The following is a 63,404-nucleotide window of genomic DNA, read 5'->3' as shown; positions in this document are numbered from 1 at the left end:
CTCCTCCATGTTCAACAGAAACAGAACCCAACCTCTTCCATGTTCAACAGAAACAGAACCCAACCTCCTCCATGTTCCATAGAAACAGAACCCAACCTCCTCCATGTTCAACAGAAACAGAACCCAACCGCCTCAATGTTTTACAGAACCCAACCTCCTCCATGTTCAACAGAAACAGAACCCAACCTCCTCCATGTTCCATAGAAACAGAACCGAACCTCCTCCATGTTCAACAGAAACAGAACCCAACCGCCTCCATGTTTTACAGAACCCAACCTCCTCCATGTTCAACAGAAACAGAACGCAACCTCCTCCATGTTCAACAGAAACAGAACCCAACCTCTTCCATGTTCAACAGAAACAGAACCCAACCTCTTCCATGTTCAACAGAAACAGAACCCAACCGCCTCCATGTTTTACAGAACCCAACCTCCTCCATGTTCAACAGAAACAGAACCCAACCTCCTCCATGTTCCATAGAAACAGAACCGAACCTCCTCCATGTTCAACAGAAACAGAACCCAACCGCCTCCATGTTTTACAGAACCCAACCTCCTCCATGTTCAACAGAAACAGAACGCAACCTCCTCCATGTTCTACAGAAACAGAACCCAACCTCCTCCATGTTCCATAGAAACAGAACCCATCCTCCTCCATGTTCTACAGAAACAGAACCCAACCTCCTCCATGTTCAACAGAAACAGAACCCAACCTCTTCCATGTTCAACAGAAACAGAACCCAACCTCCTCCATGTTCCATAGAAACAGAACCCAACCTCCTCCATGTTCAACAGAAACAGAACCCAACCGCCTCCATGTTTTACAGAACCCAACCTCCTCCATGTTCAACAGAAACAGAACGCAACCTCCTCCATGTTCTACAGAAACAGAACCCAACCTCCTCCATGTTCCATAGAAACAGAACCCATCCTCCTCCATGTTCTACAGAAACAGAACCCAACCTCCTCCATGTTCAACAGAAACAGAACCCAACCTCCTCCATGTTCCATAGAAACAGAACCCAACCTCCTCCATGTTCAACAGAAACAGAACCCAACCGCCTCCATGTTTTACAGAACCCAACCTCCTCCATGTTCAACAGAAACAGAACGCAACCTCCTCCATGTTCTACAGAAACAGAACCCAACCTCCTCCATGTTCCATAGAAACAGAACCCATCCTCCTCCATGTTCAACAGAAACAGAACCCAACCTCTTCCATGTTCAACAGAAACAGAACCCAACCTCCTCCATGTTCCATAGAAACAGAACCCAACCTCCTCCATGTTCAACAGAAACAGAACCCAACCTCCTCCATGTTCAACAGAAACAGAACCCAACCTGTTATGAGGTGGGTGTATTTTTCCAGGACCCAAATGCAAGCACACAGACTTGAGGTATCAGTTCCAAAAATACTGTCTTTATTGTCAAAAAAAATAAACAAACAAAAACTACAAACCAAAAGGGTGGCACGGAGCGTGTCCACTTTACGTCCAGTCGGGAGGGCAACTCAACCGACAGCTCCAGGGGGACACGGGTAACAGGGCAGCCGGCAGACCAGCGGAAGGGACGGTGTCAACAATCCTCCTAGCTGGGAGGGCAACTCCACCGACTAGTAGTGATGTTACGAGGTGTGCCGACGCTTCGAAGCGTGTGTCGAGTAATGGAGGGGGCGTTTCCTCGAAGCGTGTGTCGAAGCTTGCTTCATTTAGGGGAGGAGCCAAAAATGATGACGTCCGAAGCCTCGCTGCCGGCTGTACCACGTGACTGCTTCGGGAAGTGGTTCAGGTGTTGCCGGGAGGTTTGACGGCAATATAAACCCCTCAGGCTCCGTTCAAAATGTGGGTTGTTGGTGGAGAGTTGAGGTCAGTTGAGAGTTTGGATAGTTTGGAGAGTTTAGAGAGAGAGAGAGAGAGAGAGAGAGAGAGAGAGATAGTTTGGAGATTTAGGAGAGTGAGGAGAGAAGGAGGTGATAAGATGGAGCCAGCTGGGAAGAAGAGGATTTCCCCTGTGGGAACACTTTGATTTAATAACTCCTAATAAGCTAAATCTAACTCTATTTCAGACACATTAGGTTTGCTTATCAAGAACTGTATTTTTCACAGTTTCTTATTTTATTCAAAGGTGAGTTGGGGTACAATAACAACACCTCATCCATGCTGAGGCGTTACCGTGCCTTGCATGAGAATAAGGAGGAAACTGGAGCTTCACCCAGCCAAGGTAAGTCATTACAATATTACAAATGCACCATCACAATTTTTCCCTGTTCACTTTTGTTTATTGTGCAAATAAAGACAGATAACAGACACTGTATTTATTCTCTTTTAACCAGCCACCAGAAAACGAGCTGGATGAAGCCCTCGTCTCCATGATAGTGAAGGACACACAGCCCTTCAGTATTGTGGATGATGTTGGATTCAGGGCATTTGTGTCCAAACTGGATCCTAATTATGTCCTCCCTACAAGGCAGGTATGTATGGGTGCATGCATGAAACAAATGAGTACTTTATTGTGTCTCACAGTTCAGCACTATATATTTTTTCCTTGAGGCTCTGAAGGCCATGGTGGAGGCCAAGTATGAGTCAGCTAAGGAGAAGGCTAAAGTGGAAAAGGTGGCTGCTGTTAGCCTTACTTCTGACATGTGGACATCCATCAATATGGATGCCTACCTGGCTGTAACATGCCATTTTGTGGGTGAGAAAACCACACTCAGTTCAGTGCTGTTAGGAGTGCAGGCATTCCCCCAATCACACACTGCTGAAAATATAGCTCGTGTGAAAGCCTCCCTGATGGAGGAATGGGGAATCGCCAATAAGGTGACATGTATGGTCTCTGATGGTGCTCCCAATATGGTTGCCTGTGACAGAGCTGAAGCTTCGGCACCATATTTGCATTGCACACACACTGAATCTGATAGTGAAGAAGGCACTTGACCAGCAGCCTGTGCTCTCTGGCATCCGGGCCAAAGCACGGAAGCTGGTTGGCTTCTTTAGAAGCAGCACCACTGCTAAGGTATGCGCTTTCCCTTTATTCCAATTTCTAATAACGCTAATAGTTTGTCTGTGTTCCTACTGCAGTGATTTAATGGCCTACTCATCTGTATCTTCAAAGGAGAAGCTTACACAAGCAACTTCATCTGGGGATGGCAAACATGAAGCTCATGCAAGAAGTGGAGACCAGATGGAGCAGCACATATTTCATGCTGCAACGTTTGGTGGAGCAAAGGGAGCCAGTAGAAGCAGCGTTAGCTGGGTTACAACATGACATCCCCTTCCTAACATCAGAAGAGTTCAACATTGTTGGAGGGTGCCTTTCTTTGCTGTCTCCCTTCTATGATGCCACTGTAGAGCTGTCGGCAGAGGAAAATGTGTCTGCCTCCAAAGTTGTCCCCCTCGTGAAGATGCTGGATCACACCCTTCAGGAGGAAATAACAAAGCCGGCACCTGCAGCAGCATTGGAAATGGGAGACCATCTCATCAGGCAACTCCGGGAGAAGCTGTACACTTTGCAGTCGATGAGCATCGTGTCTCTTGCTACACTCCTGGACCCCCGATTTAAAGTAATAGGATTTTTCAGCTAAACAAAAGCCACCGAAGCCATCAAACGACTGACCTCCGAGTGTGCCACCATTATACGGTCAAAACAAAGCAGAGAGGAAATCCCCCAGGCTTCCACCTCTCATGATGTCACAGGAGGTAATCTATTATTTTACATTTTGAGATCAATTATTCCTATGAGAACACTTAGTAACATGATCTGTGGTTTTCTCTTAGGTAGCAAACTGTGGCATCGTTTAGACACCAGCGTCATGGAGGCACGGAAGACTCAAAATGTGACAGCAGATGCCCTGTGGAGGTCCAGCGCTACCTTTCAGAGCCAAATATAAGCAGGCTGGAAAACCCTGTGGAGTACTGGGAGAGGCAAAAGTTACTGTATCCAAATTTATATAGACTTGCTCTTGCGTTTTTGTGCACGCCAGCATCTTCTGTACCCTGTGAAAGGGTGTTTTCAAAGGCCGGAGAGGTTGTGTCAAAAAAAAGGAATCGTTTAAAACCAAAAACTGTTGAGAAACTGTTATTTCTGAATAAAAATGAATAAAATGTCCCCTGTCCTGTACATCATTGTCCAAGTTACATAAGCATATGTGATGTTACGAGGTGTGCCGACGCTTCGAAGCGTGTGTCGAGTAATGGAGGGGGCGTTTCCTCGAAGCGTGTGTCGAGGCTTGCTTCATTTAGGGGAGGAGCCAAAAATGATGACGTCCGAAGCCTCGCTGCCCGGCTGTACCACGTGACTGCTTCGGGAAGTGGTTCAGATTTTGCCGGGAGGTTTGACAGCAATATAAACCCCTCAGGCTCCATTCAAAATGTGGGTTGTTGGTGGAGAGTTGAGGTCAGTTGAGAGTTTGGAGAGAGAGAGAGAGAGAGAGAGAGAGAGAGAGAGAGAGAGATAGTTTGGAGATTTAGGAGAGTGAGGAGAGAAGGATAGGTGATAAGATGGAGCCAGCCAGGAAGAGGAGGATTTCCCCTGTGGGAACACTTTGATTTGATAACTCCTAATAAGGTAAGCTAAATCTAACTTTATTTCAGACACACTAGGGTTGCTTATCAAGAACTGTATTTTTCACAGTTTCTTATTTTATTCAAAGGTGAGGTGTTTATTGTGCTCCAAGGAGTTGGGGTACAATAACAACACCTCATCTATGCTGAGGCGTTACCGTGCCTTGCATGAGAATAAGGAGGAAACTGGAGCTTCACCCAGCCAAGGTAAGTCATTACAATATTACAAATGCACCATCACAATTTTTCCCTGTTCACTTTTGTTTATTGTGCAAATAAAGACAGGTAACAGACACTGTATTTATTCTCTTTTAACCAGCCACCAGAAAACCAGAGCTGGATGAAGCCCTCATCTCCATGATAGTGAAGGACACACAGCCCAATGCAGATCAAACTCCAGTGAATATTATAAACATCTACCATCACCCAGGAAGTGGAGGAAGCACTGTGGCTAGACAGGTGCTGTGGAACAACAGGAAAGATCTAAGGTGTGCCATTGTGAAGCCTTCTTACCCGGCTGCTGTTGTTGCACAACATGCATTTGATCTGAGAGAATATGAAGAAAAAGATCCACTGAGGTGTCTTCCTGTGCTGCTCCTCATTGAAGACTCAGACAAAGAACATCTAGATAATCTCAGGCATGAGCTAGAGGTGGCCATTAACATCAAGCGAATCCCGTATGAAACTGTAAGTTTCATTTTGTTGAGCTGCAGACGTTCCCATGATCCAGAGAGGAGATGCAGGGAGTCTCCCTTACAGAATGTCTCCGTCACTCACAAACTGTCTCCTCAAGAGAAGAAAAAGTTTGCTGGAAAACGAGAGGACCTCGAGGAGCATTATGAGCATGACTTCATCCTGACATTTGTTTTGATGAGTGAAGGATTCAGTGAGGAATACGTTCAAAAGTTTGTGGAACATTCTATTCTGGCCCGAGGATGAAGACACAGACCAGGAGAAAGAAGCCAAATATGAAATCGTGCAATCGGCCGTTGAACACCTGGAAAAAGACTACAGGACCAAGATGAAAGACATTCCCCAGCGAAAAAGAAGGATTTACACCCATTTCTTTCTGGGAAAAGGGAATGGGTTGGATAAATTTGTCCACAAGGAAAAGTTTGAAAAACTCACAAAAGTTTTCTCAGTCTCTGAGAAACGCATGAAGTGGTTTAGTGGAGAGGCATGGAAAATGCTGAAACATGTTTCTGGATGGGCTGAAGATGAAGTGGTTTATCTTGAAGGTCCTCGGAAAAAGAAGTTCAATATCCTGCCTCTCTACGTCCCCTCGGTGCCTCATAGTAATGAAAACATCACCTTCTACTTGGGGTTCACCTTTCGAGGCCCCGTTGTTATGTGGTGGAGTATTTTTCCAGGACCCAAATGCAAGCACACAGACTCGAGGTATAAGTTCCAAAAAATACTGTCTTTATTGTCCAAAAAATAAACAAACAAAAAACTACAAACCAAAACGTGGCACCGAGCGTGTCCACTTTACGTCCAGTCGGGAGGGCAACTCAACCGACAGCTCCAGGGGGACACGGTTAACAGGGCAGCCGGCAGACCAGCGGAAGGGACGGCGTCAACAATCCTCCAAGCCGGGAGGGCAACTCCACCGACTGGTGATTTTGACCGGGATATCCGCAGGAGACACAGAGGCCGGAGGAACGGGAACAGGACTGACAGAGAGCTGACGGGGAGCAGATGGAAGACGGATGGGGAGCAGACGGAAGACGGACGGGTGGCTAACAAAAAATGAACCGACAACCGGAATTGTGCAGGGGCAGGTTACATATAGTCTGGGGAGGTGATCAGGGAGATGCAGCACACCTGCAGGTGGTGATCAGGGATGAGTGGCTGCATCTGCTGGGACTGGTGAGGGGCGTGGCCACGGGAGGTGAGTGGCGTGGCCACAGGCAAAGACAGGGGACACAGGAGGAGAGGTGATCGGGGGCAAAATGGAGGACAAAACTGAACTCCTGACACCCGTAGCCTACAACATCCTTGTGAATAAATAGCCTATCATTGAACAAGTAGCCGAAGTGTGGGCTGAGTATCCACCTTATTACCAAAAGTAAGAAGAGACTATGAATGTCTCTTCAAAAGTCACAAGCTTTGTGAGCTCCTCAGTTTGGAAATATTTGTAAAGATAAAATTAAAGATGTTGAGGCACACGTCATGGTGTGAATATTGCATTGTTTCAGAAGCTGTAAGATGGAGTGATATTTTCATTTTCTATCATTGTTTTTGTATTCTTTTACTTTTTTTTTTTTTTTTTTCTATTTGTATATACAAGTTTACTCAAAAATGCAGCCAAAGTGTCATGAGAATCATTAACCAAAGTATATATGAACATGTTTAACCTGGACCATGACACAATTCACTCTGAATTTATAAATGAATAATAACTATGTAAACATATTTTTCTACTCTACAGCTGAGTGTAAGTGGTAATAGAAACTTTAAATGTTCCGTTCAGGAGCTATGTGTAGAATCTTTTCATTTTCAGATTGATTGTAGCTCTGGCTTAGATGGACTGTCGGTCACACCTGCCATTAAATTGCATTTCAAAACCATATAGTGACCATTTGTGCTTGGATTTTGGCAACTGTCTCACGATTGGTGATTTGGCTAAACAGCAAAATAAAATCTTCCATCTACACGAGAAGCAGTCTGTGGCTAATTGTATGACTTGACTAAAATGTGAGCATTCAAACTCTATCGTCAGTTGTTCACTTGTGATTTGATCGCCAAATAGATTTTGGTTCCACGTGTGAACCCTTCCTAAATGTTTGTGCTTTAAATTCATCTTTGAAGCTTTCAGTTACTCTTTTTTATTTTCCAGGATAATAGGAAGCAATGGAAGTAATTGCAACTGTTTCTGAATAGAATGGCTTGAATTATTTTTATGGTAATTGAGTGTGTTTTGACAATAATGTGTTAGAAGCTACAGAAGAATGTTATGCACAGTTGGAAAAGAATGTACATACTGACGTGCAAAAGAAAAATGTTTTTAAAAAGTGTTCGTATCAATGCTGTATATATTTCACAAACTTTGAAAATTCTTTCCGAAGATAAAAGTGCAAAGGAAGCCAGTTAGACTGCAGTTGTTTTTCTGGCAAGGAATGGCTTTTTTTTTTTAACATAGAAATATTTTACTGTGTTAGTGTTCATAAATATGTGAAAGATGTCAGTGAAAGGAATAAAGCCTCTTTTTTTTTTCCAAGCATCATTTTATAGTGTCACTTCTTGAACAAATCAACCTTTAAAGTTAAACTTGAACTGAAATGATAATACACTGGGTCAATTGGGAGCTGAATAATTAATGTTTGCACATTGAAAAGTACACCAATAATATTTTCCAAAATCAGTTTCACAGTGCGTGCATGTACTGTGAATTGAAATAAAACAAACAAACACATAAAGATGTTACAGCTCTGGATTGTTAACTGGTAGAATTGCAAGTACAGTTTCTCATTATCCAATGCAGTTCTCAGAGATTAAGGGCAATAATTACAAATGCTTCAGTATTTATTTTTCTTTAGATTTGTGAACATCTTTGTTTCATTATCATAGTGTACCTACTAATTTAGATAATTATAAAAAACATTAAATGAATAATAGCTCGGGTCTTAGTCAAGTTAGTTATGAGATAAATACATTTTCTACTCAGAATAGTTAAAAAACAAAAGAATGCCTCCCAAGTTACAGATGTTCCCATAAAATGTGTTGATTTATCAAATACTTTTAATAAAGGCCACATAGCCTATTCATATTTTGCCACATGAAAACATTTTTTTCAAGACGCACGATTTGCTCATTAGACAGATTTCAGGAATGAAATTATTTGGGAGGTAAGTACATTTATAAATTATTTGACCCATATTCAAATCTGAAATTCTGTAAATCTAACTACTTAGGAAACACCACATCCCAAGAGGGTTAAATTAAATAACTTTGATACCATTTTTTATACTTGCCTCGAGAGTTCATATTTTAACGTAATCCGCACAAAAAAAAAAACTCGAAGAGGAAAATAAGCCTTGTTGTAGTTTTGAGCACTTTTGTCCCAGTACGCTCGCCGTAGTGTAAACATGTTCATGTTCCAGCATGGGTTGCTACCATAGACGCTACTCCTTCGGCAGGGGAGATCTCCGAGATAGTAAACAGCTCTACTCTTGTTTGCCACTGAATATTATCACCGCGCGAAGCACAAGGCGTGTGTTGTAGAAACGAGGAGCCCTTTAATTTGGCAGTGCACGATGCGTCTGTGGTCTCACTTCACTGCGGTCCTCTTCGCCTTTTCTGTGTTCGCATGTTGGTACATCAACCACCTGTCCAGCCGTGAAGGCAGACTGGAGAGGTCACGTCACGACCGGCCAAACGGGATCATAACTCACGAAAGGCTTTTTTTTTTTTTTTATCATTTTGTAAAACCACAGAACGGTTCGGGGAGGGATATCTTCCTGGAGGAGACTGACATTTCCAGAGACCGTGAATGCACCACGGCCCCAGAGAGTCGCTTCGACTGCGCCAGGGACAGGCTGCTCAGCCGGAGAGGGTGCGAGGAGAGGGGGTGCTGCTACGCCCCTCTGCCCGTCTCTTCAGGGCCGCCTTGGTGCTTCTACCCGCGTTTGTACCCCGGCTACATCATGGGTCCCCTCACGCCCACCGCGCGGGGCCAGGCTGCCACCCTGACTCGTGCCAACCCCTCCTACCTCCCCAAAGACATCCCCACTCTGAGCCTACAAGTCCTGGAGGAGACTGAAGGCTGCTTGCACCTCACAGTGAGTACCAAAATATGGTTTTCCTCTGCAACGGTTTTTTTTTTTTGATGCAGGACAAGCTGGACGTTGTGTTCCTAGTAGAGTTTCACGAGATGTATAACATATTGTCTTTTGGTGACTTGAGATGTAAAAGTTGTGAAAAAAAAAAACAAGAAGGAGAAATAGGGACTCCGTATTTCTTATGTAATAGACATGCTGATTTCAAATTTTGTTTTTTTAATAATTAAAAACCCCTGAAATATTCACTCGTACAAATGATCAAAATAGAAATGATTAAAAAAAAAAAATTGTTTATAGTAATGTGTAGCGGATGTCTTTGACTGATTCGTGCAGTTTGTGTTGCTCAAGTTGATTTTTGGATTCTTTTGTAGTACAGTATGAAAATGTAACCGCAGCACTGTGAATCTAGCTTATTGGAATTTGTGGTGTGTTGTGAGCCCATGTGAGACATTAGTTTATCTATATGTCTCAGACCAAGCCATTAGACCTTCTGCTATTCAATACACTTTTCTTAAGGATGTGCTGTTACACTTTTTTTTTTCTTCTTCTTCTTTTCCCCTCTCAAGTTAAAAGACCCCTTATCTCAGCGATATGAAGTTCATCTTCCAGCTGGCGTTCCTCAGAGAAAAGCTGATACAGAGGACGTCCTCTATACCACTGAATACCAGTCGGACCCATTTGGCTTCATAGTGCGACGAAAATCCAATGGAAAGGTGATGTGAGTACTTCTGTTTAAATTTGATCTATTGTGAAAGCTTTTTTAAAAAAAATATTTTTTTTTTACAGTAGGCGGCATCATAGTCTGACAATGAGTGACTGTTGCTTTTTTAATGTGTAGATACAGGTTTATTTTTTTACATAGTAATATAGTACATGATGCAATCGGGACACTTCGTTCGTTGGTTGTCATTTAGATTACATCAATTCATTTTACTACATCGGTGTATTTTATTATATCATACATTTTACCGTGTTTATATTTATTGCACTTTGTATATTAAGCATCATGGGCACAGAAAGTTATCATTTCCTGTCTTATGAGTTGTGGGTTTCATCAAATGTGTGATGACATGATGATGGGATGGTTTCTTTGTCGCGATCGTAATGCGGCGCGTGTTTGTTCTGCCGGGTCAGTATGAACACCACCGTTGCTCCTCTGCTGTTTGCTGACCAGTACCTGCAGCTGTCCACCTCGCTGGCCTCTTCCCTGGTGTCTGGCCTCGGGGAGCATTACACCTCCCTCCTGCTGGACGTGAACTGGACCTCTCTGACGCTCTGGAACAGAGACATGGCACCTCATGTGAGTATATTGCAGGGGTTCCACAGTGGTCACCGACCCAAAAGGTAAGGGAACCCCTTCTATTGGACTTGTCATTGATGTCCATTAGGTAATTCATAGCATATCACAATATCTCTTAAAATATTCGGACTATGATATATTTGGTTCTCGCCTGCTGTCCCTGCAGAATAGCATTCATCAAGCTTCTTTCCTGTTCTGTGTAAATGTTAACACTGTCTCTCTCAACAGGCTGATGCTAACCTCTATGGTTCCCATCCATTTTACATAGTTCAAGAAGAGCATGGCTTGGCACATGGAGTTTTCCTTCTCAATAGCAATGCAATTGGTACTGAACTATCTGTTCCTTAATACACACACAGCATCCCACTGCCAGTTTTGTTTTTCACTCACCATCCATAGAACATGAATTTTTATTCCTAACTCTCTTCACGTGTTTCTGCAGAGGTGACGTTGCAGCCAACCCCTGCTCTCACCTGGGTGTCCACCGGTGGAATCCTGGATCTGTACATTTTCTTGGGTCCGGACCCCCAGAGTGTTATACGACAGTACCTTCAGATCATTGGTATGTCTTTTGAGTGTGTGTGGGTGACGTTGGGTAACGCATCTCAAGTTAGTAACAGCAATAGGCATGTATAGATACCAAAAGAGACGAGTAGGTTTTAAGTGGACAACTTGTAAAAACATGTCAGTTCAGTGCGTGTGCATTTGAAGGCACCCCGAGGGAACCTGGAAAAGAGTAAATATATTTGTGTTACAGTGTTGTCATTTATCTCTCCGCAGGCTATCCCATGATGCCTCCGTATTGGTCACTGGGCTTTCATCTGTGTCGCTGGGGTTACACGACCTCCAATACAACCCGAAAGGTTGCACAACGCATGCACAATGCCAGCTTTCCCATGGTAAATGAAGTACACGGGACACAGTCCCTTGGGGTTTTGCATACTTTATTATGTTGTAGATTTCATTTAAAATGGATGGAATCGTCCATCAGTCAGAACATAGATTTAAAAACTCCTCTCGGGACAAAAAACAAACCATGAAGTCCAAGGAGCTGTCTGACCTCCACATATCAAGGTAGAGGTATAAAACCATTTATAAAGCTTTGGCTAATTTTCAGGAGATCATTGGCCTCGGTAATTGTCAAAGGAAAGAAGTTTGGAACCACCAGCAGGTCCTCGTTCAGCGAGGTGAACAAGAATCCAACAGTCCCTCAAACAGAGCTTCACAAGTCCTGCGCACAGATGGAAGAATCCCCATCTCAGCGGCACCCCATTAATCAGACCTTTACGGCAGGGTAGCTAGATACATGACAGACGGCTTGGGGTTTAAAGGATTCGATAGAGTGAGGAAAAGGAACCGCTGGTGTTCTGAGACAAAAACAATCGCTCTGGGCGGAACTCCAGGCACTGCTCATCACCTACCACCCCGCAGGGAAGTATGATAGTGGTGCTCCTGATCTGCAGGAAATACGGAGACCATTAAGGGTCTCAACGAGACGTTTCAGTTTTTGATTTTTAATCAAATTTGCAAAAAATTCTAAACATGTTTTCACTTTTACATTACGAGTTATTGATGGCAAAAAAATTAGATTGTATCTATTTAAACATTGATATACAACACACAAAGCACTTGTGTCTGAAGACTTTCTGAATCGAATGCATATGCAATTATTGTTTATAAATATATCACCTGTGCCATTATCGGTAAGAGGTTCTGTGAATGTGCAAAAAAATGTCAGTATTTATTTATTTATTTTTTATGAAGTTGGATATCTGATTAGACGGATTTACTACTGAGAATGTTTAACTTTCTTCATCACCAGGATGTGCAGTGGAATGACCTGGACTATGCAAATAAGCGAAGGGTGTTCACCTTTGACCCCTGGCGGTTTGGGGATCTCCCAGAGATGGTGGACGAGTTTCATAAGAGAGGCATGAAGTACATCCTTATTCTGGTGTGACATCTTTGAGTTGAAAAGGCTTCATAAAGTGTTGATCTTGATTTAACTATCACTATTTGATTGTTGTTGATTTTTGTTTTTTTGCATTTCATTTTAATAAAAATAAAAAAAAATCTGTCCCTAAAATTGGTTATCGTATTGTATGTAGTTTTGAGAATGAGCACGAGTAAGCTTTTGCAATGTTGTTCCAGTAGATGGCAGCAAAATTGTCTCAACCCTTTGAAATACAGTCTACAGTCTTAAATCATGACTAAAGCACTCTCTCCTGGTTTCTGCTTCAGGACCCGGGGATCAGCAGCACCAGCCCCCCTGGAACTTACCCTCCCTTTGATGATGGGCTGAAACGGGGTGTCTTCATTAAAAATGCTACAGGACACATCCTGATAGGGAAGGTTAGACCTCATTTTCTTTCTGGGGATGTATGCTTTTCTGTGCCCTTGTGAAGTTGTGCACAGTATGCGTGCATGTTCTTTTAACATGGTTGTGGTTGTCATGCACATTGGCATTCGGCGTGTACAGGTTTGGCCTGGCCCAACAGCCTTCCCCGACTTCACCAACCCAGAGACCAGACAGTGGTGGGAGGACTGCATCCGAGAATTTCACTCTAGAGTTCCTGTGGATGGTCTGTGGATTGTGAGTACGTACGCACACATGAAGAACAGGTTATTTAGCAAATGATGCTGCCGTTAAGACAGCAGGACACGATGTATTTTTTGAAACAAGTACATGACTTTGCAGTCGCATGTTTAGTTTGTTTTGCACCTTCAGATCTCAAAAATAATTTCCTTCATGCTCCACCCAGGATATGAATGAACCAGCCAGTTTTGTCCAGGGCTCAGTGGAGGGCTGTCCTGACAGTGATATTGAGAACCCGCCCTACACACCCAGTAGGTGTCCTGTTGCATGTTGCTATCGTTTAAAAGCATACAAACATTACTGGTTTTACATTTAAAGTAAATTTATATTTGGATTTACATATATTGATTATTGTACAAGATTCATAACTGATCTGCCACTCTCAATTTATTGCATTAATTTGTAGTCTGTGTGTCTCTCTGAATGTCAAACGAACAGGGGTGGTTGGAGGCCAGCTGAATTCAGGAACTCTTTGTATGTCAGCTCAGCAGAAGCTGTCCCTTCACTACAACCTGCACAATCTTTACGGACTGACAGAAGCTTATGCAACGCACAGGTCAGATGCAGGTCGCAGAGTTAGTTTGGCAACAGGAGTTATTTCATTGTGAGACGCGGCTCAAATTTACAACAATAAGTAAATAGCGGCAATTAGCTAAAACGGCAATTCCGTGCAGGAGATAAGCTTTATGGGACAGTGAGTCCATCTTTGGACATTAATCAACATATAACTTTTCAGAAGTAGGTCAACAATGTGTAACTGTAGTGTAAGTAGGAGTATTAAGTGGTGCTATAGCTCATTGACTAATTGAAATGAACTCTTGCTTGGTTACCAGTGAATGCTGGTTAGAAATTTAAGATTGTTAAAAAAAAAAAAAGGAAACTAGAATGACTTATCTTCTGTGGAAATTTTGCCAATTAAAATTTTGAATCGAGGATGCTGGAGCCAAATGTGAAGCAACAGAATATGTAGGCATAGTTGTTCTTTGTATACTTTATATTTACCCTGTTTTTTGTTTTTGTTTGTTTTTTTGCCATCCTCAGCGCTCTTACCAATGTACGGAGGAAGAGACCCTTTGTCCTGTCTCGCTCGTCGTACCCTGGCATCGGACGCTTCTCAGGAGTGTGGACCGGAGATGTCAGGAGTGACTGGGAGCAGCTGCGATTCTCCATTCCTGGTGAGAAGATGTTTTTTTTTCCTGAAAGCTCTTAATGCCCCGTTGTCATGTTTAAATGTTTCCACAGATATTTAAACGCGTGTTTGTTCGGTGGTTATTCGGTGTCGGGATATTTGCCTGTTGTGTATTATAGAATGAAAAATTCAATCGAGCCATCAGATCTTTTGATTGAGAGTTGATAGGCTGAGACTGACCTTTTGCACCTGTTCCCTCAGCGGTGCTGCAGTTCAGCCTGTTTGGGGTGTCTCTGGTGGGAGCGGACATCTGTGGCTTTGGGGGCGACACCTCTGAGGAGTTGTGTGTACGCTGGATGCAGCTCGGAGCCTTCTACCCGTTTATGAGGAACCACAACGACAAGCCCAATGCTGTGAGACGCACGCGGTGTTTGTGTGTTTGCCTGTGTCTGTCCTGTATGTTTATATGTGCTCGTGAACTGGTGTTTTTTTCACCAAGGTCATTCAAATGTATGTGTGTGTAAAAACAAAAAAACAAAAAACGTCGTAGTGGTCTGACCCGCATCTGTTTTTTTTTCTTCCCATGGTGTCTAGAGCAGTCCATCTGTTTCATGTATTATGAATAGAGGTAACTCTATCTCTTCTTTTTGTCCGCGTGTATCTGTTTGCCTGTTTGTGTCCCCCAGCCTCAGGAGCCTTACGTATTTGGGCAGAAGGCCCGGGCTGCCATGCGGAGTGCTTTGAACCTTCGTTACTCCCTTCTCCCGTTCCTCTACACACTCTTCCATCATGCGCACACTTCTGCTGACACTGTGGCCAGGCCTCTCTTTGCGGAGTACGTGTCCTCTTCTCCTCCTCTCCTATTCTTCCCTCACTTCTTTTTTTGATCCTCTATCGTACTACATCAAATATTTAAGGGCATCGCAATTCACTTTTCATCTCTTGTCTTTATCCCTGCGCATCCATCTCTCTTAGGTTCCCCGCTGACCCTAACTGTCAGACCATAGACCAACAGTTCCTGTGGGGGAGTTCACTTCTCATCAGCCCGGTTTTAGAAAAAGGAGCGGTAGAGCTGGCTGCATACCTGCCTCCTGGCACTTGGTACGGCCTTCACAATGTGAGTCGCTCGCCCCTATTCAGCCGCCTCTCACAATATCACTGGCCTGAATGAGCCTTAGTTCAAGGGTCATCACAAAGGTTCAGTCAGTTTTTGTTTGTTTAACTTGAAGAGGCCACCGTGTTTAAGGTGTCCTGTGACACGACGTTAGAGCTCACCATATTCCCTTTCACCGTGCTTTGCTCTTTGAAGGGTCAACCTTTCTACAGCGTCGGTCAGTACTTGCTCCTGCCGGCCCCTCTGGACACTATCAACGTTCATGTGAGGGAGGGACACATTATACCCCGACAGGTGGGTGTGTGCTGTGGAGAAATCCTCAGAATGCAGCTTGGTTTGCAGATAATGGCTTTTTTTTTTTCTTTCTTTTTTTTTTTTTTTTTGCATCAGTTTCGGTTCAGTAGGTGACAAAATGTAATGAATACGTTATTATTCAAATATAATAATATATACAAGAAATAATTAAAACAGGTGAAACAAATGCACTTTCTGCATCTAGTTAACTAAATCATGTTTGAGGTTGTGTAAAGTAGCACATGCCAGTGACCGTGTAATATGTAATTAAAATACTGCAGTTTACTCTAGTCATTACAGTCCATCAGTTGGCACTGTGAGGCTTCATTTAAAAGCCAATATACCTCCTTTGGAGAAGATTTAGATGAATGAATCATGTTGCTAAGTGGAGGAAAATCCCTTGTCATGGTTAAAGTGCTTGATCAAATGTTGTATGAGGCATCCCGAGTGAAGGCTTAAAGTTTGAAACCACAAAAAACATTTGTAACATTAAATCCTGTTTTCTTTGATCTCCCCTCTCTTGTGAAGGAGCCTGCTTTGACAACCGCAACCTCGCGCAGAAATCCTTTCTACCTGACGGTGGCTCTGTCAGCAGACGGATGGGCCTGGGGTGACTTGTTCTGGGATGACGGGGACAGCCTCGACACCTTTGAAATGCAAAATTATTGTTACGTTTTCTTCATTGCCGGACAGGTAGGGAAGCGATGAGCGGTATTTGCATTTGGAAAGCAGATGAAACAATGTTTTGCTTTTAAGTGTGCTACTACTTGATTCAAAAGTCTGAATGAGTGACAATGAAACCGTAACATCACCGGTCTATTATTCCTAATGTATTTTGATAAAAAAAATTTTTTAAAAACAACATGAACGCTTCCTTAATGTATCTACCTTTACTTCAGTCTCAGATTGTGAGTGACCCTCTGAAGCTTAATGGGGCCCTGGACGGTCTGCTGCTGGGAGGGCTGCAGGTGTTCGGCGTGCCTTCTCCACCTCACTATGTATTAGCAAACGGGAAGAAAGTCAGGGATTTTACATATCACACTGACACCAAGGTGAGTATTGTGCGACTCAGCATTACTTACTAAAAGTTAGTAAGTAGATAGCTCGATAAAGTCCACTTGTATTTATTTGCTGTGTTTTTTTTTTCTTCCCTTTCTGCTCATCCTGTCGCTACCTCTATGATGTCAAATCAAAAATGTCTGCCCATTTCTTCCCTTAGGTTTTGACAGTGACTAGCTTGGCCTTACCCATGTCAGAGGTGTTTACAGTCCAGTGGGCTCTCTGATGCACTGAATTTCATCACCCGCGGGCCGCGGGGAGCCTTCGCCTCCTGCCCTGCTGCTAAAAAGATCACATGCATTTTTCTGCAGTGACACCAACAGATTTCTTGGCGCCACTGCAACCATACCAGAGCTCATTGTGCACCTTCCACTCCCCTCTGCCTCTTCTTTAAAGGGGCAAGACCTATACGCATCTGGTTTGTAACAGTGGGATTATATCACACCGCGGGAGCCATCATTTTGATGTATGTGTAATTTTTACTGCTAACTGCTACAGTGCAATGTCTCAACACTGGTGATGCCTTTAAAATGTATAGTTATTTCTTTGTTTGTAAATTATATTGACATTAGTTTTTTCCCAAAATATAAATAAAAATTGTACAAAAAGATAGGTTTGTCTGCAGCGCTGCGTTTTACTGCTCACTGGACGGCTTCATTTGTCGAGTACGATGATTAGCTACAGTTTTATGTTTTGGTCTTAAGTGGATGAGGGTAATCATGCCAAACATAAACTATTGAATTAACATGTACCAGCAGTGTATAGTATATATAGATGATTATTGCAAATGTTACGGAAGAGTCCCATTTTTCTTGAAACCTAAATTTAACAGTACAAAATAGGGGAAATGTCTAAATTCTATTTTGGCTGTAGATTGTAAATTGTATGTTGTCGTTTTAGTCAAGAGAGAATTTATGTATTGCCTATACTAGACAGGTTTTAAAAAGCCTGGTGGTGTGTGTGTGAGGAGATGCTCTGACTCCAGCTGTGGTCCTGATGATGGACCAACTGCATTTAAGCTTTTTCCTGTGACCTTTAAAACGTCACGTATGATGAAAAGGGTCATGTTTTTATGATAGGGTGTATCGACTGTGGATAATATTAAATATATTTGTTTGTATTTTTAAGTACCGTCGTGCTCTAATTTGCCCTCGGTGTTTTTGTTTTTGTTTTATTTTTTATATGAAATCTACACTACCGGCTTCCGTGACAGAAAAAGCCTTTGACATTCCGGAAGCAGTGAAATTGAGGGGGGGGGGTGGGATTTATGAAGTCAAGTAAGACGTAAATAACCCCAGTAATTGTAGGAAGTGCGTTTGGATTACAAATTAAAGCGTCATACCTCCTATCAGAGCGGGAGTGGGAGTTTACTTTGAAAGTTCGCACCGGAAGTGTTTTTTTTTTTTTTTTTTTTTGCTGTAGAAAACAGCAGCAGTCAGACGTGTAGCGTGTCATAGTCGGAAAACACGGGGATAAAAAAAACAAATAAAAAAAACAAGACTGCAGGTCGTAACAACTGGACTCAGTCCGGTGGGGGGGGGAAGAAAAAAAAAAAAAAGGAAGGCTAAACGACGCCGGTGGGTCCTGCTCGGGCCCCGCCTGCCCGGTGAGATGGTCGTCCGGTGTGGGCTGTAAGGCTCCTGCGGCGGGACTGAAGGTGAGAGCTCAGCCGCTTAACTGGCCCCGTTTCTCTACACGCTGCTTGCTATTCATTCATTTCTGCCCGCTGAAACAGGTGTGTGTGCCAACGGCCGAGGAGGACACATTTCTGCAGGTGCTGAGTGAATAAGGTTCATGTTGTTGCAGCGATAACTTTAAAGTTGCCGGTAAAGACCCGGTGACATGTTACTAGCCGACGTTTGCGGCCATGGTTCTGGCTGCTTAAACTAAAATTATTATTATTATTATTATTTTTTTTTAAATCCATGCTCGAGGTGGATGGAGTGCCTTCCAGTACGGGCCTGTGTGTTTGTAGCCGTGTCCGTCCTCCCGTCTCCTGCCGTCAGGCGGATGCTGGCTGTCAGACTGACTAATGATAGCTGATGGAGCCCCCCCACCCCCGACATCATGGCACGCCTCTGCAACGCCAGCTTCACTGTTACTGTTTACTGCTGCTGAGGCTTGTCCCGCCACAGACAGGACGGGGAGAGGCCACCTCCCGTCAGCACGGTAATGTTAAGGGCCAGTGGCGGCAGAAGTATTCAGATCCTTCATTTAAGTACCAGTACAACAACAAAATTTAAAAAAATACTCAAACTACAAGTAAAAGTCCTGCATGAACAATCATTAAAAACAACAACAACAACAAAAAAAAACAATATAGGCATCTATTAGCAGGTGTTAGCAGCCAAATTAAAGTAGCCAATCAAAGTAAAAGTACTGGTTTGTTCCCCATGAGAGATATATTATTATATATAACATCATTATATTATTCGTACTTAAGCATCAGTGGTGCATGCCACTTACTTTTTGTAGCTGCTGCAGGTGTAGCTGGTTTGAACTACTTTATATCCTATTGTATACACAGGGACAGCAGATAAATCTGAGGGGTCGTCAGAAGATTACTGGGAGACGTAAAATGAAAACAAAACAACAACAAAAAAGTTCTGATCCACAAATCTGTTTTCAGCTTTTGGACTTTTTCTCCAATCTTTGATTTTTGAAGAGATATTGTATCATTTGAACATTGATTGAAATAAAACCATGTGAGAAGTTTGGAGGGAAAATCACTATTTGTTGGTTGTTGTTGAGAACTCAGCAGGCATCTGAAATGTGACCCCTGACTACACACTGCTTTTTGTAGTCGCTGCCTTTTGTAGCCGGTGGTCTGCTTTCATCTTTAACAATGTGTTCTATTTCAAAAGCTTATTTTATTATTCATTGTGTCAATTTTCCATCTTAAAAGTAACTAAAACTGTCAGATAAGTGTAGTGGAGTAGAAAGTACAATATTTCCCTCTGAAATTTGGTGGGTTGGAAGTATGAAGTAGCATCAAATGAAAATGTAAGTAATTACTTTCTGCTTTATGGGACTGACATACACACATTTGACCTGTATTCTCAGTACACACTGACCGAACCAGCTGTGATACAGTTCAGTGCAAAGGTTTTGTCATAAATATACACGTTAGACGTTTAAGTTCTCGGTGACTCTGATCAGAGACGGGCTGTGGTATTTTTCTGCTGTATTATTAAGGTGCATACAGGTTTATTTAGGAGCTTATATTGTTCAGATAAGTGTGTGTACATTTTAGAGAACACAATGTATCAATGACATGAAGTTCAATATGACATATTTACCAGAGGACAATTTTTTTTAAAAATTTTTTTTATGCTTTAATACATGTCCTTGGATGTAGCAAAGCCTCACCTGTGTAAACACTTTCCCACTGAGCCATGACGTTTCCTCATAGTTTCCTCAGACTGTGGACATGAACCTTGTTTTTCAGGCTTCTTTGCGGTTGGTCTCTTTATCAGCGGCCTCAGGCATGTTCATCTCAGGCAGATGAAAAGGGCTGCTAAGCATTGTCTCTCTATTAAAATGTCAGCGTGACAACTTAATTAATGTAGCCCAGAGGTGAGAAGCTGACACCCTGAAAGTTTGCGGCCTCCTCGTACTCTCAGCTCATCTTCGATGGTGTAGGTTTCACGTTCTTAATAAAAGTTTCTGTTTTTGGCAGGCAATCTGTTAAAACTCTGTGGAAAAAATGTGAGGTATTCCGTAGGTCGCAGTGGGACAAGACTGAGTCCACAATTGGCGTTTCAGTCCTAAGGATGCGAGTCGATTGATAAAACACTCAAAGGTCAGAGAGGAGAGGCGATGTGTGAGCGTACTGAGGTGTTGACAGCATAAAAGACGAAGCGAGAAGAAGGAGGAGTGAAAGGCGCTGTCTGACCTGGGTCACCCTGTAATCGCACACAGACCAAAATAACCACTGCATAGTAGCACAGCAGGGAATATATTGCTGTTCTTACAAAACTACTGAAAACAGCTGTGTGGCATGTGTAAGATCCAAGCCTGCCATTATGTTCAGCTCGCATTTTTTTTTTTTCTGTGTCTGGCAGAGATGCAGAGTCGGAGTATGTAGACACAGCTTTTGTAAATTATTCCCTATTTACAAGTGGACTGGTCTGGTGCTATTTGAAGCAGAGGCATTTAGCATGTACAGTAAATATCCGAGGGGCAGGCTTCTTGTATTCGGTGGTAGTCTAATGTTGTGGTTCCCAGGATTGGGGAACTGTGAGCAAAGTAACTTGCCAAGCAAATACGGCACTGTGTCCTCCTGTCTTAGGTCATTGGAGGTTTTCAGACTAACTTCAACAACAAAAATGAAAACATATCAAGTTAGAGCCCGGTGTCTACATTTTTGATTGATTATTGTAAAGATGGAACAATTAGTTAATTGTCTTGTTCGCTGACAGATAATCTAACAGCAGTAACTATTTTTTTTTTTATAGACTTTTGATTTAGAGTGATCATTTCAGCCAGGCATACGTGCTGGTTTCAGCTCCTTAATTGTGACTACTTGCTGATTTAGTTTAATGTATGTCTCGTTTTAAAGGCCCCATATTTTACACTTTTCAGTTGTTTTATTTGCAGTGTTTATACATAAGGAGATACATTTGTGTGGTTTTAAATACCAAAAAGTATCTCGGCATGGTTTTTCATCTGCTGTCTTAAGATTCTCTTTGGTCTTTTAACTTATTAGCTTGAGTGAGTGAGTGAGTGAGTGAGTGAGTGAGTGAGTGAGTGAGTGAGTGAGTGAGTGAGTGAGTTTTGTGACATCACAAACTTAAAACAGTCTAAACGCCACAGTTGGTGAATACAGGCTGTGTAAATTTCTCAGTGGATTGAGCATTTTGACACTTAAAACAGTATTAATTTAGCACCTACACATGCAATATCATCAAAAAAGAAAAAAAAAACTGAATTGATACAATATAGGACCTTTAAATTCACTGTTTTGGGATTTTAGACAAAACAACACATTGTGATTTTTTCGTATAAAAAAAAAGAAAAAAAGATGGTTAAAATAACCTGCACTTGCAGCCCAAGAGTACTGTCATTGGCAAGAAAGAAAACACGTCCACATTTGAAAACATAAGCCGACTGATGGCCCGCTGTACTCTCTGAGGTCTTGCCTGGATTTGGTGCCAGCAGACTTCCTGTCTGAGGCCTGGCATTAGGAAGTGGGGTGCCTGCTTAATCAAGCAGAGGTAAACAGGCCCTCTGAGGAAAAAGGAGGGAACATTCCTCAGATAGAGTGCAGTGAACACGAGTGTTCAGTTCAGCAGACAAGTACTGACGGCTGTGCACACAAACCGGATTCAAAGATAGGACACACATGTCAAAGCTACTGTGTTTGAGGTGATCGAACAAGGGCTGAAGGAAAAAACACAGCTTTAATTGCGTTTCGTTTTCTGTAGCTAGATCCCCCGCAAGCCTTTTCAGAGAGGAAAACCTTCAACAACACAGTGTGCCGCAGCATCAAAAGAGCTCCTTTACTTGCAGCTTTCTCTCTGAAGCCGACAAGTTAAGCGCTGGTGGTGCGACACGCTGATCCCAGTTCCACTGCTGATGCTGATGACATCTGTTGGCTGCTGATAACTGCCTGGAATTTCACACAGATGGAGTGAAGTGTGTTTGCACCTCCTTTCTGTGTGTGCACATCCTGTATACGCTTGTGCTGTTTGCAAAAGGTGGGAAACGCTTAGTTAAACACTGGTATGGTAGACACAGAAGCTGCCAATGTGCTAGTATAGGTGCACGTGCTGCAGCGAAGGAAATGTGGCATCCAAGAAATGCTGAACAAGGAGAGAGGTGATTCTGGGGGTTGAGCGCTGCGGTAAGGACACTGCAGTAAATACCAGCACACGTGTGACAGTGGAGGTGAAGTGTGAGTGAGGATCTGTGTGTCTGTATGTTGTGTCCTAAAGACATTGACCCAACTGTCATTTTTTTTTTTTTTTTTTTCTCTTCCATCTCTCCTGCTTCTTCTTGCTCTCGTGTATCATCTCTCATCTGGTGCCTAAAACTCCCTTTTTTTTTTTTTTTTTTTTGCTCTCCAATGTCCACGTTCAGAGGATGGGCCCAGCGTCCCGGTGCCTGAGGAGATGTCTCTGGGTCGGCTCCTACGGCGCGCATCCTCCAAGGCCTCCGACCTCCTGACCTTTAACCCCGGGGCGGGAGGCTCGTCGTTGCGCTCGGGCCTGGATGGCGAGATCATCTTCTCCAAAAATAATGTCTGCGTGCACCCTGCGGAGCCCCTGCCCGGCGTGGCCGAGCACCACCCAGGTTAGCTCGGAATGACGGTTTCTCGGTGGACGATTCAAGCCAACAGGAACAGCTTTTCTAGGAACTATTGGCGGTATTTGTAAAAGTTTCTTTTGCAGCGACAACGGCGCAATCCGCCAGCTTTGACCGTTTTTAAAAAGAACAAAACAAAAAGTTGAAGATGAGTATGAAATCAAATTGAATTAAAACAAACATAATGTAGCAGGAGACAGAATAGTCCCAACTTTAATTTAATAAAAAGCACTTAAATAAAAAGCCTCTTACTTATTATGATATAGCGAGTTCCCTTTTTATTTTGAAAAAAAAAAAAAGGTAAATTACAAGTCAAAATACAAAACCAACTTTCTAAAAGCGAAGATTGAAAAGGAGTCTGAAACGCGTGGCATATTTACAGCTGTCGGCCAGATGTTCCGCTGTCAGCATAATCCTGGCTTTTCATGTGCTCTTCCTTCTGCCACATTATAACTTAAAACGTGCAGTATTCCTCCTTTTTAATCGTTAAATTGTTCTACATGCAGCATAGAGGCATGTGAGGGCTGTATGATTCTGCTGTAGCGGTTTAAAACATTTAAAGATAAGTAACATCAGGCATTTTTCCTGATGTGAAAATTAACAAGTATTTCCGTATAACTCACTTCTAACCGTCTGCGATTCTCCTTGTTGTCTGTGTGTTTCAAGGTCATTACTCACCTCCCGGGTTTCCCTCTCTTTCATCATCATCATCTATTTTTGTGCTTATCTCTTCTCAGATTACATGTTTGTCTCATGCCGGTTTCATACATTAAGTTTTGGAATTTCCTTTCACCTTACCTAATTATTTCCAACGTAATTACTCCCAACACAACCACGGTGTCGTTGCCCCCTGCAGGCTACCTGTGTGTGCACATGGAGAAGGACGAGAGCCTGGGCACCACTCTGATTCTGACCTGGGTGCCCAACTCCCGCATCCAGAGGCAGGATGAAGAGGCGCTGCGGTACATCACTCCCGAGAGCTCCCCCGTGCGCAGGAACGCCCGCCGCAGAGGCCGACGGTACGAGAGGGCATTCCTTAAAATGTGTCCGAGACATTTCCGTACGCGCTGAAACAGTCCAAAGCTTAAATTTCATTAGAAAGTTATCTTGCAGACCATTTGGATGTATTGGAGACGTCTGCTTCAGGCTTGTTTATGTGGTGCTGCTATTTGGATCATGACCAAATAAAGACTTTAAAGAATTTTTAGTCATAAAATAGTGTCTATATATAGTGTAAGAAAAGATGGATTTAATGTCCCGAGCGGTCCCCATTTTTTTTTTTTTTTTAAGCATCCTATTTTTGTACACGCGTTAAAAAAAACACGCTTAATTTCAGTTTCATGCATGATATTGATGGTGCTCTAATCCAACCGTCTCCTCCAGGCCGCACACGCGTCCCCCGGCAGCCCAGGAGGAAGATGAGGATGAGGAGAGGAACACTACCAGCAGCACCTCCGCGGAGAGCCACGGCCCGGCGGTGGAGGCCGGAGCAGACCCCTCCTCACACCAGCAACCGCTGCCCTCAGCCGGGGAGGAGGGCGATGAGGGCTCCTGCGAGCTGTCGGATGAGGTGAGCCGGGACAGCACCATGGGGTCGGACTCGGACACCTTCTCCTCCCCCTTCTGCTTGTCCCCCGTTAGCGAGGCCCTGTGCGAAAGCAGCGGCTCCGTCTTCCTGGACAACGAGAGCAGGTCAGTGAGAGAGCTGTGATGGGCTCTATTGCCGATCTATGTTGTTATTCATACACACCAGAGTTTTCATTTTATGTTTCATCATTCAGCAATGGGAAAATAAGTAAAAAAAAAAAAAATACATTATGACCTCACTCATAACCACTACAAGGAAAAATTTGGGACGTCTCGGGCTCCTGGTGAGCTGAATAGATAAGGTGCATACTAAACGGTACAACTGTTGCAGCTGCCCCTCTTTTTCCACTCTCTCTTTTTCATGTCTGTTTCTACACGGTCAGCTTTTTAATAGAGAAGACGAAAAGTCAAAATAATGTTGTTTTTTTTTGTTTTTTTTTACCACATCTCATCGGTTTGCAGAATTTATGAGGTATGTCCAGTTAGAAACTTTTACTGTCACCTATGATTGCATTATTTCTGGTGGAGCTCTAAAGACATGCCATCTGCTGGTTCAGTCCTGCACTTCTTCATCGTCTTGCTTTGTGCATTAGGTGTATTTTCTGTCCCCGTTTGGCGTTTCATTGTGCTCGCGACTGAATTTCCTACTGTTATTTCAGTCAAGGAGCACCTCCGTGCTTGTTCTGTCAAATACAAAAGCTTTTTTTTTTTTTTTGCCCTGAGTAGTTCTGTAACAGTCATTGTCAGAGCCTTTGTTATAGCTGACACATGCTGCTGATTGCTGTTCGGCTTAATACGGCTTAGCTGTGTGTGTGTTTTTGTTACTGTGATCGTGAACATAAAAGTTATTAGCTAAATGAACGGATAAGAGAAACACAGCAGGAAAAATTATGCCAGCTTCAAAGTAATTAAATCACATTTGTATGTCAGAGTTATACTCGAATAGCTGCAGCAAGAAGTTCTTTTAATGTAAGCCACCTCTGTCTCAGAAATTCTGAGCATACATAGATTTTTAATTTTTTTTAATTATTATTTATATATTTATTTTGCATTTATTATATTTTAATTTGTGGGATGACCAATAATAAGTAACATTAATTAAGGCACAACAAATATTGCATTTTTGAGGCCAATTGTGATTGCGATAATAGGACATAAGAGAATCCCTGATATCAATCTATTGGCCGAAATGTGGTTATCAAATACATATATACGTAAATACGACAAAGATATGTAATGGAGTCAGTATATTTTACAGTTAAAGGATAAACGTTATTGTCCAATATGACATTAGTGCACGGAAACAGTGAACTTGTGTAGTAATTATAACCGTCTACAGATTAAAAAAAAAAAAATACAAATAGAACTATTTCTAAATTACCCTCAGCATCTTTTTTATGTTATGTTCTGTTAAAAAAAAAAGAAGCTTTTTTTTTTTTTTATATCAGACAACAAGTACACAGACAACAGATGAATTTGTCCAACAGATGAATCGATGGCACTCTAATATTGCTGCACAGTTGCTTTTTTTGGCCTGAAATTAATTTCAATATATTTAGTAAATATGCTGAACAATGGGCTAGTTGTGAAGCAAGTGTCTGTAAAAACCCGCCCTACCTACAGAGATGTACATCGTGAGTGGTCTGAAGTGAAGACTACGCTGATGACTTGAGCGAGCTGGTTTACAAATCAAATGAGGAAAATTTTTATTTGTGGCAATTTTTTGCCAAACAGAAGAAAGGCTTTGGAAATAAATGTAAATTCTCAGGGTGTATTCTTAAATGATTGTGTGTGTTTGTTTGAGAGCAGGAGGCTGTGTGCATCTTATTATTAGAGTGCCCACAGTTGTACCACAGATTTGCTTTTAAATTAAATATAGATATATCAATACAAGAATACCACATAATATATTTAATATACTAGTATTACATATTTAAATGTAGTTCGCCATAATGTCCCTTAAGTTAGTAATGCATTAAAATCTGCTGAGCCACATTTCTCTCTGAGGCGAGGATGTTTTGACTGTTTCCTCTCCTTCAGGCAGAAAAATGTCACGTTATATCCGAGAATCTTTAAATGCTTATTGTAACCCAGATGACCATTTGTTAGAAAAATTAGTACAAGTGTTTTTTTCAGTTGCCCTCAGCTACCAGAAGGTGGAGCCAAAAAGAAAAGAATTGATGGCATGTGGGATGGTTTACAGTCAGAGGCCACATGGTGGCTTACTCCACTGCAACTGAAGATCTCCAGAGAGTGAAAGCAGGTAGATTGGCTTCAGCAAGGGGCATGAAATGTTATCAGACTTCAAAGTGCGTTCACTTCTTTAAAGCAGCTCTCAATCTAAATGTTTTTATAATGGCACAGATGGCCCAAAATAAGTCCCCAAATCCTACAAACCCCAAACCACGATGCTGTTCTTTAATCAGGGGGGCCATCTGGACAGTGACTGTGTCGCTGCTCGGACCTCACAGCCATTTGACTTTATGATTCTCCTCGTTGGTTGTTTCCTTTGGCCTGACGTGTTGCCCAGAATGTGTGAGCCTGTGTCAGTGTGAGAGTGAGAGAGTGAATCAGTGTGTTTGTTTTAAGCGTTTTTAACCACTTTTCAGACCCCGGTTTGCTGTAAGTGCAGTCAGTATGTGATTTGGCAGCGCTCACTGCTTCACAGCTTCTAACCTTTTACTCCGTCCTTCCCTTCCTCCACTGCTGTGTGCTTCACTCGCTGTTTGTGTCTCTCTCTCTCCAGCTCTCTGGCACACATATCCATCCTTTTCCTTTCTTCTGCTGGACTCTCCTCTATCCCATATCTGTCAGTTCCTCCTGCTCTTTTTTATTTTTTTTAATTTTTTTTGCATCCTTTCCTCTCACGCATTCTCTCTGTTTTTCCTCAATATTGTATCTTTCGGTGTTGCCCACCTCTCAAATATCTTGCACACCCCCCCACCCCCCACTTTCCCCTTCCCTTCCTAAAGTCTGTGTGAAGCCCTTTGATTCCCAGTGCTCCCAGGGTTGTTGTGCTGGGCTGAATGTCAGCTCTCCGGATTAGAGGACTGAAGAGAGCGGAGCAGCAGCCAAAACCCTGGAACCCACTCAATCTCTCTTTCTCTCTCTCTTGCTTTAATTGACACTGTTAAGGGGCCAGGAACTGGAAACATGTCACTTGGAATCATTCAAAGAGAAAGAACCACGTATGGGAGAGTGAGAGTGGATGAAAAGGGGGCAGAAAGAGGAGAGCGGTGGGAGAGACCAAAAAGAGAAATCCGCAGCAATCTCTGTCAAGCTTCTTAACAAGTTTCTTTAAAGTTGAACAGTAGTTTATGGAACTGTCAATTCCATAAACTATTTATGGTCCTCTGGCTCTGCTTGTAGATTTTTAACATGTGATTATATCCCAGAACTGTGTTTTCCATTGTATTTTCACTTTTGACGCCTTAAAACGAAGCAATTTCTGCCTGCAGCCACCTACCACTGGTTCTGTATATTTGGTCTGCTAGGTGTGATTGCATTTTTTCCTTGATATATTGAAGTATTAGGAGTCTCGAGAAAGTGTATCGGACCGCTTTCCTGTTCTGATGCAGGTCCGATTAAAAAGTATCCTGGAAGTTTTCGTCATTTTACTGTTTGATAAAACATAATCAAAGTAGATTTGATGTGGCTTGTTTGAAAAAAATAAAAATATATATATATATATAAAGTCTACTGGGAAGAAAGTATTGGAAAAGAATACCTTTGTCTTGAATGTGTGCCGTTTTGGGAATTCTAAGTAATTCAAAGATAGTACCGGGTATTTTTCTGCCTCCTCTTTAACTCCAAGCTATACTGACCACTCTCCAGTGTGTCTGCAGTGCCCACACCACCTCCCCTTGTTCCCAACCCTCCCTCAACTCCCTGCTCCCTCCAGGGATTAGCTGAAGGACCTGGGAGTCCCCGGAGGCCTGCAGCCTTTGGTCCTTGTTCTCAGGGTGACCTGGCAGCACTCTTCCCTGAGGGCAGAGTCTCACGTATGTGGAGAGAAGTGTTATGAAGGGCCTCAGGGCAGTTTGATCTCACCGTGGCCTGGTGGGACATGCCAGTTACAGCAGCCCGACTCCATCAAAACAGCTTGTTTACATAATGTACTCTGTTTACAGTCTATGGAGTGGCTGCTGCCTACATTTGCTGCCCCTAAGTAAATGAATAGAATGAGGCTGTTGACACTGACAGATGTTGTTAATCGCTCATTGAGTTTAAGCTTGAATGCAGCACAGTCCGTGCTGTGTGCCTTCTCTCTGTCGTCCAGTGGTTTTGCATTTTTATGTCTGTGCAGAGAAATATGCAAAATCGTTTTTGCATATGTGCTTCAAGCATTCAGAAAGGAGTGAAGGGAATGTCTGCTGTAAATGGGCTTGTAGGCCTTGTAAACACCCCGAGCTTTGACAGTCACTGGAGTTATGAAAAAGCAAGCACGGTAGTCTATTAAATAAGCCCCTCTATATTTCAGATTGCTTAACTCCCTCTCTGTGCCTCTCTCCCTCCAGTCTCCTCTTCTTCCACGGTCTGGTTTGTGGAATGATACATGAGACAGAGAGCAGTAAATCACCAGATAGCATAAGGAAACTGTGCAGCTTGGATTGATCAGCCTTGTTATGTTCCCATCTGCTAACAGGGAAATGATTAGCCAGACACAATTGATTCAGGGTGTAAAAGATTAGACCTGGCCGGCCTCCCTCATCGTCAGGGTACCAACGTGACCCTTGTGTTTGTCTGTAAAATTCTTGTAAATAGAAAACGGTTTTCTGAAGGAAAACACAATTATAATCTTAAAACAGGATACTTTTAAATTCAAACATTCATTTAAACCAGAAAGAGAAACCAGATTCTGATATAACAAATGTCATTTTCAAATTGAATGACCTCCACTTTTTTTTTTTTTTTAAATGGATAATAAGTGTATTTCATCACCTATAGAAAGCAAATAACTCCATTTAGACGTCTACTTCTCAAATGTCAGCGGGTTTAATGCATCTCTGTTTCTCAGCGTTAGCATGTCGAGAGACGTGTTTGAGAGTGCATTATGGTCATTAGCTATGGTCCATTCACTGTGTGTGTGTGTGTGTGTGTGTGTGTGTGTGTGTGTGTGTGTGTGTGAGTGAGAGAAACCGACATTTGAACATGTCAGCCAATGAGTGATTCTTACAACTGAGGAACTGGTGTGTGTCTGCTGTGGTGCACGGCTTTTATTTGTGTTGGCCACAAGTTAAGTTAAACCATAGTCTGGTCTGTTTTCTTGTTGTCAAGTGTGTGTTTCTCTGTACATATACGGTACGTATAGTGTGTTTGTTCTTGTGTGTCTCCTCCTGCAGCAGAGGAACCCTCAGCTCAGGTTTCAGTGCCGGGAACAACATGCCCGCCATGGGGAAATGACAGGGGAAATTGGACGGAAGACAGTGTGATTTGTGTGTGTACAGATTTCCTTGTGAATGTGTGTGTGTGTGTGTGTGTGTGTGTGTGTGTGTGTGTGTGTGTGTGTGTGTGTGTGTGTGTGTGTGTGTGTGCGTGTGTGTGCGTGCGTGTGTGCGTGCGTGTGCGTCCGTCCTCAGAAGCCTCCATGCATTCTTCCTATTCTCTGCCTCTTGGTGGAACCATATTGAAACACAAAACAACGGGGTAGAATTTGAGCTGAGGTTTTGTCTGCACAGTTATCGCTGAGCTAAACACCATTGGCCATGGAAATTATATTTCTGCGAAGAAGGGAAAAACAGAATTTGAAGTCTCACAAATTTGATGTCATGGAAAACATTGATATGCTGGTTTTAGCATTGAAAAAAAAAAATAATTACAAAGCTCTAATACAAAGAAACTCTCACCCTCTTTTTTAATTTTTTTTTTTTTTTTTTTTTTTTTTTACCAGAGAGCTGTGTGAGGAGCCCATGAACCACTCAGTCAGCTCTGCCTCAAGTCTGGACAGCCACGCCCCCTCAGAGAGCAGCGGCCAGTTGCAGGGCATGCGTTGGGAGGAGCAGCAGAAGGTGCTGGCTCTGGAGCAGCTGTGTGGAGTGTTCAGGGTGGATCTGGGTCACATGAGGTCACTGAGACTCTTCTTCAGGTCAGCGGAGAGGCCAAAAGGTCACAGGGAGGTCATGAGGGGGGGGTCACTCTTTGCCGTGCTACTGTGCAATGTTTCACGCCGCGTCCCAGGCTGTTTGTTGACCCTGTGAAGGTTGTGTCTTTTGCTACAGTTGTAATTTCCACATGATTCTTCATTGTGTTGTTGCAGTGATGAGGCGTGCACTAGTGGCCAGCTGGTGATAGCAAGTAGAGAGAGCCAATATAAGATCCTCCACTTCCATCACGCTGGCCTGGACAAGCTGGCTGAGGTCTTCCAGCAGTGGAAGTGCTGCAGAGAAACTCAGCTTAAAGACCAGGTCAGGTTACAACCCGATGTCCAGTTTGGCATCTAGTTTTATTGAGAAAGGAAGGAATGTTTCAGCCTTTCTTTCCCAGTTTTTTATTTTTTTTATTTAAATCTTGATTCTCTGCCAACATTTTTTTTTTTCTCATCTGCTTTTTTTTCTGTCCGGCCTTTTGGTTTCTCCTCTTTTTTTTCTTTTTTTCCCATCTGCCTCTCGTACCGTCAGGTGTCAGATGAGAAGTCTTGCATGCAGTTCTCCATCCAGAGACCCACCCTGCCATCAGCTGAGACCCACCCAGAAGAGAGGCTTTATCGGCGGCTGGATGTCACCACCTGGCTACGTCACCTCAACCAAAGCGGGCAGGTGGAGGAGGAGTACAAGCTACGCAAGGTGTGTGTTTTTTTTTTTTTTTTTGTGTATGTGAACGTATGCATGTTTTTTTTTACAATCCTGGGGGATCAGTTAGAAAAAAATAAAGTCGGGCAGCACATCTGGCTCACCCACTTCCATCCACGCAGTTAACATTTCAACATTTCCTCCTGAATCATAACCGAAGTCATTCTGAAAGTCAACCCGGCAGGCTAATGTTCCCCAGTGAGTCATTTCAGTTCTCCGGACTTGACTCAATTTGAGTTTTACCATCTTGAAATGACTTGGTGGCAGTTAGAGTGTGACCAAAACATTTCCTCACTAAACACACAAATGCAGAAACAAGAAGAGCATTGTTTCTGCTGCGTTCGTTCGTGGTTCTTTTAGGAAACGTCGGTATTTCAGCACACTCGTGAAGTAATACACCTACTGTAGTTTAGTGGTTTGAATGCAGGCCGTGTTGTCGACCCCACCGGCGTGCGTGTGTTGTTTGCATACAGTACGGTATGCTCTCGCAGTTATCAGTTTTCGCTGGGTGCCCCCAACAACCCCCTCCCCCCCTTTTTTTTTTTTTTTTGCCCTCTGAAGAGCTCAGCTGCGCTCACCGTACTTGTGCACCTCCCTCCTCTTCACACAGGCCATCTTCTTCGGCGGTATCGACCCTTCCATCCGTGGCGAGGTGTGGCCCTTCCTGCTGCACTACTACAGCTACGACTCCACCTCCCAGGAGAGGGAGGCCTGGAGGCTGCAGAAGCGCACCCACTATCATGACATCCAGCAGCGGAGGTGGGCTGCGGCAAGAAAGAAACAGATGTTTGTTTGTTTGTTTGTGAAAGGTGGAGATTTCCTGGCTGCTGATTACATCTGTTCCACAAACTCTCTTTTTTTTTTTTAAAGATTTATTTGATGTTATGAATTCAGTGAAAACGGGCGATTGAGACACGGCGGGTGGACTTGCCTCTGCGAAACGGCAGATAAACCGTCACGTGGCTGCGGCGTCGGCCGTCAAATGCTCAGTCAGTCAAACATTAAACCATGTGCGAGTCTATTGTGGCTTCTCATCGCAGGCGCTGAGCAATCAATAGGCACAATCAGGGAAGTGTTAAGGGGAGGTGCCGGGTGTGAAGTAAAAGGTCTCGGGAGAGAAAACATGTCGACGCTTATCAGATCATGCGCTCCAGTCATGAAGAGGGGAAAAAAAAAAAAAACGCAGCTTCGGTATGCACGGACAACCGCATGCGCACACGTCACACATGAGCAGATGGCCGAGTCTTTATTTGTCTCCACCCTACCATCGAAAGGTTACAAGTGCACATAGTTTCGCGCGTTCAGCCGCTCTTTCTATAATGACGACGATAATTGGACAGGTTTCATCTGTATGGCCTATTAACATTTTGAGTACATCAGAAGGTCTTATCGAAGTCAGGTAATTAGAGACCTCGTTCCCACTCTGATGTGGATTCCTTTAAAGACCCTCCCGACTGTAGAGCAGCCCCCTGGGCCACGAGTTGATCATTAGGAGCAAGGGTACATGTCTGTGGTATTGTTCCTTGTCTCCTAACCTTGTGTCCTCCCCTCAACTGTGACAACCAAGCAGCTGCGAAGACTAAATTACCGCCGATATGTGAGGAGATAAACTAAACAGAACGAGCGAAGGTGGAAAAGAATATTTGAATTGTTATTGTGTTGTCGGTTGGTTTTCATGTTTTCTTTCACAATAAGTAGAACGGAAAGCAAAAAAAACAAAACCTCTACATAGACACACAGAAATCATTAAAAAAAAAAAAAAAAAAAACACAACTTTGTAACATTCATCGCAACCTTTGGAAATGGTGGGTTGCTTCAATTTCTAGCCAATAAATGAAAAGATCTCCATATTCGCTGGAATATTTTTCGGTTTTATGTCGAGTTTGGGCAACTCTTACATTTTTTTTTGTAGTTGCTATTTTGAACGTCCTCACTGGCTGGCTTGATGATAAAGTTTCATTATTTGTTAACCAGTTGCTCAATTTTAAAGTTGCTCTATTTTTGGTGGAAATTTGAGGAGAAGAAGAGGAAGTTCACTTCTGTTTGTAATGTTCCCTTTTATTATTATGACATCCTCACATTTCAAGTTCAAGGTGTCATCTTCAAATCTCTTGTTTGTGTAACAGTAAAAAACTCAAAGATTCTCAGTGAAGCCGCAACCAAAGAATGACTGGTGTTTCTTCTTGAAAAATGCCCTGATTGTTTTAGTTTCAGAGATTTTTTTTAGACGATTCTTCTTCTCATTTCCTTCTTTTGTCCAAATATAATAGTTTGTTTTTACTCTCGTGGGAGATATAGTCAATGAAATAGTGATACCGCTCTGGGTTTCAGTAACTCAGGTGCATTTATGACGAACATTTACATGCCTTTCAGAAGATTTTTTTTTTTCTGTGTTTGGGGGCTCAATAACTGGAGTTTATTATATGATGAAACTCAAATGCATCATGAATGGGATCGTTTGAATCTCAAGCAGCCTTTAAAGAGGGATCAGATCGTTGTGAATGATCTGATGTTTGTCATAAAATGTTATCGTATTTTTTTTATTGTGTTTCTGTTTGTGTGTTTGGAGCTGCTTTGATGTACCTTACGGTTACATTATTAAGACCACATTTAGAGAAAGGCATTGCAGGCTGGCACGAGCTCTAAATCATGTGGAAGTACTGTAGGCTCGCGCTTTACACTTGGCCGTATTTAATTGTAACTCGTATTCCAGTGTAAACACAGCCATAACTTTGCTCAGCCAAACAAACGCCTGAAATATAAAGTGATGAAAACATGTCCTAAACTCCTGAGTCGCACCCTCTAGAGAAAGACGAGTACAGAAAGGTGGCCGGGGAGGGTCCGACGCCACAAACACACGGCACCAAAACTAAACAGTTGCGTGGCGTTGCATCAGGTGTGCGCTCATTATTCCTGGTGGGGCCACATGGAAAACAAACAGTGTTAATTAAATCCCCTCTGCTTGTTAGGACTTGAGTACATTAGTGCCACCACTCAGTACGTTGCTAATGTAGTCCCTAACATCTAGAGGGATGGGTGGGGGTTTTATGATTTGTGGTATTATCCTCAATGGAGCGTTTGATGGTAACATTCCCCACCCCACACCCCCAAACCAGCAGTCCACTGCTCACCCCACCCCCACATTTTTTTTTTAGTTCATTTGCAGCTAACTATTAGTGTCTTACACCAGAGTAACATTTGAGCTAAAGATTATTTGATAACACTTTTTTTTATTTTTTATTATCCTCCTTGCCAGCCCTTTCCCTGAGAGACTGCAGTCTCTTTAAACTCACTTTCCCTTCTGTTTTTTTCTTTCCATCATAACTGAGATCAATCTTTTTATCTTGTTGGAGAAAACAGCTGCAGGATTCAGTGTCCTTTTTCATTTATCTCATATTTCTATTCCTGCCTGACATTTGGGTCATCCCTCAGATTGTCCATGAGCCCCGAGGAGCACAGTGAGTTCTGGAGAAAGGTCCAGTTCACGGTGGACAAAGACGTGGTGAGAACGGACCGCAGCAACCACTTCTTCAGAGGAGAAAATAACCCCAATGTGGAGATCATGAGGTCAGACCACCTCTACTCATTTCCTCCCTGCTCCCTTTTTGTGTCGACTCCCAGTCTCTGTCTGTCTCTTTCATTTACACTCTTTTCCATCTCCCAATCCATCCTTATCAACCCTCAGCCCAACGCACAGGCGTACCTATTCATTTCATATTCTGAACCCTGGGGGAGCCGCAAATGAGTTTCATGCTTTATTGACTCTGACTAAGCCGTCTGAGCACTTTTGATGCATACTCAGAGCTAATGGCTTTCTAAACGAGGAGCAAGAGGATTTAAATAGCATATTAGTTTAGTGACTCTCATCGAGGCTCCTGGTATTTGTCTTAGTATTATGTCTTGTATTGTGTGTGTGAGGCGGGGTGATAGCAGCACTGTACGTCCAGATATACAGCACTTATCACATGCTTCCACGGCTATCTCGCATCTATTACAGGTTTGTCTGGGTCCTTCAGTCGAAGCACGTTAGTAGAACTGAAGATGCTGACCTCGTGCTGCATCAAATTTCCCTTTGTTAATGTTGCACTAAAACACTTTAGTTTTCCCTTTGTTTATACAATACTTATTAATGTATGAGTTCTGCCAGGGCAGTTTTCTTCAAAGTAGTTTCCCTATTAACAAAAAAAAAAAAAAAAGGGAAGAAGAAAATTCATTAAGTAGCTCCCTGGTTACCAGAGGAGTTGGCATAGCAACGGCTAAAGCAGGGATTGTCATGTTTTTCTGGGCATTACAAGCAATGCTGAAACACATGTTGGCTCATTCAGAGTGTTTGGTGGGACTCTACTCTTCAGTGGTTTGGCTGGACTGTGCAGAGGCCATGTTAGAGACTGTCAAAAGGAATTGAGATGTTTATGATTCTTTGTTGCCCACTTGTATTTGAAGTGCTGTTGTGTTTTCTGCTGAGTTTTTACAACAGCACTAAGATGTCCGTGCTTGTTCTTGCCCCAGGCGGATTCTGCTCAACTATGCAGTGTTTAATCCCGACATGGGCTACTGCCAGGGCATGTCTGACCTAGTGGCCCCACTGCTCACGGAGATCCAGGATGAAAGCGACACTTTCTGGTGCTTTGTCGGCCTCATGGAGAACACCATCTTCATCAGCTCCCCGCGGGATGAAGACATGGAGAGGCAGCTGGTAGGATGTCTCTCTATGTGTGTCTTTGAATTTGGTAAATGTTTGAAATGACGCCTCTCCGGAGTCACTTCATGCCCCGCGCCTTTCTAACTTTAAAACTACGGAAGTGCGTCTAAAACTGTTTTGTAAAGAACCCAACAATCTGACTTTTATTTCCACGTCATGCTGTGATTGGCCAGTTGTGTCGAGGTGAGAAAGTAATCGGGTTTAAATCTTTTACGCTCTACCTGTTATTTTAAAGAACTATTCCAGGTTTTTGGATTTTGCCTCTTAGGGGAAAATGTGAACTATTATCCCTATTTTTGTGAGCCTACACAGAGAGGGTTGTTATTGGTAACCGCAGGTCACAGAGGATTACAGAAGATATACGGCACCCACCCGCAAAATTTCAACAATGCAGACCTGGTTTGGGCTTTATCTTTTTCCCACCTCGTACTGACACAAGTTTCCAGAGCATGGGAAGATAAATTCCTCCTCAAAATCCTCACTTTTGTTTTCCAGCTCGTTATTGTCCTCAACGTTTATCAATGCTCAATCTTTCCCGCCGTCGGCTGGGTGAAACTGATTTCCGTTCCCTTTCTTCAACATTTTCTCTCCACTGTGGCTTTCCACAGCTTCCCAGCGCACGTGTATGTTACATCTCTCATCCGCACAAGTATGTACTTAACAAATACGTGCAAATAGGTCCAAACAACCCCCCCCCCCCACCCTCCCCCGTGAAGCCCAAAGAATAACTCCTGAAATGTGATTAGAAAAACACCTCGAGCTGTGTGTGTGTGTGTGTGTGCGTGTGTGTGTGTAAGACATCTCTGACCTGCCTCCAGATGTACCTGCGAGAGCTCCTGCGTCTCATGCTGCCGCGCTTCCACCAGCACCTGACCAGGCTCGGGGAGGACGGCCTCCAGCTGCTCTTCTGCCATCGCTGGATCCTGCTGTGCTTTAAACGAGAGTTCCCGGACACCGAGGCCCTGCGCATGTGGGAGGCCTGCTGGGCACACTACCAGGTTGTTGTCGGGCAAAGTCCCGAACGGTTTCTCTGCGCGCGCACGCACACACACACACACGCACACGCACACACACACACGAGCGCGAAAGAAGGCCTTTGCATGTACTGGATGAGGGCCCAAAGGTTTGGTGGTAATCAGTTTCAGGACAATTCAAAAGTTTTGCTGATTTTTCAGGAGGCGTGCAGAAACGAATTCACAGAGAAAGACGACGTTATTCCTTAAAGGCCGATCGCAGCGGAGTTCTTCAATCCTGCAAAATGCCTGTGAAATATGTTCCGTGTCAAGCGGTTTAATGGTTTAATTCAATAGTAATTTGATTTAAAGTTCCCTATTTTTCACATTTGCTTGTTATATAATTTATTTTTTTTTTTTTAAAAAGCAGGTGAACTTTATATAAATTGAGTAATTAGATAAGGCTCATAACGCAAGTCAATTTGGCCTGCAACCTTAAATAAATGTGCAGAGTGCATGTTTTGTTTTTTTTCACCCCGTTTGTCTTTTATCAGGTTCCATTGAACTTGTAACTGTGTCGTTCACTGCAATGACACAGAGCTTAACACCCGCTTATCGCTGAGGCAGAGTCGAATATCAGTCTCCTTGCTTCATGCCATCTGTTCAGACTCCCCGCTAGATGTTCTGATCTTCAGCCACAGGTGGTGATAGAGGAGATAGGAGAGTGAAACTTTGGTTTAGACAGTTGAGAGTCTCACACCAGGTGGGGTAAAAGCTTGTATTCTTGATTGATATCTGATTTCTCCCGTGAAGGGAACTGACACCAAGTCTGTTCGTAGTCAATTGTTAATGAAATTTACAGAGGTAAACAATACGCAGATCTTTAATCAATACGTGGACATTTAAAAGACAACGAGATGAACTATTAAACATTTAGCCTTTTAGGGGGGCCTGCAGATCAATATCTAAATGTGTATATAGTCAAATTAGCACAAAAGCACAATATAAAGTCTTAATCATCTGGTTTTTCTCTTGACTTTTAAGTTTCTTTAAAAAAAAAAATGAAGCCCTTTATTAATTTCTATATCCAAGCTTAAATTTCACCTCATCTTATCTGTTCTTTTAAAAAAAAAATTATTCTGCGGTAACCGTCACATTGTTCCCTGCAGCAAGAGCACGACTTAATACAGACAACTGAGCTCACGTTGTTTCTGAAATTTGAATTGACAACGATGTCTGATCGTTGACCACGGAAGTAAATAAATATGCAGATTTGCTTTCGTATTTGTCTTGCACCGCGTTCGCTGATCTCGCTCTCTCCCGCTGCAGACGGACTACTTCCACCTGTTCCTGTGCGTGGCCATCATTGTTCTCTACGGGGAGGATGTGACGGAACAGCAGCTCGCCACCGACCAAATGTTGCTCCACTTCAGCAATCTCTCCATGCACATGAATGGAGAACTGGTGCTACGCAAGGTATCGCCGCCGCCGCCCCCCCCCCCCCCCACCCGTGCCCTTGTGCCGCGTTTTGCGCCGTTTTATTTGCGCGTTACCCTGCAGCTCCGCAAACCCGAAGGGATGTGTGATCGTGCTCGTAAGAATTCCACACGCGCTGCCGCGGTACTACACATCACTCCATACCCCCCCCCCCCCACACACACACACACACACACACACCCACCACCCAGTGTTGTTTGCATCCTGCCCTCAATGCTGCAGAAGAGAAAGTGATGCGCGGTATGTTGCCCACAGAGGCCGTGAGTGCCATGCAGTGGATTTATCATCTGCATCCCCGCTATTGTGTCTGCGCCCGCTTCCTCATGTTTATGGATGCTGCGTTAGCGCCGCTGCAACCGCCGGCGGCGAGTTCGTGTTAGCACGCAGCCGGTGTGACTGCGCTTGCTGTCGCCCGAGATTTTGCATCTGATGTCCCAAGAGCGGGAAACTCCGGCTTTTTTTTTTTTTTTTTTACCTTCAGGTATCCCCGTGCAACGTTGACCTCGACAGTCTCCAGATTGTCTTTTAGCCACAAAGCCAGGCGATTGATTTTTTTTTAATTTTAAATGCTTTGACATCGACACTATCTGACCTGCATTTAGTTTGTTTTGTGTCTCACCCAAAACTGCATTTTCTTCATTTTGGTTCACCTTGCTGCTGTCGTCCTGCTCTTCCAGGCCCGCAGCCTTCTCTACCAGTTCCGCCTCCTGCCCCGGATTCCGTGCAGCCTTCACGACCTTTGTAAACTGTGTGGCCCGGGGATGTGGGACAGCCGCTACATCCCCACTGTGGAGTGTTCAGGTGAACACGCAGACTCGCAGAGCTGCCCCTATGGAGGCACGTCCACGCCCCGGCCCTCCTCGCCCTCCCCGCTGAACCCACCGTCACCAAACCCCACCCCCACGCCTCCACCAGAGGGCAAGAGAGGCTCCAAAACCCGGGACATTTTCACCTTCCGGAAACAGTCCTGAGGTGAAGCGTTTGCTCGTCTTGGCTCATCTCGGTGCAGCAAGTGTTTGGATCCGTCTGTCGGATTCCTGAACTGTTTGCTGCCCTCCGACCACCGTATCTCCGCTCCCCCCCCCTGCTTCTAGTTTCGCGATCTCAATAAGGATTCTTGTCACTTGATCCTTTCACGTGGTGCAATGTGGAACACTGCCTTACCAGAATGTTGCTTTCGACGTTCAGTATCACGTGAATCTGCGACGAGGAATGGTTTGCAGTCGGACAGACCAGAGGTCGAGAAGCTGATTTTTCCTCCCGACAGCAGAATGGACAATCACCAGGCACCGAGTTGGTCTGGATCTACTTCAGGTTCTAGTCTGCTGCTGGCTTGGCATTCTTCCACGGGCTTTGTGGGCAGGGGGTCACATCGGGGTCCGAGGCAACTGGGGCGAATTCTTGTAGACTCTGACCCAGGGTCAAAAGAAACTGGAGATTTATTCACAGCACTTGAACTCCTAAAAAAAAACAAAAAAACAAACAAAACAAAAAAAAAATGCTCCTATGTTCTCACAATGGAATATTTGTGTGAACATCAAATTATCTGTGCGTATCTCAAGTCCGAGCAGGACATTTTTATCATGAAATCCAACCTACAGATGATGAATAAGAATGAATTACCGCTGCTTTTAAGTTTTGTTTGATTTCATTTTTCAACCGGTGAATGTTTGCGTTTATATCAGCAGTTACAAATATTTAGCAATATTATAACCTTGCATGAGCAGCTCTTTACATATAGAGGGCACAACATATTTGTTGTTGGAAAATACTCCAGCCCAAAACAGAGGTAAGACTGTGTTTACATGACAAACACTCGCATCACAATAGGGCTCGTCATATTTCATTTCCTCATCGGATGGTGGGAAGGAACAATCTCAGTTTCTCTGTTAAAATGCTTGTTTCCTGGCGAGCAGGAGAAAGATAACCATTTGTTTCCCTGTCATGAAGTCAAGACGCCCACTTTCATGTTACCTGTTGAGCAATAGGAGTTTTACCATTGATACATGAGCGTCATAAAATATAGAAATGAATTTCCTGTCTGAGCAATTGGACGGATATGACAGCAGTGTTGCCAAAGAGAGCATGGATTGTTGTTTTATCCTGACAGAAGAATTGATGGCTTTCTGTTCTACTTGAAATTTCATCTTCTGGGTTGAATCATGTTTAGACAAGGTTGTGAAAAATTGTCAGCACAGTTCTATTTAATTTTTGGTTTTTTTCCCTTCCTTTCAGCATTTTTCCACTTTCACCTTAAAACGAATGACAACACACCCAGAACTAAGAAATCGGTCCACATGAATGTAGCCATAACTGTTCTTTTTGCTTCCGCTCACTGGACGACAACGACAGTTTGAAACGCTTTGTTAAATGTGTGAGTGGCTGTGAGCGTGCGTGTAAACTGGAGTGACCTATAAACATCTGGTAGAACTTAGAAGGCCCCTTGACCAGCCTGTGTAATTAGATCACAGGGTTCATATAGAAAGTCTGGAACATTTCAACCTGTGTGTTTTCAAGGTTAGGAAGGCGCTTAAATATAAATATACTCCCTGAAAAATGCACAAACTGGTGTTTCATCTGTAATTTAAACCAAAAATTTTTTGAATGATTACCTATTCATATTTGAAAGAAACCGATCCATTCGTCAAATTAAGTTTGTTGTCTCCCGGTGTCTCACGTAAGACGTGGAGCGAAGCGCACCAGATAGATCGACCAATAGGTGGTGCTGAAACGGGGGCGTTTTACCGCCCGGTGTGACGTCACGAGAGCGCTCACCTGTCCCGTGATCTGACCTCAGGGGGCTCGCGCCTTGTTTGCTCGCTTTCACACTGCGTATCACCGTCAGCAACTAGAGGACAGTTAAGAGTTTGTTAGTGAGTTAATAGCAGCATGCCGGGCAATTGTTATAATTTAAAAAAAAAAAAAAAAAAAAATACACGGCTGGTCAAAGAAAAATGTAAAAAGTGCATTTGGAGGGGAGCCACAGTCACCTGTCGTTCAAGACGTAAGAGTCAAGTACAAATGTGGCGCGGTCCTACTTGCAGACGCTCTCGGTGTCCGGTGCGCGGCGTTTTTAAGCCAGGTGATAAATACACTGTAACTCATGCCACGTGCCGGTTAGCTAACCTAACGGAAACCTCACCGACGGAGAAAAGCAAAAAATGCGTTGAGTTGTAGATGTCAAATTTACAGGGGAGGGGAGGGGAGGGGGCAGTCTGAAGCGCGCTCTGTCCGGTCAGTCCACGCCGACTCCGAGCTTCGAAGTCAGCAGCAGCAGCAGCAGCAGCTCCAGGCCAGCGGCCGGCTAGGCTGCCTTAACCGGGCCGGCCAACCGACTGCAGGAGTTGACTGAACCAAAATAGCGTTCGTGTCGGTTCTGTGGCAAGAAATCGACAACGGGTTTATCGATTCGTTGATTTGTATGTCCACACCCTGCACCACAGTGAGTCAGGGAGAATGTGCCTGAAGTGAAACAGGCCAGCTCACAGACTGGGAGCCCGGGTCAATCCTCCGTTCATGCCTTTGGATTTGTCGCTAGATGTTGACGACAAGGGCTTCGAGAGTTTGGTCGATTTTGGTTTAAGTAGCCTACCTTTTTTTTTTTTTTTTTTTTTTTAAATTCCTGAAATTGTGGTGGTTGAATTTGTTTTGTTGTTTTGTTTTTATTTTTGAAAAAGCTAGACGAACCCTAATATGAGCGGTCTTTGGGTAGAGAAAGAAGAAACACAATCTGGTTGTTTTCTGTGTTGTTGGGACGCGAAGACAGGTCTCCACTTGGGAACCCCCCCCCCCCTCTCTCTCTCTCCTCCCCGTCCCCTCCCCCTCCCCAGAGCTTTTCAGTGACACTCCCGGGGGTTTGACAACATCTTTAAATTGCTGCGAAGAAGTAACATTAATACTTTCAATCAGCCTTACTCTCTCGCTCCCCTTTTTGCCTGGCTGTTTCTCTTGTGGTCTCTCGCTTTCCCACTCAGTGTGAGCTGTCTCTGCAAATGACATTCATAACGGCTCTTCCCCCATTAGTTATCATGTGCAGCTGTTTGCTGGAAATGCACGCAGAGTTGTGAAGACGGAGAGGCTGCGTTCAGCTCAGTCACAAATACACGATGGAAAAATAATCTCTGCGTGTGTGTGTGTGTGTGTGTGTGTGTGCGTGTGCGTGCGCGTGCGTGTGTGTGTGATCTCATGAATTGTATTAACATTGAAATCGCATTGTTTACACAGACACTGCAAGTCACGAGCTTGATTAATGAGTACTCCTATTGAAAGGGGCTGTATTGAGTTGTGGTCACGAATGTACAATGTTGCTGTAAAGCTCTACGATACGTTGATGTATTACTGTACACGTCACAGAAAAAAAAAAAAGAGCGTATTCTTATTATTGCTATTTAAAAAATAAAAAAAATAACAGTCATAAATTAGAGTCGTACTTTTATGAAACGCCAGCCGTACACTTTATAAATGTCCTTCTGACATGGATCACAATCAAGTAAAACCCAACTGGGATTTAAGCGGTGTTACACACATACTGCTCAATTAATAAGAAAATGTTCAGAATTTTTAGTTTTTTGTTCTTTACTGAATGAAGTCCGACATAAGGATAAGTATAGAGAGTAGACCATAACCAAAATCGAATTGTTAACAGATTATTATAATCAAACTCGCTTTATGCTGGAAAGAAAAATACATTGTGGTATATTGTTTTTCATATCAGAAGTATATCAATGCATTATTTTGTAAATGAAAAAAAAGATGCTGGTACAAATTAATCTATACTATCAAAGCCTTTTTGATACCAATAATACATTAAGAATAATGGGGATAATACTTTCTGGATCAATGCAGATTTGTTTTTCTGTCACAGTGTTCCTCCAGTCTTGTCTGTCACTGACTGGAAGGACCGAACTTCCATTCTTCCATAACTTTAACGCTGCAGATTTCTGCAGAATGTCTCCTTTTTAATCTGGACATCAGAGTCTTCAAAACACGATGATACAATGCGGGGCCACGTTTTCCGAGTTCGTCCAGATTTTGCGATTGATCTATTGCAAAAGAGTTGTATCTTAAAGCAGGACCGGCCACTGTGGCCACAAATATAAACAAGGGTGCATGTTCAATTCTAAAACATAGTAGAGAGAAGAGTCATCAAGTCCCTCAACAATATTCATGATACAAAGCCATCTATCTGAAAACCATACCGTCTCACCATGCAGCAGCGAAACCGGAGAGTGCATTGAATTCAGAAAGGGTGCTTTTTATTGATTTAAAATTCCCCTTTTATTTCGCAAGAAGAGGAATGTGTTCCTTTTTCCTTTCAAAAGTTACATAAATAAGTAATAAGTATGATATAAATCAGTGCGACGTGGATCCGTAAGATGTTACTCAGTGGAGCGGAGCTGCAGGATATACGTTGAGATTGAATTCATAGAGACTTTTTAAAATTGACATTTTAAATCTGCATCTTTACAGCATTAAAAGCATTTAAGTGTTGATTTACATCCAGGGTGCTGAAGGCCACGACGACGTTAAACATGCTTAACGATGCATTCTCTTGTATTCTATTGCAGTTTTAATTTCCCCGTGACAGCGACGAACTCCCCGGAATTGTTTACTTGTTTTTCAGTAGCCTTTACATTAACTGAGGTCACCTGAAGCATGAAAAGACAATAACACGATTGTGTTGGAACAAAGCAAACTAACTCTCCTGCAGCAGTTGCTTAGGAACCCGCTGTCGTTCATTTCATATTTATTTTTTTTCTAATCGTTCTCCTGTGTTTGCCAAAAACACGTTTGCTTTGGCATCCCCCGTCCCACAAGACAGGGATACAAATAAACACCCGCGTGTCATGATTTATGTTAAAAAAAATGTCACATTTTTATTTGTGGATTTAATGTAAATCCACCGCACCTGGTCCTAAGCAGCTACTTTCACATAAAGTGTTGTTTTCACTCGCAGGGGGTTTCCATTCCAGTTTAGTGACAAACGGTATAAGGCGTGCCGTGAGAAAAAGCAGCGGGTGCAGACGGCGCGTTTCCCAGAGTTTAAACCCAAACGAGCCGAGTCTTTATCAGCCTCTGCTGTTTGTTGCGGCTGCGTGGCAGCGTGCGTGGTGGCTCGGGCATTTTGACAGCGATCAACCGACTGTCTCAGGCAGCTGTGTGGCGACAGCATCAGACACCGTCATCAGGTGGCTGCTTCCTTGAAAATGAAAGGAAACGGGGCCGATGGGCGTCTTCGGGGACCGGCTCTGGCGGCGCAGGTGTTCTGGTTTAGTCATTCAGGAAAAACAAAATGCGAGGCGGGTTTTTTTTTTTTTTTTTTTCTTTCTCTGGAATCCCAAACTTGTTCTGAATGCGTTTTTTGGAACACATGATTGTATGAACAAAACAAAACAGTCAGGAGAGGGGTTTTTTTTTTTTCATCCCCGGTGATGTCAGAAACTCCCTTTCCTCTTCTCGTTTTAACCCTTCGCTATATTTACCCTGTTGATTAATGCAAGGCATCACTGGGATGAGTTTAATGGCTTTCAAAAGGAAAATGAGTCAGACATTTCCCTTACTGTAATCCTGAGATCGCCCTGGGACCTAATCCATTGTAAGCAATCCTCCACTGTACGTGTGATTATTCAGCTATCCAGAGACCCCCGTTGCCTCTGATGTGGGGGGCCGTGCCTGCCTGCAATTACAAGCCATTAGCCCCTGATTGATAACTCCTCTCAGGCCTAATGCATTTCTATAAGAGGCAACAAGATAAAGGGAAAATGACAATAAATACATAAATGAGTAAAACGCCACTTCTCATTACTCAAATCTCGGGGCCTCTTCTGCATCGTCGCAGTTTGGTTTTTTTGAATCCACATAAAACGCAAAGTTACTTTAAACGTGGATGGTGTGCGCAACGTACAGATCCACTGACCGCTTTTAAAACTTCAGTACATCACCCTGTCGCTCTGAGCGCTGCAGCGCTCGCCGGGGGCGTTTTGCGTATTTCTAGATCACGTTAGATTGGAGAAGTTAGAGTGCGTCATTGTGATTAGCATCTCTGCCGCGTTACAATCTCGTGTCGTATCGCGCGCACTCTTATCAGCGACCCGGGCGACGCACGTGAGCCCCGTGGAGGCTCTTTGTGTCCGAGGAGTACTCGAACGCTTCCTTCTCTGCTCTATCACTCTTTGCGCGACACCGTGTACGCGCACGTTATGGCTTTCAAATAACCACGTCCTTTTCTCGGCTTCCGCCGCCCCCCCCCCCCCCCCCCTCAAACCCAACCAAATGCTGCCATTGTTGAAATTAGAGCCCCTTTTCTCCCCTCCTCGTCCCCCATTCTCCAGTTTCCCCCTGCCTCTGACTGAGTGACAGTGTGGGGCCCGGCTACCTTCCTGTCGTGAGGTCTGCATTGAACGCTGGGTTATTACCCCCTAATTATCAATTACAGGGCCCGGCTTCCACACCTGGAGCAGGCCAGGCTGGGAATGAGTTTAGCCCATTAGGATGGACCTCCGGCTGGGCTGTTAATGGAGGGGGCTGGGCTCTACCCTCTGGAGGTGTTAATGGGCCTTCCGTGGGTACGGTCAGCAGGCTGATCCTCCAGTGTCTGATAACAGTGCGACGGGGTAGATTCATTCTGCACGGCTGTTGGGATTTTGGCGTTACCACAGGGATGGATAGACTTTATTAGCTGTTACTGTACATGAGGTTTTCCACATGTGTCCCTTATATAAATCCCGACGAGAGTTTTCCCAGAAAACATTCAGACGTAACGAGATGAACGAACGAAGCCGAGTGAAAGTCCAATGATGATTTAGTATTATTTACAGATCCAGATGGTGGTCTACATTACGCAATAAAGGGAAAATCCACCAATTTGACTTTTCACAATCACGTTAGTCAGAGTAAATTAGTTCAACGGCATCACTTTGGACAACATCTCTTTCAATGGGAAGCCTTCTGTTACAAACTGGACACGTGTAGTCTGAATGGCTTCAGTGTTTACATGCAGAAAGAGTCTTAACAACGGATACTGTCGAGTATAGGCGATGTGGGAGCCACCGTGTTTGGAGCTTGACCCATATTAGAGCATGAAACTAAATTCAGTAGTTTATTTGATTTTTGTTTTGTTTTTGTCAACCTCACTCGTCCAACTATATCGAGAACTGAAGACGGGCAAATAAAGTTTACAGATGGGAGATGAGGGGGAGAGGGCCCCGTCACCTATTGAATTTATTCCGCAGCATGTATGAGAACCGTGTCCCTCCACGGGCATGATTCGCAACGGCATTAAAAAAAAAAAAAAAAAAAAGAATCTGCTTTCTTTGCTCTGTTAAAGTGATCATCCGGCTCGGCTTTAATTTGTGTCCTCAGACCCCAGCAATACTTAGTGCCTTCCATTCAGAAAAGGCCCAGTATTGAATGAAAACCGCTATATATACAAATTCTCCTGCTCGTGGAGCATGTCACGCGCTTGTAGCTGCTGACATCTTTCTACAAGAAACACTGATCAAGCATGGCAGGAGACACGCATTGCTTTCATGTTGCCGTACCCATCTCTCTCTCTCACTCTCTCTCTTTATTTGAGCGTGTAGAGGCCCAAAAATAGATTTCTTGTCACTCTTGAATGCAGAAAGATTGACTCGTCCTCTTATCATTACAATAGACGCTCGTCTCGGTCTCTCTCGTCTGCGCTCTATTCAACCGTTAGTGTCATTTAGGTGAAGGAGTCAGCTTATGGCAGCCGTGCGCTATATCATACAGAAGATTGAAATGAAAATGAGGCGTTTCTCAAAATAGCTGCGGGCGAATTGCGGGAAAGCCAGTCGTCGGTGGATTGAGGGTGACAGGGGTGAAGATATACGTTACGACTCTCCTGTGTATTTTAGAGCTGGCGGGTTGTTTTGAGTCTCCGCCGTGCTGAATGCCTCCGAGATGTGTCACAGGTGCCGGTGATGGATTGTAGAGCGTGTCGTGTGCTGCGTTGACTTTGCGATTGGTTTACACTGTCTGAGTGTGACACGGGCAGGGAGAGTGCAGGTGTGTGTGCGTGTGTGTGTGCGTGTGTGTGTGTGCGTGAGCGCGCGCGCACCTGCTCGCGAATGCAAACACGCATCTGTATTATTGTGTGGATGTTTTCAGATCCCCTCCCCGTGGGTTTGCATATATTGGTGGAGGCAGAATCGGGGAGGAAATGAAGACGCGGTTTTCATTTCTTTTCTTATTACAAAAGATCAATGAATTATAGAAGATTGAAAGTATGCCACGCGCATCATCTGCCGACCTCGTGAAAGACGTGCCGTTGTTTTCAATGTACACGCACGTGCGGGAGATGTCCGTTTTTTTTTTTGTCAAAAAGCACGTGACCCACACCGTCGCACTGTTTATTTAGACTCGGAGCCACAGACACGATATTGATGCTGTCAAAACGCACCACAGCATCAAATGCTTGATTAATGATTAATGTCCGCAGCTGAAAATAGTCCCTACCCAACGCTCTGGTTTGTTTCTCTTTGGACATCTGCATCATTTTTAAAATGTTATTTGCCATTTTGTGTGTGAAAATACTGAAAATAATTGAGAGACTTTAAAACTTCGGTTTGGCTTTTTTGTCCTGATATTATCTAGCATTTGGTCGGGGTTGTCTTCCTATCATGTATTTTTACCTGCTCCCTGCTGATTGGTCCATACTGATCATGTGACTACTGACATATAAACAGATCTAAAAAAAAAAAAACATGGCCCAACCGCAACTGTACTATACTTGCCCTAATGACCGTCTTATTGGCTTTTTTTTTTTTTACTGGGATTAAATAGCCATGTTGTTAAAGGCTTTTTAAATGATCGCCCTCTTGAGTGCTTCAGATCTCTCAAAATGCTCAATTTACTCTTGTTTGAGCCTTTTTTTTAAGATATTAAACTGTATATTTATGAGCCATTTTCTAGGAGTCTTAACTTGGCACAACTGGACTCTGAACTGAGTCACAGACAGGATCGGAAATCTAGAGGGAAGTAAGAGATTGGGGAAAACATTGCTGGGTGTTATCTTATTTGGGGATTTTGGTGACAATTAGAAACATTCAGAAATCGCCAGCCTTTGTTCTTTTAAATGTAAAAATTTTTTTTTTTTTTTTTTTTAAATGGCTACATTAAGAGAAACCTGAACTAGTTAAAAGAAAATGACGCTTAATGTACTGTAAGCTTGATAGTGTCCATTATTGCAGCAAAAAATAGAAATCGCTGCCCTTTTAGCAGAATGAATCACTTCACCCCGCATTCAACCACTAATGATGAAAGTCAAAAGTTTGGAGCTATAAGTAATCTTGACAACCATTAGCGATGTGGCCATGATGTGTCCACACACACACACACACACACACACACACACACACACACACACACACACACACACACACACACACACACACACACACACACACACACACACACACACACACACACACACACACACACACACACAGTCGGTCCATTAAGCCTCCCTGCTGTCCCTGTTGTGTTTCACCGGGGCCGTGGGATATGTGCAGTGACGCAAGCTCCCGTCTCTCGTGGGCAACCATGCAGGTAAATACACTGTTGATTTGTGTGCCGAGGTAAGACGTCACATGCACAGATGAAACAGCCTTGTCGACCGCTGATTGGTTAGCCACCGTAGACATACTCGTTGTCCTGACCCTCGGCCTCGGGATGCGCTCCGGATCGATCTTTAATCAGGTGACCGAAATACAAATCTTCTTATTGACCTGCAGCAAAGTTCTGGCAAGACCGGTATCATTTATTTGAATTTAATTGCATCCATTCATGAGCTTGGCAGCACATCATTGATTCAAATAAAGAAAATGATGAAAATCGTCTTTCCCCTTAGTTACCGATCATTTCAAGGAAACTGAAGGCCTCCTGTTATTCAATATGGACCTCCGCTCCTTGCTCGTGTGGGTGAATGTGTTCATTCCCAGCAAGCCGGTGGCTCTGACACACCTTGGGTCAGACGGTCGTGATCATCAAATGTTGAAGGAGTCTCAATGTCACGTGAATAATTCGTCACTCCTTATTATAGTTACGAGACACTTTGTGGATTCTCAGCAGACAGCTTCTCAGCTTTAACTGTGAACAGCTCAGCTTTGTGTTTTTATGCATGATTTATTTATTTATTTATTTATTTTTTGTATGAAAGCACCGTGTCGGTGGTTTATTTGACTCGGAGCTGAAATATGTCGGCGTTTGATGTGCGCGTAAATAAGATGCGTGTCATCACCACGGCTATGTTGTGCATTCGTTAAGGTCCTTTTGATCTATCAGCTTTTACACTCTTCCCTTTTTTTGGTTGTTTTTTTTAGGTGCGCATGGGTTGCTGTGGTAACAAGGAGGCTTAGGCAGGCCAAGGTGGGAACACACACACACACACACACACACACACACACACACACACACACACACACACACACACACACACACACACACACACACACACACACACACACACACGTCAGGGTTCTCATTAAGACAATAGCTGCCATTTCCGACAATGCTTCAATTAGAGTGTATCTTGCGCTAACAAAATGCTTCGTTGGGGGTTCAGTTCCTCCCAGTCTTGAATCCAAATCTTTGTCACTTCAAATGAAAAGCACTTGTAACATCATAAGGCCTATCCACCATTATCCCTCTTTACCATTATTCATCTCCAATAAGCGCGGCAGCTCCCCTCAGGGTGACAGGGCGAGGTTTGAAGCAACGCAATCCTAATCAGACACTGTTTGCCTGTGTTTTTTTTTTTTTCTTTTCTTTTTTCGGATAGACTGTTATGCGAACTCGCGATGTGAAAGGCATCGGCGCCTCAGGCACAGCTGACTGTGACGGGGCCCCCACAAGGGACCCCATGGCCGCTCCACGGGGAGGAGTTCCTAATCCAGGATTATTCTCCCAGACCCGCAGCCAGCTGGATTAGGGGATAGTCGGTGGAAAAGGGCACCGTCAGCACTCTTTCCTTAGCAGCTCAGCGGATTAGAACCGCGCCGACGCTGAGCTGCCTGAGAGGTGCAGAGACCGAGAGGAACTGTGAGCCTCGCTGGTCCCCTCTCGGCTACTCGGCAGCACCATACATGGAGATGGAAAAAAAAAAAAAAAAAAAAAAAAAAAGCGGATGGTTGAGTGCGCACTCGCACAAGAGTTGATTTTTCCAGACTTGACTCGGGATGATCAAAGGTGTCAGGAGATCATTTGCCTTTACGGACAGATTGTGCTCAACTAAATTGAGGAAAAAGGTACTTTTTGCGTTTAAAAACTGCTCTCACACTAGAGTAGTTCTTTCCACAGTGAGCTCTTATCTCGCGGGCCTGTGCGCGGGCCGCACAGCCTCCAGTTGCCATCTCCCGTTCCTCATTAGAGAGATTATCTACATTTGGATAGTATGCAGTGTGTTTTCTGTGTGAGCGCGAATGGAGTACGAGAGCAGCAGCTGGTTTCATTTGCGTATCTTGTGTTTCGCTGTGGTCTTCATGTGTGAAAACCGAGCGCGCCATCGCAGCAGCAGAGCAGATACCCCTGCTAGTTTCTGCAGCCAGTAATCAGCTGCTATTGATTGCGAAGTAGTCAATGAGAGTAAAGTCTCAATGTGCCCTCAAAGCTGCCGCCGACGGGTCGATCGGGGGCCTGCTGCCGAGCCTTTGTGCGAGCGGCGTTGTGGAATGTGCGTTGCTGTGCGCGGACTTTGTTTTCGTCGATAAGAAAGAAAGAAAAAAAAAATCATGTTCAGAATTTCTGATCGGTGTTGATAATTTGTCTACGTGATTCACGGTGGTTTTATTGTTATTAATAAATACCAAAGCTATTTCTTTACCGTTTGCCGTGCAAACAAGTGCATGCGTTCGTTCGTGAAGCCTGAGCTGCACGCAACCACATTACCTCCCCATCAAAACCACATCCCATCGACTTAGTGCAGATAAAGGGGCCATATTGAAATTGCCAGGTGCCTAATTTGGTCTTTGTCGCACATAATTGAAAGCACTCATCCCTCCCCCCACTGAAGGGGGAGAACCAGAGAGGGGATGTGGGGTGGGGAGGGGGGGAGGGGGGGAGAGATAATTGCCTTATAAGGCAGTAGGCTGTTATGAATGTGACGTCTCATTCCCAGCAGCGTGCTGGCAGATGATACGGTAAAGCCCACATCTCAAATCCATCTGAAGAAAGCTGGCTCTCACAGGCTTTGGTTTTGATAGCTCCAGCTGTCTCGTTCGGGACTGCATGTGTGTGCACGTGTGCACATATACATGTATGACTGTGTGCGCTCGGGGAGGGGGGGGGGTGGATGAGTGTGTGGTTTCAAAAGGGACGCTGTGTGTGAGCGAGTGCATGCGTACCATGTTATTGACTCCTGAATTACTTCTTTGCAGGGGGATTTTGTTGGAATTTCGTGTGTGTGTGTGTGTGTGTGTGTGTGTGTGTGTGTGTGTGTGTGTGTGTGTGTGTGTGTGTGTGTGTGTGTGTGTGTGTGTGTGTGTGTGTGTGGGGTATGCTGAGTCAGGTGGCATGATTCACAGCGTTAAGTAGCGGAGGGCAGGTGGATTGGACACGTAGACATTCCATGTGTATCATCATTTTCCTCTTTTTATTTTTCATATTGCCACCTCCTCTGTTCACTCATTTTCCTTTTTTCGCCCCCCTCTACGTCCCTCCAATTCCGTCTTCCTGTGTCCCCCCACCCCACCCCCCACCCCCCAACCGCCATGTCTTCCCGGCCCTCCCCTTCTTGTTGTATCCTTCTCCTCGCCGCTCTGCTCTCCTCTCCGATCCCCTCTCTCCCCCTCTCCATCAGTATCCCTCTCCATCTCCCTGCATCTCTGCGTACCCTTCCCCCAACCAGACAGCCAGGCTTGGCATGTGTGTGTGTGTGTGTGTGTGTGTGTGTGTGTGTGTGTGTGTGTGTGTGTGTGTGTGTGTGTGTGTGTGTGTGTGTGTGTGTGTGTGTGTGTGTGTGTGTGTGTACACTCCCAGCTGGGGGCAGCAGTAGGGAGGGATGTTCTTTGGGGAAATGGAGGACGGTATGCAGTCTGCTGCTCTTGGAAAACTGTCAGTGTATCATCTCTTCCTCTCCTTCTCTCTGTCCTTTGTTTGCTCTGAATTTCTTCTTTATTTTAAACAAGCCTCTATTTTTCTGTATCTAAATTCTCTTATCTACTATAAAAAATATATATATTTCAGTCCACCTGTCACCCTCCCTTCTCTCTCTATCCTCCTTCCCTTCTCGCTCCATCTCTCTCCACACTGATGTGCCATGATTTTTTTTTTTTTTTTTTTTTCACTCTTGCTGGTGTCCTCTCAGCATGCGTCGCCGTCCCCCGCCGAGAGGGTTTTCTCCTGTCACTACACACTCCTCGCAGGGTATCCTCTCACTACCACCAGTGCCTTTAAAGCCCATCCCTCCATTTATCTCGACTCTCTTCTTGTTTTTTTTTTTCTCTCTTTTTTTTTTTTTTAGAAGTGCCGCAAGCTCCTTTCACTTATCTTCCCCTTCCTCTCAGCGGTCGCTGGGAGACAGCTTTTCTGTGCAAATATTTGCTTTTCATGAATATGCCATCATTAAGCACCCCTGCATAGGTGTGGGCACAGCACTGACGAAATGTTAATTGCGACTCTGTGAGGCCCTCTCGTGCATTCCTCCCCTTGCAGGAATCTGGCAGGAGCTCAGAAGGGGAACAGAAGTCTGGGTCAGGGCAGGCTCAGGCACAGAGAGGAGGGAGTAGGGAAGGGAAATGAGTGGTGTGAATAAGAGAAATTAGAGAATGGACAAGAGCATGAAAAAAAAAAAAAAAAAAAGGAGGTAAATAACTTGTAAATCATGATCAGGGCCGGCTTCCATTCCAATCCTCCGGGCATCAGGTTCTGAGATAAACCACAAAGGGGTTTCAGACTGGAGGAAGAGCCGCTTCGTACGTCACTTCCTGACCACCTGCAGGCACATTAGAAACGGGACTTCTTTAATACAACTCTGAACACGTCGCTTTACAAATTATCACCGAATTTTAAAGCCACTGCACACCGACCGTTCATTTTTATCCCACAGCTTCAGATTTTTCTTCCTCCGTGTTGCTCTTACCTGCTTTTAATTACCGCGTAGCTCTATCCTCCTCTTTCCCGTCCGAGATTTGCATGTAATGAAACATGTGTTATTTATGAAATGCATTATCGCCATTATTCCTAAAGCCAGAAAAAATGAGGAGTGCGCATGCCCCAGGGGGTTCAGTTGTCAATTCTAGTACAACTGGATGAGGACCAAGAGGCCGGCATGAAAAGAGGGATTAGAGTGCGTTTCAACATGGAGCTGGTATCTGTTGCGAGATCGCCTTAATATGGTGAACAGCAACGGCTTTGTTTTAGGCGAGGAATGTAGCCGGTCCGGCTAAATTAGAGGCGGTGGCCATTTCCGTTGGCATCGGTGCTCGGGCTAGGTTGGCAGAGCTAGCCGATGGGGAGTAAAGCGGCTCCGGTCGCAGTGAAAGAAAGCGGAGGGATTTAGTCGCGTGAGGAGGAACCTCTCTGCAAAATCAGCACATTTTTTTTTTTTTTTTTTTTTTAGGTGTGAATGAAAATCTGCAGGGACCTCGCCGTCTCCGGTTCGATTTTGCTCCTTCACAAGTTTTCAAGTCAGGTGCTGATTGGACACGCATCAATGCATCCAATCATAGCGCTGATTACTTTCACATTTATATTTACACACTGCAGCCTTGTGTGAGAAAAAAAAAAAAAAAAACGTGGGTCATCTGGCGAAAAAGTTGAACCTGATGAAACGCCGCTGCGCTGCAGAACAACAAACACTAGTTGCCGGCCGATCAAAACCACATCAAGCGCACATTTCAGCTGGATTGTTTTGTAGCCTGGCAACTATTTGTAGAGCTGAACATGTTATCATCACAACACCAGTGAAAACTTTCCAGTGTCACGACGGTTTTTGCGCGAGACGATTAGAAAGCCCCCTGCGTGGTTTTAACACCGGTCTGTTTATTGTCTCAAGACTGCTAGTGTTGCATCCAAAAACGCTGTGGTGACAATACTGTTGGCTGCAAAGCGAGAACGTTTAACCCAACCTCTTCTCCTGTGTGGTCCCTCTGCAGTGGGGGCGAGTTAGTTAGTACTCGATCTCTCCGAAAATGCTTTACATTTACTTGTTTCTTAATGCACCTGCAGCCTTGAGCCACTTGTTTCAGGTTGATGAATAGAGAGCTGACAGTTGTGGCAATTACTCTCTCCTCGATCTACTGCGACCTGGCCTGACCTCATTCGTAGACATAAATGCCAAATGAATGAATGCAATGTAGGTTCAGGTTCAGTCCCATCTCCAGGCTTTAAATAAATACATTTTAGAAAGGAGGACAGCTGAAGGATCTGCATTGCATATGGACTCGAGCGCAGACAGACTTCCGCATGTATAAAAACACATCAAACCTATAGAAAGGGAGGACAGCTTGGGCTTTGCATGCTGGGCAGGCCAGTATATAACCTGTGTGCAATTTTATGAATGTTGTTTCTATTTTCAGTCACTGTTCCCATCTTTTCAGTCTCTTGCTTTTCTACTCGGTCCGAGACGGAGAATTTGTGTGAAATTGCTGCTGCAGACGGACAGGAAATTGTCACATGGCCAACATATTGGATGACTGTGGTTAGTCACAGCAGGCCAACGTGACTGCTGCCACTGCTAAAAGAGTCTGGTTTGATATGATGTTGTCCATCACAGCAGCTGCATGCTGTGTCTGTTTTATAGACCTTACATACAAGTTGACGAAGCTCCCGAATCTGACAAGCGAGGCCAATGCGGAAGTGCATTAAACTGCAATACTGCTGAAGGCCACTAGGGGTTGTCTCAAAAAAAACAAAAAAAACAAAAAAAGGGCTCCGGCCTCACGGACTCTCATTCAACTTCTCTCGTGAAATACAAAGTCGGTACATTTTTCTACAAGTCGGAATAATAAGGGCAGATGGCAGAGCAGGTTGCCCACTAATCGGAAGGTTGGTGGTTCGATACCCGGCTCCTCCTGTCCACATGCCCGAGTGTCCTTGGGCAAGACACTGAACCCCGAGCTGCTCCCGATGGTGTGTGAATGTACTCCTGATGGCGGGCAGCTCGCATGTCAGCTCAGTCTCATTAGTGTGTGAATGTGTGTGTGAATGGAAAACTGTATAAAAAAAATTTAAAAACCCGCTTTGAGACCGATAAGGTGATAAAGCTCTGTACAAGTACAGACCATTTACCTACAGTTGAAAACAGAAGTTTACATACACTGTGCAAAAAGACACATAACACTTTTTTTCTCACTGTCTGAAGTTAAATCAGACTAAACCTCTCCTCTTTCAGGTCCGTTAGGATTACCAAAATTATTTAACTTTTGCTAAATGTCACAATAATGAGAAAGAGAATTTCTTAGAGAATTTTATATTACTTTCTTTGAGGTCAAAAGTTTACATACATCAAAAGTACTATGTCTTTAAACAACGTGGGCAAGCCCAGATGATGATGTCATGGCTTTTGAAGCTCCTGATAGGTTAACTGACAACATGTGAGTTAATTGAAGGCACACCTGGGGATGTATTTTAAGGTCACACCTCAAACACTCTGCTTCCTTGTTTGAAATCATGGGAAAGTCAAAAGAAATCAGCCAAGAAATCAGGGAGCAAATCGTGGAGCTCCACAAGTCTGGCTCATCCTTGGGTGCAATTTCCAGATGCTTGAAGGTGCCACGTTCATCTGTGCAAACAATTATACGCAAGTATAAACATGGGAATGTCCAGCCATCACACCGCTCAGGAAGGAGACGGGCTCTGTGTCCCAGAGATGAATGTGTTTTGGTCCGACATGTGCAAATCAACCCCAGAACAAAAGCTAAAGACCTTGTGAAGATGATGGCTGAAGCTGGTAAGAAAGTGTCATTATCCACAGTAAAACGAGTCCTGCACCGACATGGGCTGAAAGGCTACTCAGCAAGAAGGAAGCCATTACTCCTAAAGAAACATAAAAAAGCCAGATTACAGTTTGCAAAAAGACACCAAGACAAAGACCTTAACTTCTGGAGACATGTCCTGTGGTCTGATGAAACTAAAGTGGAGCTGTTTGGCCATAATGACCACCATTACATTTGGAGGAAAAAGGGGGAAGCTTGTAGACCTGAAAACACCATCCCAACTGTGAAGCATGCAGGTGGCAGCATCATGTCGTGGGGCTGTTTTGCTGCAGCAGGAACTGGAGCTCTTCATAAAATAGACGGCATCATGAAGAAAGAACATTACCTGGAAATATTAAAGCAACATCTCAGGACATCAGCCAGGAAGCTAAAACTTGGGCGCAAATGGGTCTTCCAAATGGACAATGACCCGAAGCATACTGCCAAAATAGTTAAAAAGTGGCTTGAGGACAACAAAGTCAATGTCTTGGAGTGGCCATCACAAAGCCCTGACCTGAATCCCATCGAAAATGTGTGGGCAGATCTGAAAAGGCGTGTGCGAGCGAGGCGGCCAACAAACCTGACTCAGTTACACCAGTTCTGTCGGGAGGAATGGGCCAGAATTCCAGCAGAGTACTGTAAGAAGCTTGTGGAAGGATACCCAAAATGTTTGACCCAAGTCATGCAGTTCAAAGGCAATGCTACTAAACACTAAGGAACTGTATGTAAACTTTTGACCTTGAAGAAAGTAATGAAAAATTCTCTAAAATATTCTCTTTCTCATTATTGTGACATTTAGCAAAAGTTAAATAATTTTGGTAATCCTAACGGACCTGAAACAGGAAGAGGTTTAGTCTGATTTAACTTCAGACAGTGAGAAAAAAAAGTGTTATGTGTCTTTTTGCACAGTGTATGTAAACTTCTGGTTTCAACTGTAAATGGTGTAATTCGATAAAAGTCCATCCTTCTTATTTTGATTTTGATTCCGCAGTAGAAGATGCTCCTCCACGTATATGCATCTAACATACAGATGTTTGGGGGTTATTGTTTTTTTTTTTTGCAAGAGCTCCCCTTTTTATTCTTTTCTTTGCCACTTTGTCGACGACAGTGACGGAGACTTTCAAAGATTGACTAACGTGAACTATCACATTTAAAAGTGTCATGTGCCTCCACTGCAGGTGTGTGTGTGTGTGTGTGTGTGTGTGCGTGCGCGTGCGTGTGTGTGTGTGTGTGTGTGTGTGTGTGTGTGTGTGGGCGGGCGGGCGGGCGGATGCTTTCTCTTTGGCCAGATGCCTCATTATCCTCTGCTTTATCCCTTTGGTGTTACCTCCTCTGCTCTGTTGCTTTTCCACAGGTGAATTTTCCCGCACCCTTCCCTTTGTCTCTGCTCCATCACCTCCCCCTCCCCCTCCCCCTCCTCTCCCTTGGCTGCTGCTTTTCCCAGAGAAGTCAACCTGTTATCGGCAGGGTCTATGAATAGAACAGGGTTGGAGCTGCGACCCACTCACCTCCCTAACATCGCTCATGTCTTATGTGTTGCTCCCGCACGCCAGACCCGGCTCCGTTTCTGCTGTTTCCACAGCGGTGGGCCGGCAAACGATGCATGCGAGAGATTTGCATACCTTGTAACGTATTTAATAATGCACTCACTGTGCTCATTCAGGGAAATATTGTACAGTGCTCAAATGTCTGCGAACACGTCCCTCAGTTAATTAACAGCAGACAGTTTATCTGTCTGAACGCGGGCGTCTCGTGTGAAGCGTGTGCTGCTCTTGAACTGAAATTTGTCTTTTTTTTTTTCTTAAGTGTGAAACTGCCACAAAATAATTAGATTTATCAGCATTCTGCACACATTTTCTCCCACCTTTCCTGCACCAGACACCAGCACATACCATATATTCACGTAAAGATTGTTTGTCAGCAGTCACGTGTACCCAAGATGCAGCGCAGAGATAAGCTCGCCCTGCCCGTTGCGGCCATCATTCTTCCTACGTTGCTCCTGGAAATTCGGGTATGACATGATGCTTGTTTTCCAAACACAGAAACCTGTTTACAATGCAGCGAGCGGTAGCATCATCCTCCTAGTGTTTCTCCTCTATGCCACAGCTCCAATAATACACCAGGGACAAGGAGCTTAGCAGTGACAGCCCCAAATCCCTCTTTCCACAGCACTGATTTCTGGATTAAGGAGGGGAGATTTCCACACCTCTGAATTGTATTGTGTTACGGGGCTCACACATCTTTTCATGCATCTTTTCTTCTGCGGTGTGCATCGAAATGGGAGCATTTCCTTATTTACAGAGATTTAGAGTGATTCTGGATGGGGCACGTGAGGCTATAACATGGATGAGGTTTGAGGCAGGGAGGAGGTGGAGAATGAGAGTGAGTGTAGTGGTAAACATCCATTATGGAGGGATTTTGGAACCTCATAATAAACAGGACACCTAAACAGAATGCTTATTCATATCTTAGTTCCTGAAAAGCATGTTCACTCAAGGCAGGCTGGATTTTTATGGCTCTAAATTCAAGCTGTGTATCAAATCTGGACCGCTCTCCCGTTACTTTCACAGATTTGGATGCCACTAAAAGCTTTGAACTATTTTCATTCCCGTGTGATAAAAACCTCCCCTCTTCATACTTCTTCTTCCTCCTCCTCCACGTCTTGGCTACTCCTTTTTTTTTTTTTCCTCCCCTCCCTCACTCCTGTCCTCCAGGACCCTCCTTACGTCCTTCGTCATTTTTCCCCTCATTCCATTACTGAACACTGTTTTGACTTTCCAGGTTCCGCATTCCTCTGCTCAGCATACCAACCTGCCTGTCGGGCCGCCGGAAGAATTCCTGGCCTGTGATTATCCACTCGTATTTCATTTACGCACACGCACACGCACACACACACACACACACACACACACACACACACACACACACACACACACACACACACACACACACACACACACACACACACACACACAGGGAGAGGCAATAAATTAATGGAATGGGCTGTACTCTTTTATTACTGCTGCAAAAAGGTTTATTGTTTCTTGTTGCAGGGAGTTAAACAGATTTACTGATAGATTCCAAATCGCCCAAATGGCATTGATTTACTTTTGAGTGATCAATCTGAGGAGATTTGTGTGTTTTTAACAGCTGCTGTACAGCAAGCGAAGCATGTTGGAGCATTTGTGTGTGTTGCTCTAATTTTTCTAAATTGTGAGCCAAATTAAATGCAGCTTTATTGCCGCATGTTTATTTTACATTTAACGAGAAATTAACTTCTAAAGAGCGATTAATTAAGAGCAGGAAACGATGAAAAACTGAATCAATCAAATGGAAATTTCCCTCATGATGCATCTGTAGATATATGTGCATTCATAATTATGGCAAAACGCGCATTTTGTCAGAAAAACAGTAATTCCCTTTTTTTTTCTGAATGAATAAACAAATTAAAGCAGTTTATGTATCTAGAGCAGACACATTAATGCGTGTACACTCGGATGCATGTGCACACTCACAGCCAACACACACACACACACACACACACACACACACACACACCCTACCAGTTGGCAGTGGGTGTTAATTGTATTGGGCCTCAGGGCAAAAATAACATTGCACCAAAGACAGAAAGATGGAGTGTGTCCTCCTGTTTCAGCAGCCTACGCCTTTCTGTCGAGACAAAACAACACGTTCGTGTTGGAATCATGAAATAAACTGTAGCTTCTTTATCAACACACAAAGGATTATTCATTATCTAGCTACTGTATGCATTATAGAAATGGTACCAACACTCGTCTTTTGTTCAGATTGTCTGGCCCTTCTTATTTACAGCGCATATCCCCCACTGAATCCCACTAGACAGTGTTTTCATGACTATATGACTGTTAATTGCTAATTAGGCTGGTGTAGCAACAGACCCCTGTGTGAGGTGATAGCACTGTGTCAGTGTACACAGAATAATTACAATGAAAGGTGTTCCAGTAACGTGTCAGCATCTGCTCCCTTTGTGGCTGCGCGAAACAAAAAGGTTTGTGAGAAGAGCTCTCACGAATGTGACAGGTTGTACTTTATGGCACGGCATATTTGTGCAAATTTGCAATCAGGCAAACGTTTCAGGGGTCATTTAGCTGCCGTACAGCTGATGTGGAGGACTAGAACTGAGAGAATATTTCATTCTTTTTACCTTTCCGTGCATAAAATGACAAAAAATAAGATGGTGAGATATGTGCTTTTTCTTCTTTTTTTTTTTTTTAATGAAAGCTGCATCTTCCTATTTACTTTTAGAGACTATTTAACAAATGGCCGCACATTTTACTTAAGTTTTCAATGTTTTTTTGGTTTTTTTGGTGAAAAAAATCTGATGTAAATTTTGCGGGAGGAATCCCTGAACGAAAGCAACGTTTGGGAAAAACCCATGACCACATTTGTATACACACATCCTCAGCATTTTGAGTTCAGAATGGAAAGCAATGAAAAGTGTGTCTCGTACAATACATACCGTTTCTCATTTCTGTGTGCGTGCGAATGCGTGTACGCGTGTACTTGTATGTAATATATGTATTAGTAAGTCCTACATTTTTTAAAGTTGAAAATACAACGTTCCCGAATGGAATGACAAAGATCCTCTAATAACATAATTGCAATGTAACAATACTATAGCTCTCACATAACACGCACACAAACACGCACACACGCAACCCCCCACGCTTTTTTTTACTGTAAAGCGTGTGTGTGTGTGTGTGTGTGTGCGTGCGTGCGTGTGTGTGTGCGTGTCTTTGAGGTTTGGGGCTGCAGCGTGCTGAAAAGCATGTCTGTGGGTAGAGCTATTCTGAAAACACATGTTGGTCTAATGGGTTTAATATGGTTGTAAATTAAAGTCAACGGAGTGCCGTAGCATCAGTACCACTCGCATGGAAATGAGCACCACTTGAGTGCCTTTTAACGGTGTATTCAAAGCTTTATCAACAGTGTGTTCGTGTGTACGTGCGTGTCTTTGTGCGTGCAGGATCTTTGTTTCCCTGTATCTTTCAGTGGACTAAATTGGGTGTGTTTGAGGTCAGTGATGTGTTTGGTTGTTGTTGTTTTTTGGTTGTTTTTTTTTAAGATGACCTGCACTTGTGATTTCTTTGGTTTCTCGTTGTTTTTATTCACCGGATCAGATTGCGTGGAGTTTTTTTTTTTTTTGTTCATCTATGATTAGTGTAATGCCTCATTTGAATGGATTGTTGAATTATTCAGACAGCTGATCAAATAAAAATAGCTTGTAAAGGTTCAGTAGTGATGCAGTGGGGCCACAGTGGTGATAGTGTGTGTGTGTGTGTGTGTGTGTGTGTGTGTGTGTGTGTGTGTGTGTGTGTGTGTGTGTGTGTGTGTGTGTGTGTGTGTGTGTGTGAGAGAGAGAGAGAGAGAGAGAGAGAATATGTAGGTGTTTATTTAAACTGTTGATTGTGTGAGGGGTGCTAGCATGCAGGCAGATTTTAACCTGCGCCTCTGCCTCATTAGGCCTGCCTCCGTTGCCATGGCTGTCTATTAGAGCAGCGGAGATTAAAGACTAATTTACATGTGAAAGAGGAGAGTGTTGAGGGAGAGTGTGAGGGAGTACAAACTGCACTCTCCTTACTTGCGGTGTATTCTGGAGAAGAGGGTCAGGTCGGGCACAGGCAAATGTTTGCAGAGGCTTTGGCCATCATTCTAGCCGTTTACGTACATCTATGTGTATTTTCCACTTTTGGCCTCCGGCGTTTTGCATTGAGCATTGCGTTGACTTGTGCACTCGCTATGGTTTTCTATATTACCAATTTCTAACCATCACTGTACTTAACAACATTTTTTTTCACTAAAATTTCTTCACTACAGCAGGGGGGCTCTCAGGGGGGAGATGCTGCAGCAGGCTGCCACTAGCGCGGCGCCAGGTAACCTGACGTGCATGTTTTTGGATGATGGGAGGAAGCCGGAGAACCCGGAGAGAACCCACGCAAGCACAGGGAGAACATGCAAACTCCGCACAGAAAGGCCCAGGACCGGATTCGAACCCCGGAACCTTTTTTGCTGTGAGCTGACAGTGCTAACCACTGCACCACCGTGCTGCCCTTATTCATGACTCAGCGTCTTTGTGGCTTGTGGTTTGAGACGGACACCATTTAAATTTGTTGCATGTGAACTATGATGCTTTTTCTGCCCGTGTTTTCTGTCTTATCTCAAACGTCAACTGAAGACCAAATGCTCCAAAAAATATCTTTAAAAAAAAAACAAAAAAAACATTTCAAGCCATTTATAGTAATCGTACGCATGGGATTATATGATGACATAGACCTCTAATCTAATCTCTCTAAATCCCCTGGTTTTGTATATAAGGTTATTCGGCTTCCTGACATTAATACACACTCAGGGGTCACTTTATTAGGTACACATGCACAGTCTAATTAATCCAATCCAACTGTTCTGCCATAAAGTCTATTTTTATGATGCCTTTCATTGTTTATGGTATCATAGAGAATGTTAATGAGATCATACTGTATATTTGACTGGTGTTGCTGCACTGTGCTGTGTAATACAGAGAGGTATTTGTAATTTTCCCTCCTCATCTATTTAAATTGAAAAGACAAAACATTAGAAAAACCTCTTGACGTGCAACACCACTTTTCATTATGACCTCAGTGTAATTAACATTTCCGATAATGTCGCCAAAACACAAAAGTTATGAGCTTCATATGGATCCATTTTATTTTAAGAGAGCTGTTGGTTTGCATTAGGTTGTGTAGGTGAACCTGTTCTCTCTCTCTCTCTCTCTCTCTCTCTCTCTCTCTC

The 63,404-nt window shown here is 43.8% G+C and overlaps 2 protein-coding genes across 3 annotated transcripts; both read left to right on the top strand.

The window, feature by feature from the left end:
- The first annotated feature begins 6,544 nt into the window (after positions 1 to 6,544).
- Positions 6,545 to 17,449, top strand: gaa (alpha glucosidase). The gene is made up of 19 exons (XM_069713475.1): positions 6,545 to 9,339; positions 9,906 to 10,057; positions 10,474 to 10,639; positions 10,868 to 10,964; positions 11,082 to 11,201; positions 11,420 to 11,538; positions 12,462 to 12,593; positions 12,881 to 12,991; positions 13,119 to 13,232; positions 13,402 to 13,486; positions 13,674 to 13,791; positions 14,277 to 14,410; positions 14,626 to 14,777; positions 15,051 to 15,199; positions 15,340 to 15,481; positions 15,674 to 15,772; positions 16,301 to 16,465; positions 16,672 to 16,824; positions 16,992 to 17,449. The coding sequence occupies exons 1-19, from the start codon at positions 8,815 to 8,817 to the stop codon at positions 17,055 to 17,057; spliced, it is 2,799 nt and encodes a 932-aa protein (XP_069569576.1). The 5' UTR covers positions 6,545 to 8,814; the 3' UTR covers positions 17,058 to 17,449.
- An 808-nt stretch (positions 17,450 to 18,257) lies between these two features.
- On the top strand, positions 18,258 to 41,399 carry tbc1d16 (TBC1 domain family, member 16). Of its 2 annotated transcripts, none has more exons than XM_069713455.1 (13): positions 18,258 to 18,488; positions 22,913 to 23,125; positions 23,994 to 24,156; positions 24,521 to 24,829; positions 30,615 to 30,809; positions 30,981 to 31,128; positions 31,342 to 31,506; positions 32,123 to 32,271; positions 34,945 to 35,079; positions 36,022 to 36,208; positions 37,033 to 37,212; positions 38,497 to 38,643; positions 39,342 to 41,399. In XM_069713455.1, the coding sequence occupies exons 2-13, from the start codon at positions 22,945 to 22,947 to the stop codon at positions 39,633 to 39,635; spliced, it is 2,253 nt and encodes a 750-aa protein (XP_069569556.1). In that variant the 5' UTR covers positions 18,258 to 18,488; positions 22,913 to 22,944; the 3' UTR covers positions 39,636 to 41,399. The 2 variants fall into 2 exon arrangements, with proteins under 2 accessions (XP_069569556.1, XP_069569555.1); XM_069713454.1 differs by having other exon boundaries at positions 37,012 to 37,212.
- The last annotated feature ends 22,005 nt before the right edge of the window (positions 41,400 to 63,404 follow it).

This window comes from Brachyistius frenatus, unplaced genomic scaffold (genome assembly GCF_029030835.1).
Source record: "Brachyistius frenatus isolate BFR_SWC_R1_liver_20210118 unplaced genomic scaffold, ASM2903083v1 Contig_119, whole genome shotgun sequence".
Lineage (NCBI taxonomy): Eukaryota > Metazoa > Chordata > Actinopteri > Embiotocidae > Brachyistius > Brachyistius frenatus.
This window is presented reverse-complemented; position numbering and strand designations above follow the sequence as displayed.

Excerpts from the sequence above, each read along its gene's own strand:
- tbc1d16 (XM_069713454.1), top strand. The coding sequence starts at position 22,945 with ATGTCTCTGGGTCGGCTCCTACGGCGCGCATCCTCCAAGGCCTCCGAC. Across the intron at positions 24,157-24,520 it reads GCCCGCCGCAGAGGCCGACG|GCCGCACACGCGTCCCCCGG; the intron begins GTACGAGAGGGC and ends CGTCTCCTCCAG. Across the intron at positions 32,272-34,944 it reads CATGACATCCAGCAGCGGAG|ATTGTCCATGAGCCCCGAGG; the intron begins GTGGGCTGCGGC and ends GTCATCCCTCAG.
- gaa (XM_069713475.1), top strand. The coding sequence starts at position 8,815 with ATGCGTCTGTGGTCTCACTTCACTGCGGTCCTCTTCGCCTTTTCTGTG. Across the intron at positions 13,233-13,401 it reads CTGTGGATGGTCTGTGGATT|GATATGAATGAACCAGCCAG; the intron begins GTGAGTACGTAC and ends TGCTCCACCCAG. Across the intron at positions 15,200-15,339 it reads GCCAGGCCTCTCTTTGCGGA|GTTCCCCGCTGACCCTAACT; the intron begins GTACGTGTCCTC and ends CATCTCTCTTAG.